General features: G+C 32.5%; 2 protein-coding genes across 3 annotated transcripts; both read left to right on the top strand.

The window, feature by feature from the left end:
• Positions 1–2875: 2875 nt before the first annotated feature.
• LOC139526264 (putative nuclease HARBI1) lies at positions 2876–4105 on the top strand. Its single transcript, XM_071321395.1, has one exon. The coding sequence runs from the start codon at positions 2927–2929 to the stop codon at positions 4103–4105; it is 1179 nt and encodes a 392-aa protein (XP_071177496.1). The 5' UTR covers positions 2876–2926.
• An 18020-nt stretch (positions 4106–22125) lies between these two features.
• Positions 22126–66003, top strand: LOC139527320 (mucin-2-like). Of its 2 annotated transcripts, XM_071322685.1 has the most exons (17): positions 22126–22266; positions 23262–23320; positions 24426–24575; positions 26319–26393; positions 28038–28112; positions 33185–33266; positions 35322–35442; positions 36380–36455; positions 37246–37440; positions 39648–39774; positions 40249–40365; positions 41034–41143; positions 41631–41749; positions 42468–42613; positions 44685–44798; positions 47380–47471; positions 55061–55108. In XM_071322685.1, the coding sequence occupies exons 1-15, from the start codon at positions 22197–22199 to the stop codon at positions 44765–44767; spliced, it is 1605 nt and encodes a 534-aa protein (XP_071178786.1). In that variant the 5' UTR covers positions 22126–22196; the 3' UTR covers positions 44768–44798; positions 47380–47471; positions 55061–55108. The 2 variants fall into 2 exon arrangements, with proteins under 2 accessions (XP_071178786.1, XP_071178785.1); XM_071322684.1 differs by lacking the exons at positions 22126–22266; positions 23262–23320; positions 24426–24575; ... (9 more) ...; positions 41631–41749; positions 42468–42613 and adding exons at positions 56399–56583; positions 58220–58301; positions 59715–60638; ... (2 more) ...; positions 64245–64429; positions 65703–66003 and having other exon boundaries at positions 55061–55184.
• Positions 66004–72089: the final 6086 nt, after the last annotated feature.

Below are 72089 nucleotides of genomic sequence, written 5' to 3'. Positions count from 1 at the left end.
ATTTTTTTTTAACTTGGCTGTCATGTGAAAAGTGTTAACAAGAAGTGGTTGAGTAATGAATCTGAAAACTTATCACACGATATAGCCGACTTCAATAAACCTTTCAGATATCCTTGTAATGTAGTTCATGAAAAAAATACAACGAAAATATTCATGGGACGGAGGATGAACTGGACGGTTGGAAGGACGGACAGACAGAGGTAAAACAGTATACCCCACTTTTTTGATGCGGCGGTATAATGATTGGATCAATATTAAAGACTTTACAACAATAATAATATGATATAATTATCTTTATAGCACCAAAAACCTCGGTCACAATCGGAGCCAAAACAAAATAGAAAAAAAAAACAACTATATATATCTAATAGCAGTCAGTATCAAGACATGTACTACATAATTCAAAAGAACTATTGTTTAACAATACAATCGTCAGTATCCCCCATAATAGTCAAGTTTTCTTGTGTTAACATCGAGATGTGCTAGAAATGTGCTGCAAGAGTTCCTCCCTCAAATCATGATGAAGTGAGCATTCGATTGAAAAAATGACGCGCATCCTTAACTCTATCAGCTGTACATTACGAGTATCTGGCATTTTTCAATTCTTCATGTAATGGGTGAGCACCGATTCTTAACTAACATATGCACTACCTTTTTCTTAAAATCTACGGAAGTGTATTAGCGCCACACATTTTTTAAATTTTTTCTTCCAATGTTTGCGTTACAACGCAAACCTTTGCGAAATAATGCAAACCTTTGTTTTATCTTATTTCTTATTTAAGATTCAAAGGAAACAGTAGTTATTAATAGAGGAGGCTGTATATATTAAAATAAATCACCATTGTAGTCATTGCAAAGTAAAATCCTTGAATAATTAGATCATATCATTGACTTCAATAATGAGCAGAATAATATAATAAAATGTGATATGAATGCCGATAAGAAAACTCTCTATTTAAGTCACTTTTCCTAAAAGTAAACCATCATAGGCCAAAGTACGGTCTTCAACACATACATCCTAGCGCCCTTGTTCTAACAGGGGTGATCTGAGCCGGAGCACCCCTACCAGATCGCCCCAGTTTGAGTTTCATTTATTCTGTAATATTTTGGCGGGAATGTCAAATCCACTATAAAACTTATATTTATATATACAATTATACGGAAAAGACTATCTATCAAAATTAACGTAGAAATAATTATGAAAACGAATTAAATAATTTGAAAGTAAAAATTAAAGATTATTATGCCCAAAAAGCCGAGGCAGCCAGAATTAGGTCTAAGGTTAACTGGTACGAGAAAGGCGAAAAATCAACAGGGTACTTCTTTAAAATCGAAAAAAAGAGGGGTGCTGAAAAATTATGGACTAGAATAAAAGGTTCAGACGGAAGGTATAAGGACGATATAGAATCTATTTTAGAAGACCAAGTGTCTTTTTACAAACAATTATTTACATCCGAGGGTTGGGATAGGGATGCTGCAGAAAATCTATTACAAAATATAGATCATAAACTAAGTGAGGAAAATAAAAAAATGTGTGAAATGGAAATATCTTTAGATGAAATAAGTAAGGCCGTTAAAATTTTGAAACTTGATAAATCTCCTTGGGAAGACGGAATTGTGAATGAATTTTACAAAACGTATTGGCATTTGATAAGTGACGACTTCGGGGCGGTTATTAAGGAAATTTTTTGACAACAATTTGCTCTGTGAATCCCAATACAAAGGTATGATAACGCTTATGTTTAAGTCTGGGGAGAGAGAAGACATAAAAAAATTGGCGTCCTATAACGCTCTTGAACACGGACTATAAAATTATTTCCAAAGTACTCGCGGAAAGGTTAAAAAATGTATTACCGCAAATAATTGATTTCGATCAAAAAGGGTTTGTCAAAGGGCGCAACATTTTTCAAGGCAATAGATTATTACAAGATGTTATAGATTTTTGTGAATTAGAAGACGAGGAGGGTGCGATATTATTTTTAGATCAACAAAAAGCATTTGATAGGGCGGAATGGGAATGGATCGATTTTTGCTTAATAAAATTTGGGTTTGGGGAAAAATTCAGGAGTTTGGTAAAAATGCTTTTCATTAACGCTAAGACGTGCATTCATACGAATGGGTTTACTTCTAGATTCGTAGGCATAACCCGTTCAATTCGTCAAGGATGCCCAATAGCCCCGATGTTATATATCCTGCAAGCAGAACCACTTGCAGCATCAATTAGAAACAATCCTAATATAAAAGGAATAAAACTTCCAACTAGAACGGGGGACTTAATTGAAACAAAGCTAAATATGTTTGCTGACGATACCCAACTCTTTCATAAAAGCGAGGAGTCTATCAAAGAAACATTTAAAACTTTAAAACTGTACGAAAATGCTTCGGGGGATAAAATGAATATGGATAAGACTGTTGGCATGTATTTAGGCAAGTGGCGAAATAAAAAACCAAAATTTAACAAAATTAAATGGTCTAAGCGTCCTGTGACAGCATTATGGGTACTACATGGATACGGGGTGGACTTCGATTAAATCTGGTTAGAAAAAATAAATAAAACTAGAAATGCCATTGCAAGCAATAGCGGATGTCACCCTTCCCCTATTGCCACTAAGCGTCAGCCATTTGAAAACAATTCAACAGTGAATGCAGATCTATGAATTGCAATATATCTTTCTGTAAATTTTCAGTACAATGAAAGCATTGTCAAAAATTTCACATTTCTGCTGTTTCCATGGCAACGGCAGCCATTTTGAAAATTCCAAAGTCAAAAGTCTCATCTTTACATGCCAGTTGACAATAATATTAAGTTTCATTAAGTTTGGAGCATTTTGAAAATATTTGACATTTCTGGTTTTAGTTTAAGGTTTTGGTTTTAAACTGGTTTGGTTTGGTTTTTGGTTAGGTTTCAAAACTGGTTTAGGTTTACATGTTTTCAACAAATGTAAAGTTTATTGAAAAAAAAATGGTGTCCAAACAACTCGTTTCTACTCTTTTGTTTGACCTTATAAATGAGGATGATGATGATCTTTCATCTCAAACCGCAATTTTAAACAGCTACAACATAACACTGTCATGTATCAGACTTATGAAGAATAGAGTCCGAATTCCACGGGTACTCAACTATGCTGATTGTGTTGTTTCATCATACAGTCCAGAAGTGTTTAGAAAACGTTTCCGGATAAATCCAACCACATTCAATAGATTGGTAGAGGAGTTAAGAGGCTATACTAGGGACTTTAGATCCATTACATTAGAAAAACAGGTTCTCATTTTCATCAAGTACATCTCTAGCCAGATGACACTTCAAGCCATTGCAGACATTTTTGGAGTTTGTGAGTTCTCAGTTTTTGAGATTGTAAGAGATCTTTCTGATGTGATATGTCAAAAACTTCTACCAAAATACATAACATGGCCTAGCAGAAACCAGATACCTAGGACTGTACAGAAGTTTAAAGAGAAAAAGGGATTTCCTGGTGTCTTAGGAGCGATTGATGGGACACACATTCCTATTCGAGCACCCAGAGAGTTTCATGAGAACTACATTAATCGCAAATCTTTTCATTCAATAAATCTACAGGGAATATGTGATAGCAATATGCATTTCTTAGACGTATTTTGTGGGTGGCCTGGCTCTGTTCACGACTCTCGAGTATTCAAAAACTCACCAATTCATGGAATTATTGAAAACAATACTGAAGAGATGTTCCCTGGTAATACACATTTACTTGGTGATTCAGCTTATGGCCTAACTACATGGTTGATGACACCGTTTAAGGATTATGGAAACCTCAACAGCAATCAAAAGCGTTACAATTTTGTCCATAGTAGCACTAGAATGATGATTGAACATGCATTTGGAGCCCTTAAAGGAAGATTCCGCCGTCTCAAATATATCGATATGCTAGACCTGAATAAAGCAGTTAAAGTGTCTTTGAGCTGTTGCGTGCTACATGAGTTATGCGTACTACAAAATGATGACATGAACGAGTACATTGAAGAAGGGGTTAGAGAGATGGAAGAAATAAATAACTTTTTTGAGGTACATAATCCTTCAGACACTGCAGAGTCGAAGAGACGTATAATTGTAGACAATCTTTCAATTTGAAAATATATGACCATAGTAATAAATATAAGACAATCTATACAAAGTTGGTCTTGTATGCTGTATGAGTTTTCACTCTTAAATTAAACTCAACCAGTCTCTGAATTATTTATTGATAAGATACTGGCAATCTCTGTTTAAATGAGATGTGAAAACTGCAAAACCAATATCAGTGAATCATTAATGGTGTTTTCTCATCAACATACTTAGTTGCAATCTCTAACAAATTTACCTGTCAAATAATTCAGTGTTCATACATGTAGATAAATTGGAGAATTGAGCCCACTTTTTAAATTTTACAACATTGTACAATGAGTTGTGCTTATCTTAAGCAACAAAATACAGCGTACATACCAAATATCACTGACAAGGTCAGATGAACCATGCCAGGCAGTCATGTACAGCTGGCAATTTTTCCATAAAACAAATAGACCTATTGCTTATAGTTTAAGAAAAACAGACCAAAAACAAAAAAAATGAACACTGAGCGATGAACCGTGAAAATGAGGTCAAGGTCAAATAAAACCTGCGTGACTGACATATACATTATAAAATATTTCATTACACCAATGATAGTCGACCTATACCATATAGTATAAGAAAAACAGACCACAACTCAAAAACTGAACTTTAACCACTGAACTATAAAATGAGGTCAAGGTCAGATGACACCTGCCAATTGGACATGTACACCTTACAGTCCTATCATACACATAATATACTAGACCTATTGCTTATAGTATCTGAGATATGGACTTGACCACCAAAACTTAACCTTGTTCACTGATCCATGAAATAAGGGTGAGGTAAAGTGAAAACTGTCTGACTACATGAGGACCTTGCAAGGTATGCAAATGGTATACACATACCAAATATAGTTAGCTTATTACTTATAAGAGAGAATTTAACATTACAAATAAATCTTCTTTTTTTTTAAGAAGTCACTGAACCAAAAACCTAATCACAAGTTTTAACAATTCTATCAATTTCATATGCTCTTGTTCCCATAGGCTATTTCAATTTACTTTACGGTTTTGAATTCTAGTAAGGTTTACATTTTTTTTGTTATGTATCCAATTGTCATCTCATAAACATTTAATCTTTATCTTAGTATTTTCTAATTCACGACAAACAAGAAATATCAATTCAAAACATTTTTTAATTGCCAATTAATACAAGACGACAACAGTCAGACTAGAAAAAATAGCAATAACAATAACAATAACAAATGAAAAAAAAAAACAGATAGTGTTCAGAATTAACATTAATATTTGACAATATATTATCTATATAAAATGATGTGTAGCATAAAAACATTGAACACAAGAAGGTTATTCAAGGTAAAATCTCAAGGTTACAGCAAGGTCATGATTGTACACTTCAAATATATCATGTACAATGTACTAGTTTATGAGTACACCGATGTGCAGCTGGGAATTCAAAAACACCCTCATTCATATACAAGTCTTAAAAATGTTTTCATGGTAAAATCAGTACCCATTCATATATAAATTTGTATTTGATTTTAACTCGATTTGAAAAGATGAAACAAGATTTATATAAAAAAAACTAGATGTGTCAATTTTGGCAAAAATTAGCCGAGTGGAACAAAACTTAAACTTGATCTGTAATTCATTATGGTTAGCTCACATACCAAAAATCAGCTCAATATCTGAAACCATAAAAGAAAAAGGTCTGAATAACTGATTTTCAAAAATTTATCAAAGTCCAAACCCCTAAATTACAGAAACAATTAGCAAAGCAGGATGAAACTGAAACTTGATCTGTAACTTATCATGGGTAACTCACATATCAAAAATCAACCCAGTATCTGAAAGAATTTAGAAGAAAGTCTATATAACTGTGATTTTTAACAATTTATCAAAGTCCAAAGCCCGTAATTTCCACAAAAATTAAGCAGAGCAGAACAAAACTTAATCTTGATCTGTAACTCATCATGGTTAACTCACAAACCAAAAATCAGCCAAATATTGGAAGGCATTTAGAAAAAAACTCAGAATAATGGTTTGTTGTGGAATGACAGAATTATGGACAAGGGTAAAACTATATGGCAACGACAACATTATTAATTGGTGAATTCAATGATATATATATTTGACATATTAAAAAGATACCCATAACAGTGGGTGAAATAACATAACATCAGACAGTCAGGGGACTTACTTAAACATGTTAAATGAGTGATTTTCTAAATCCCTAGTTCAAGTAACATTATTTCCATTAAGGTTAGAAGTAAGAGTTGTCTTTCTTTAATAATCACCTATTAAAGTAGTACAAATTTATCACTAGAAGAATTGATTTAATTTTATTGTAACTTTAAATACATTGTACATGTATATATAAAACACTAATGATCCAGGGACTAATTATGTTTAAGAAATTATCAGAACCAACATCTGTGTTGATAGGATGACCAGGTCATTTCAGATGATGACCTTGTACTGAATCTTGGATAATATCATAAAAATCATTTGTTTAAGTATCACACCTCAATTTCCTTCCCAAAAATCACTTCTTTAAGTATCATTATTTTAATAACCCCCACTAATTTCAACACCCAGAACCATTTTTATTGTGAACAGTAGAATTTTATTATATAATCCGAAAGATAAAACCTTGAACTTTACAGGAAAAATACCCCCACTGCTGGGAAAAATCTGTTAAGAAAGTATCAGTTCATTAAGTTAAGCCATTATTATAGCATTTTTTTCAACTAAAATAGCATTTACAGCTAAATGATAGCATCAAAGTCATAAACCTTACTACTTAAAAGATGCAAAAAATTTCATTTTTTTTTCAATTTTACTAATGAAAATATTTTATTTGAACCTATGTGTTTAAAACTTTGGTAAAACTACAAAATCACAATTTGTGACAAAACTTCGAAATTGCTACTCAAATTTAAAAATCACTTATTTCAATAATTCCCCTGACTGTTAGAAAAAAACATGGTCAATTCTTGGACAGTGCATTGACAAGTTTCTCCATCAAGTCAATCTTCTTTTTCTCATTTTTCATTCTATCACTATGTTGTTCTTTGATAGCATTTATTAGCTCTGTTTGGTCTTGTTTCATGCTGCCCAAAAATCTCATGATTTCATCGTTTGTAGAGGACTTTCGTTTGCCAACGGGTGATGATGAACTACTGGTATCTAGCTCTTGTTCATCACTTGTAATTGTAGTGTTCAGAAGTGTCACAACATGATCATTCATTTTGTTAAGAGATGTTTTCTGCCTCTTTGGGTCCGGAGCTGAATCAAATGACTTGTGATCGCTTTCTTTTGAAGAAGTACTTGCAGTAATAGAACTAGTACTTGAACCCTATGTGAATACAGGAGTCACATTGGGTCTGTAACCCAAGCAATCTTCCAGTTCTGTAAAGAACGCACATTCTTTCTTTTTGCCATTACCACTTTTTCTGTTGTGGTCCACAGTATCTCTATATGATTTGGTAATGTTTTTCCACTTCTGTTCACACTGTGAACTAGTAAACTCAAAACTTGCTTTGCACATGTCATTGGCAATTTTTTGCCAAACCTCCTATTTCTTTATGGAGGGTTTTTGGAACAGATTTTGGTATTTGACATGAAGCTCAATCAAAGTATGGGTTGCTACTTCGGACCATAAACTTGTCTTTGGTGCTTTTATCTGTACGTCTGATGTTAATTGATCCCCACTCTGGTCAACATCTGAAATTAGTTGTTTTTCAAATATAGAGAAAAGGAAAAATATGTAAGGTTATTTCTGTATCAATAAAATAGAATAATTGAACCTTCTTAGCAAAAATAGAGACCATATTCATCATGTTCATTTACCTACACTTTGACCTCACTGAAAGCCAAATATTATATATTTTCATAAAAATTATAATAATACTTTGATGATGGTTTTACTTGCGGTGGTAAGTCCAATGGTCAGGGAAAGTTTAAATGTAAGCAACACAAATGGAATATGAGGTTGAACAAACAAGAATGAACCTATTAAAAATAAAATCAAGGCTAACATGTTTAACCCCGCCACATTATTTATGTATGTGCCTGTCCCAAGTCAGGAGCCTGTAATTCAGTGGTTGTCGTTTGTTTATGTGTTACATATTTGTTTTTCGTTGTTCATTGTTTTACATAAATAAGGCCGTAAGTTTTCTCGTTTGAATTGTTTTACATTGTCTTATCGGGGCCTATTATTGCTGACTATGCGGTATGGGCTTTGCTCATTGTTGAAGGCCGTACGGTGACCTATAGTTGTTAATGTCTGTGTCATTTTGGTCTTTTGTGGATAGTTGTCTCATTGGCAATCATACCCCATCTTCTTTTTTTTATATTAAGCATAATTTCTATTTAGGCTTATTCTTTATTCAACCAGCACAGATACTGATTTATAGTCATACAAGTTGAAATTTCAAAAGTGTACATGCAGCTGCTTTTGTTTAATTCATGTATTGTTGAAAGAGTTAAGCCATTTTTACTTCGTATTTTATAATGCATCTTTTTAAACAGCTGTATCAGGTTAGGGTGAATGTTGGTGCCTATTAAAACAGTCATACCTGCTGCATATATATATTACAGTTGCATATAAACCGTGTTTAAGTCAGGAGACCCTGTTCAGTGCAAGTGGTGGTTGTTTATTGATATATATGTTTCATAGATGTTAAAAGATAAACTGTTGATTTTCCTTTTTGAATAAAGATCATGAAACACAGGTCTTTTTGAGGCCCTTTATTGCTTGCTGTTCAGTGTAAGCTATGGAAGCCATACTTTGACCTATAATTGATAACTTTAAATGCATTGTGACTTCAGCATACATGGTTCCCTGTTTCTCAGGTTTGTATATTGTTGGGTTTTGGACTTCCACTTTGTTATTTAATTATTTTTTTATATAAGTCAGAATGAAAAAGATCGGTTTGAAAATATTATTTTTCTATTATAATGCTTACCAGGTAATGAATCTGAGCAAACATAGCTCTCAAACTCCTTTGACCAATCGATTAGGGTGTTAAAAAGCCAAGGCTGAATCTCCATCACAGCCCTTTTGCCTCCCTTTGTTAAGTTCTCCATTACATGTTGATAAACTGTATCATTTTTCTTTTTCGTGATCACTGGAATGTTGGCTGCTCCAGCTAATTTTGTGAAGGTTTGAGCATCTGCAACATTACAGGACAGGTAGGACTTAAGTATGTCCTGGCTGACATATTGATGGAAATTGTTGGGTAATAAGGTACAAATTGGTCCAATTGGTGGACCTTCAATGTATCCAGCTAAAAGTAAAAAAATAACCAATTTAATATTACATGTGTTTATACCTGTAGGCAGTGGTCGAAATTGCAGCTGGTCTGGTGGTCCGAGACCAGTAGATTTTGTCAGCTGGTGGTGTGGTGGACCAGTAGAAATTTTTTGTTAAAATCACTGATTGCGTCTCTATCTCGGTTTGTTTATAAAAAAATAAACCTGAGAAATTACATGTGTATTTCATTATTTGTATGGTAGTGAGGGTACTATTTTAAAAGTATTTAATTAAAATCTCAGGTGAGCACACTATAAACAGCAAAAAATGTGGAAATTTTTAGATGGAGTTAAAACACTTGCAAAACAAATAAATTAATTAAGCCACATTCAAAAGGAAGATTTTCAATCTGACAAAAGGAAAGTTTTAACGTAAATATAAATTATCCTTGAAAAAAGATCTTGGTTGGTTAAATTGTAAAGTGGATCGTAATTATGTAATGCATTGTAAAACATGTGAACAATTTGCAGTGAAAGACCTAGATGAGAAATGTATTTTTGTAACGGGATCTTCAAATTTTAAGCAAGATTTTGTTCTTGCTCATGAATAAACAGAACAGCTAAAAAATCTACTGAAATAAAGAAGAAGAAAGCAGATGAGGAAAATAAAACTAAACATCTGTCATATCTTTTAGTGGTTATCAAATGAATGTCATTTTTACAGGACTAGTAACTTTTGAGCCGGACCAGTAGATTTTAAGTTCACTGGTCTGGCTGGCCAGTACACTAAAAAGCTTAAATTCGACCCCTGCCTGTAGGTGATTATAAATATAGATGTTGAAAATCAAACATTAGTCCTCACTATGGTTTAATGTATATACAAGTAAAATAGTTTAGTAGATTTTTTGGACCATCACCACACACATACATCAAATATATACATGTATGCAATTACTTTTCTGAATTGGCTAGAGGTGTAGGGGAAGGGTTGAGATCTCATAAACATGTTTAACCCCATCGCATTTTTGCGCCTGTCCCAAGTCAGAAGCCTCTGGCCTCTGCTAGTCTTGTATTATTTTTAGTTTCTAGTGCACAATTTGGAGTTTAGTATGGTGTTCATTATCACTGAACTAGTATATATATTTGTTTAGAGGCAACATCTCCGGGTGCGGGGATTTCTTGCTGTATCGACGACCTGTTTATGACTCTCTGCTGTTCTCTGCTCTATGGTTGGATCGTTGTCTCTTTGACACATTCCAAATTTCCATTTTCAATTTTATAAAAAAAAAATGGAAGAATGCGTCCAATGGGCGCAGATATTGATGCTAATTGTAAATATATTTGTGTTTTGTTTCTTTTATGTTAATGTTTTAGTATTTTTATTGAAGATAACAGAAATGACAGGTTTAGCAATTTCTATGTATATAAATAGGCATAACTCACTGTAATTCAGTGGTTGACGATTGTCCATGAGTTACATATTTGTTTTTCATTCATTTTTAAACACAATTTAGGCTTTTGGTTTTCTTGTTTGAATTGTCATTTTAGGGCCAAGTCTAATTATTAGATGTAAAAAATAATGTCTAAAGTCAATATAAAATATAATATAAATGTATAGAGAATAATACATGGCAAAATCCGTATCATATGTCATATCATTCAGAGACATCAATTTTACATTAATAACGCCACAGCCAAAGCAACCAGCTATCTACTACACATCTGGGAACAAGGGGTGGCCACATACTTAAGACAGATAAGAGCTACTAAGGAAGTATACAACAACTCCTTCTTCCCACGCTATATAAGAGACTGAAACCTTCTGCAAGACACAGTAGCAGCTGCACCAACACTTGAGGAGTTCAGGGCCAGATTAGCCAGTGTGCCCTGGACCCAGATGCAGCCTAACTAGACATCAGCTTGCCAAATTGTAGTGTATATAGTTATAATTATTTTGTTAATATTTACTTTTAATCAATGGAGAAGCCTCCTGTTTTTACCGAGCGGTCAACTCCTTAACTGAAGAAGAAGAAGAATTTCAGCCCAAGGGCCTTTAAGCCTGAGGGATGATATTGGTCGAGGGTAATATGGCATGTGATACAGATTTTGCCATGTATTATACGCTTTATCATATACAATGTATTTCAACAGAAGAGTATTATATTATATGAACTGTTTTCTGATCCATAGCACTGGGTTACCTTCAGTTCTATTTTTGTCTTGTTTCAAAGGCCTTAAAAGAACTGCTCAACTACTTATCCGAAGCACCTGGGTTACATGTACCTTACAATTCGCGTGCTGTTGTTTTAAAAATATTTTGTTTATTATTCATTGTATTTATTTCTGTGTTTTGTATTTTTTTGATGATTTTAATATTTTCGGACCATAGAAAAATAATCAGTGGACAATAGAGCAACGTTTTGCAATTACGGAAACACATAGGCACGTGATTCTATCACTGGGATGATCCACTATCAACGTATTTACTCCTAAATATACGCTGATACTGATAGAAACAAGTGCCTGTGGATGAACCATATCACTTATTTTAGTTGTCCAAACTGCTAAATAAAAATGTGTGAGCACTCAAATGAGTTGTATTCATTACCTTCTGCACTGCTGTTGCTTTTTTCACAATCATGACCATTAAAAAAATCTGAATCTCCAAACAACTTCTCACAACCACTACACTGCATTAAAACTGTCGCCATCTTAAATCTAAAACCGAAACCGCAAACCACCCACGGACCTGGTTTGGATAGTTTCCGGAACAAGTTTTGGTTTGAGAATAACAAACGGAAAACCAGTTTAGGTTCAAAACCAGTTTCAAACTGGTTCTCATTAACAAATGGAAAGTTTATCAAACTAAAACTAGTTTTGCACTAACAAATTCGCCTTAAGTTTCATTACTTTTTGAGCATTTTGAAATTTTTTGAATTTTTTTACATTTTGGCTGGTGTCTATGGCATGTATGGTAACACAGACCATTCCAAATTTCTAATGGCAGATACCACATTGTTACATGGGGGGAACATACCATCAGAGTTTCAATGGATTTGACCTACCATTTTAAGAAAGTAAATGCCACTTTTTAAGGGTTTTAAAGCGTTTTGACCACTTTTGCCTTGTTTCCATGGTAACACAAGACATTTTCGAAATTCCAACGCCAAATTGCACATCTGCCAATGTTGCTCATCGTTACTGTGAAGTTTCATTAAATTCGGAGCATTTTGATATTTTGCAAATTTTTTGTGTAGTTTCCATGGCAACATAGTAGTTCCAATGAATGCCAAAAATCATCCAAAACCAATATATAGTGGGCACCTACATTGTATCAAAATATAATGATTCTAAGTTAAAGCATCTCCAAAGCATTCACCAAAACCAAAAACTGGAATTTTTTACACTTGTTCCGTTTCCATGGTAACGGCAGCCATTTTTAATGGTCTTCAGACCTACTGCAACTCGGAATTTTGTATTCCTCGTTATAGTCAACTATCATTAAGATTGGTTCCATAGTATCCAAGTAAACTGCCGGACAAAATCATTGGAAGAATAATAATAACTAGAATTGCTATTGCAAGCAATAGCGGATGTCACCCTTCCCCCCATTGCCACTAAGCGGCAGCCATTTCAAAAACTTTTAACAGTGAATGGACATATTTGCATGGCTATACATTTTTCTGTAAATTTTCAGTACATTTAGATCATTATTAAAAACATGACATTTTTGCTGTTTCCATGGCAACGGCAGCCATTTTGAAAGTTTCAAATTCAAAAGTCTCATCTATACATGCCAGTTTACAATAATATTAAGTTTCATTAAGTTTGGAGCATTTTGAAAATATTTGACATTTTTGCAGTTTCCATGGCAACGGTGGCCATTTTTGAAATTCCAACTTCAAAAGTCTCATCCAGAATTGCCAGTCTACAATCGTATTAAGTTTCATCAAATTTGGAGCATTTTGAAATTTTTGAAATTTTTGACATTTGTGATGGTTCCTATGGCAACAGAGACCATTCCCAAAATTTAATGGCATATACCACATTGGTACATGGGAGGGACCATACCATCAAAGTTTCGATCCATTTGACCTACCATATTAAGAAAGTTATTGCCACTTTAAGGTTTTTGGACTGTTTTGCATTGTTTCCATGGTAACGGCAGACATTTTCAAAATTCCAACGCCCAATTCCACTTCTTACAATGTTGCTCATCGTTACTGTGAAGTTTTATAAAATTTGGAGCATTTCCATGTTTTGGAAATTTTTGGTGTAGTATCCATGGCAACATAGCAGTTCCAATGATTGCCAAAATCATCCCAAAGCAGTATATAGTGGGCACCTACATTGTATTAAAATCTAAAGATTTTAAGGTTAAGCATTCTCAAACAATTCACCTAACTCCAAAATTATATTTTTTCACCATTTTGTCGTTTCCATGGTGATGGCAGCCATTTTTTAGTTCCAAAGTTGCACTGCAACTCGAAAGTCAGGGTTCCTTGTTATAGTGCATTATCATTCAGATTGGTTCCTTTGGCTCTGAGAAAACTGCCGGACAAAATTAGGTGGAAGAAAAATAATAATAATAGAGGAAAAGCAATATGTCACCCGACATTGTCGATCGGGTGACATAATAATAGTAAAGAAACAGAGGAAAAGCAATATGTCACCCGACATTGTCGATCGGGTGACATAATAAAGAGCTGTATGGAAGTTTGGAAATCAAGAGATCTCACATTCATGACATTTACGGGAAAAGTTTTAATTATTAAATCCTTTGTACTGTCCGTCATTGGATACGAAATTGAAATGAGAGGTATCCCGGATATATACAAAAAACAAATACATAATATTATATGGTCCTTTATATGGGATGGGAAAACAAACCAAATCGCTAGAACAGTGTGCTGTTTACCAAAAGAAAAAGGGGGGATAGGAATGATAAACTTAAGGGACTTTATTAAATCAAAATAAGTGAAAAGTATGTACAGTATTGTCAACTCAAAAACACAAAAATGGAATGCAATAGGAAAATACTGGTTAACGTCACTAGACGAAAAATATGATACAGACTTTTTTATATGTTCTTGTTCGGACAATACATGTTTTAGGCAAATACAAATGTCCAAATATTATAAAGAACTTTTAATTTCCTGGACTGACTTACAGAAAATCCAAAAATCGGTCACGAAAGAGGACCTTTTAGAAGAAAATATTTTCGGCAATTGTAAATTTAATTCAAGGGACATGCATTATATTATGCAAATTTTGCCTTCAGTGGAATAAAAAAAATAAAGATATACGGGACTTAAACAATAAATCCTTTAAAACTTCTTTTGATATTTTTAACAGTCTTTTAAAGATAAAAGGAATTAGACAATATAGCCGCATTAAATCTTCGTTAACACCTCAACAAATTGACGTTTTAAAAACAGACTCTAGCATACATAGTCATTCTGATGGACCTATAAAAATAATAAATTCTTGTCAATTTATGAACAATGGAGTTGTCGTTGATGCCAAAAAGTATGCCTTCAAGATATTAGATACTTTTATGCGAATAAAACAGCTTCAAATAGTCAGTTGAAGTGGAATTTAAATTTTGGGAATGAACTACCATAGGATTACATTTAGGAAACTTTGAATAAGAATTTGGCTAACAGGAAAATTAAGCAATTTCAATGGAAGTTACTACATATTATAATTTACACTGAAGAAAAGTTACAAAAAATGAATCGCTCAAACGGGAAGTGTCACTTTTGCAATGATAAAGAATCACTATTTCATCTTTTTATTTATTGTAAACTGGTGGAAGACGTTTGACGGGACATTTTTGAGAATATAAGGGAATTTTGTTCAAAATTAAATATCCAAAAATTACAAAAATCGGAAACAAGTATAATTTTTGGGGTCATAAATGCAGATGCATCTTATACCCAAATTTTAGATACGGTGCTTTTAATCACGAAATGGGTTATCTGGAAAACTAGAAATATCGCAAAATATCAAAAGAAAGGCACAAGTAAATCGGTGATTTTGAATATGATAAAACATGAAATGCAATTTTCGATCAAATATCTTAAACCGAATACGAAAATCGAAGCCTTTTCTACTATGTGTGACATTTTTTGTATATAAATATATATTTTGCGTGGTCAGGTCAGTGCAATGACCTCTTTGATACTGATTGAATAATAATATGTACACTGCTCTCAACTCCCTACATGTAATTTCTGTTGTGTATGTATTCATGTATATCATCTAATTGTAACAAGACATGTTGTATCAACAGGTTCATATTATAAACAAATAGAATGAAATTCAAAACAGTGTGGCTGTGGCCATTGATTGACACATTAAATTCATCCATTGACTGGGACAATTTAGGTGAACGTTTGTATGTAACGACCACTGCTCACTATGTACTTTTTAAAGACACTTAAACTATGGGGACACCAAAGGTTCTCAACACCTTAATAAAGTAATTCGAAAAATTAGTCAGAAATAACACGATGTTTTGATTTATGTCAATTATATAAATCAAAACATAAAGGTTATTCCTGATTAATTTTTCGAATTATTTTATAATTAAAGGCGTTAAGAAACCTTTGGTGACCCCACAGTTTTACAGACAAACGTTCACGTAAATTGTCCCAGTCAATGTATGAATTTAATGTGTCAATCAATGGCCACAGCCACACTGTTTTGAATTTCATTCTATTTACTCACCATATCTTTAAAATTAATCCTTATTGGGAATCAAAATCATTAATCCATTTTTTTTATGAATGAACTACACATCCCTTTAACAAATCGCACGTGGTAAATGATTACTCGACCAGAAATTTAATGTAATTGAAATTAACATAACAAAAGACTTGATGTACGATAAAATTGAAACTGCTTAATAAATACAGGTAGCCTTTGTGTGAAATAAATAAAGATAAAAAACATACTTTATTCAAATAATTATATATGGTGAGAGGTATAGATATATAGATCGATAATGATTGCAGGTACATGTACATATGTACAAGGATAGATAATATTTATAAAGGTTGATGTTAATAATTTATAGTGGGAGTTTTTTCTCATTTGCTTTTTCCCTGACAAATGAGACTGTAAAAATTGGGGCCCCCTTAGTTGCTTCCCTGGGCAACTGAGGGTTGATGTAACAGGTGATTGTTAATAAAATATGTTTAACATTAAAAAAAAAAAAAAAAAAAAAAAAAAAAACCAATTCACGTAGAAAAAATCCAAGAAAACTCAAGACCTTTAGCATATCAAGCCAAGACACAACCACTTCATCAGGACGACTGGATACGAACTATCAGTAATTTAACATACTTAAAGGAAGCAAGATATTTTTATAAGTGGGGCGAGTCGGCAGACCTTTATTCAGTGGGGTTTAAACCCTTGTCAGTGATTGTTCAGTTTGATTTTACACTTTTTCAAAAGTGGGGCGAGTCGGTTAACAAGAGTGGGGCGATTTTTTCATAAAGTGGCGATATAGGTTGGGCCGATTGGCCAGTGGGGCGAGTTGACATTATTTGATATCTACTCATCGTGTTCGGGGGTCAAAAAGGGTATACATCATATAGTTATGTATAAAGTATAGCATAATGGTTGTGTGGCGTTCTAAACTCGATTTTATGAATTGTAAATGGTTTTTCGTCTAATCTAAAACAGCTGGGATGTAAAATAGTTATCCCACTCGGTCTTGGTGTGTCAGTGTTAGATCACTTTCTGGCCTCTGGCCATCAGGGTGATCTTACACTAACACACCGCGTCATCGTGGGATAACTATTAAGAAGCATTGGCTTACAACAAACTATAAAGGCCCCCAGGAACCATATCCTTGTAACTACTAGTATATATGTAACAAAGAAAAATGAGTAAATTGAGGTTAAACGGAAGAAAAAAAATCAACCCTGCTAATATAGCTATAACCGAATATAAATATACTTCCAAAGTAAGCTCTCGTTTTAGGACTGTGTAAAGTAGGTTGGCAATAAATATATAGAATGAAGATGTTTTATTTATAAAATTATGTTCTCTCTATTCAAATTGCTACCCAAGCATCTTAAAAATACTTTATTATATTGAATGAAAATTCAATGACTTTCTATCAAAAAATCTTGATCATATTCTGAGATTTAAAAAAAAATGTTTCCTTTTTAAAAATTCATTTTAAAGCAGAAAGATAAATTTGTCCATTTGACTTGGAGTTTCACAATTGTATGACATTATTTTGGATCTTTCAATTTAAATGTTTCTCCTCTAATATGCATTGCGGAACATATTGAGTATATACCTTTTGTTCCTCTCTTGATAAGCTTTCTATTGAGGTATAATATATATCTGTAATTAGGGGCTGAATGGTCATGGCAGTCCATTCCATTATTCAAAATAGCTATTTCGATATGTTCACGCGTATTCGATAGTTAAGTCCTTCGTTACTCCTGTAATATCCGATGCGAAACATATTGACTATAAACCTTTTGTTCCTCTCTTGATAAGCTTTCGATTGAGATATAATATACATCTGTAATTAGGGACTGAAGGATCAAAGCAGTTCATTCCATTATTCAAACTATCCATTTCATTATTCAAAATTGGGTATTTCTAAATTTACACGCGTAATTCGATATTTTAGTCCTTCGTTTCTCCTCTAATATGCGTTACGGAACATATTGACTATATACCTTTTGTTCCTCTCTTGATAAGCTTTCGATTATCCCTAATTACAGATATATATTATACCTCAATCGGAAGCTTATCAAGAGAGGAACAAAAGATATATAGTCAATATGTTCCGCAACGGATATTACAGGAATAACGAAGGACTTAAATATCGAAATACGCGTGAACATTGAGAAATAGTCAATTTTGAAAAATGAAATGGATATTTTGAATAATGGAATGGATGCTATGACCCTAGGGGACGAAATGCCACCAGCAGTGGCATCGATGACGTAATCATTTCAACTTAATTTTTTTTTTAAACATTGAAGTAATGAAAGATTTTTCTGTTCATAAGTTTGTTTACAAGAAATTGAATATTTGAAAATGGGAATTACAAAGAATAATCTTGTGTTGCGTTTCTAAAGTCGGTCAGTACTTATATTACATTCAAAATTTCTTATATAACATTTAAGATATGTCATTTGATATTTTTTTTTATATTACTTTAGATACGCTTAGCATTAACAATATTTACATAATACATAAACATTATCTTAACATAAACTTATACTTATATATAAATGACAGTTTCCTTTCAAATGATAAACTTAAGACTTAACAGTAATTGTAACGAAAGACGTCATTACTCTAATTTTATTCAGGAAATTAACCAGATTTCGTGTCAAAATTTAAAGTCAAAGTATAAGAAAAAACAAGCGCGCTGAGAATTTAACGTTTGCATGTCTGTATGTATGCATTATAGTCTTATATATATAATTAGTAGACAGTTTGCGTTCATCGTTCCCTTCACACGAGAATTTCTTATTTTACAAACATTTCTAATAATTTGCGTGTATGCACTACTCGGTAGGAAGTGCAGCAAGAATTTTTAGGTAATGTTTTCATTAAAAATTTATAACCCACCTTCAACAGTACATTCACAGTTGGGCATGTTATATCAAAGTCATTACATTACCTAATAAATTTTGGTTCGATTTATGCAGATGATGATTTTAAAAGATATAAATTTAAATAGAAAAAAAGTAGGTATTTTTTTTAGGATACTTTTTTTCTCAAAATCATACTGCAAATAGAAAGAGAGCATTCGTTGGATATGCTAATAAAAACATAATTTTATGCTTAATAACTAGAGATCACCATGCAAACTTCAACAATAAGTAAACTCATACTGCATACTAAATTTTTTTAGTTGTAAGCTTTTAAAGGCCCCGAAATGACGGAAAATGAATATGATTTATAGCAACAAACGACCACCACTGGATTACAGGCTCTAAATATAATTTAAGATAGGCACATACAGAATAAGGCGAAACTAAATATGTTTGCTGGCGCCAAGCCCCATCCCAACTCCAACATTTGACAGTGATATAACAGTACATTGGGATAGATGTGTTAAAAATTATCACTAAATTCTGAATTATTTATTGAGAGATCATCTATAAAGCTGAAAGTAAAGTTGAGGAAAACTGCTAACTTCTTTTTTCTTTCTTCTCACAAAGTTCCTATATGATGTCAGCCTCGTAAGAAAAACAGAACAAGTCGGAAAGAAGAAAAGCAGAGGAGCTTAGTCGGTTCCCATGGGAATGCAGATAATTCGTTTAAAAACACGTTCTCTAAACGTAACAAATGTGTTGTCAATCAAGTAATCAAGCTTCTTGATGATGTCTTTTTTAACTTCAACTACGTGTGTTTGGATCAGAGTGAAGTTTTACAAAGTAGGAGTTGTCCCTCCTTAAGACAAGATATTTATATCTACGTTGGCCATTCTTTTGATTAAACAAAGCAATATCATATCTTTCATTTTGTCTTTTAGTTTGGATTCCGATATAACTGTATACAGTGTAAAAAATCAAATGTTTTAATACTATTGATACTCAGATGAAAGAGGCTTAGATTGTATGTAAGTAAGATAAAAGAATAAGTAAATAAATGACAAGTGTTGGTAAATATTGACCGATATATAACACGCCTACTTATTGGGATCACACGTTTATCAAAACGAAAAGAGCAAAGATATAAACACATGTTATTTCACCCTGTTCATCCTCTCCACCCCCCCCCCCCCCCCCAAAAAAAAGAAACTGGTAAATCTTAAACAGATTTGTTTTTTAACATTATCATAATAGATACATAACGCTATTCTGAATGGATGAAACTTTAATGTTTGAAGATAGCATTATACTATTCATCTACTATGAGAAAGCCAGCTAATTAGAAAATCTATCACTTGTGTTATCAATGCCATCAAAATGTAGTGATTTTGAGTTCTAGTCTGGTCCCACGAATTAATGTTGTCCTGTTATATTCCCATGTAAAAGTTATATCTATAAAAGCTGTTCGAAAGCACGAAATTTACAAAGCGTTTATTTCATTTACATATTTATACGTATTAGGATTTATCCATGGAATATTAATTCCGATAGTCTCGATAGTCACACAGTTTTAGCAATAGAAATATAAAAGGTTTTAACATATGTATACAATTGATATGATTGACGTTTTGGTTTATTATGAACTAATGATATTATCATATGTATATGTACTTATCATAATCTGTACTTTAATATCTCCTAATCCAACAGAAATGTTTTTGAAATTTTTGGCAGAGCAGTCATGTTTACACATACAAATTGCATAATAGAAAATGATAACTTTGACTTTCGTAATAATTAAGCACAAGAGATATACATAACAATATTAACGAAGTATTATGTGATTGTTAATATCACACCTTAGATTAGAATACAATGAGACTTGAAAGAATTCACAATAGTATGTGTTTATGTTCCAGCGGTCCGACCATACGCGTACGGTCCGTATAAGTATACGCGTACGGTCCAGTACGAGCTGACCATACATGTTATTTGATAATATGGGTTAAATTGAAACAATCTTTATTTTTAGTTTTACAAATTGTTATTGATAATTTATTACAATTACATAGATACAATGAACAAACGAACACTTGAAATTAAGTATTTGTTTAATTGTATATCTGAATACTATTTTGGTACTCTTGCCCAAGGTGACACAATTCAAGTAACGTAATATTTTTCACATTTTCATGTATGCAATTCATGCATGTTCCTTTTTTTGCATTTGCTTTTTTTGGTAAAGATGCTAAATATTCTAAAACAATTGATAGCAATTGATCTCCTACATAATGTTTACTTCCGATATCTTTAATTTCAGTGTTCATAATACAGTTAATTATAACTGATCGACATGGTTGATACAAGAGATTAGCGTGAAGTAAAAAAAGTTAAAATATAAAGTTTTTGTTTCAGCCATTTTAAGTATTTGATAGTTTTTTCCAAATATATACCAGGATATTCTTTGGGGGTGTGGATAAACATGCCAAATTTTTTAACAGTGACAAAAAAAACTTGCAAAAAACAAGAATCGCTTGTTTCCAAAAAAAAAATCAACATGTAGTTTAAAACTTATCATTACATGGAATGTCCCCCCCACCCAAACTGACTTACAATTTTATGCTGAAAATATAACGAAATTAATTTTTGAAGTGTATAAAAAAAGTGCTATTGATACACTGTCCACAGTTAGGACCCAATTTGTAGACAACAAAAATCAAAGACGAATCCGACCATTTATGTGATTTGTAGGCAGTGGCATCAATACATTATATATGAAAAATCATCAAAGATACTAGATATATTAGTTTGGTATATTTACGTCAGTCAGTCGTGCGTTGACTGAAGTTTCTATTTAATTCTCCCATTTTTGTCATGTTCCATGTTTCGTTCAACTTGATAAAAAGTTACGGCAATCGCATCATATAAAAATACCACAAAGAATATTGAAATATCTGAACCAACTCTGTACAATTCTTTTGATACTCCTCGTTTCAACATTATAAAAATCGCGAAGAGTATGCATGACTATTATCACTTAAATGTCAAATCGAACAAAATAAAGTCATTCATCAGAGATCCTCCTTATTCTATTTTTTTGTAAATAGTTCTTAACCAATAATACCCAATCGTTCAAAATTTAATCATAGGGACCAATTAAAACAGGTTGCATGTTGAGCAACATTCATTGAGACTCAAGTATTTAAAGGTTTAAAGTCCAGTTTAAAGTTACAGATATTTTGTTTGTCGATGACACAACTAAATTGACTAGAAATGTATTTCAGTCACGCTATTCTTCTGGTTCATTTTGTGGTTTTGGCTGGAGCTGCTCATTTAAAGAAAGGTAAGCGATCACCAAGCTATGTATATTAAATAGATTACTATTTCATTTTAATTTTCTTACCTACTGCAAATCGTTTTAGACGGAATCTTCAATATAAGGAGCCTGTAGTTTGAAGCGGTTTTCAATTATTGTTGCCTGCTACAGATTTTAGCTGTTTATTGTTTTTCGTAAATCTGGCCGTTGGTTTTTTTTAATTGCTTTACATGTTACCTATGATTATTTTCTGTCTGACTTAAATCATTTAAACTTAAAAGGTATGCTGCATGCCTAATTTTATGCCCACTTCTGTCATTTATTGCCCCTTCTTTATCTCATCATGAAATACAAATCACGGATTTTACTAAGAATTTTGCAAGCCGTCTTCCATTTAGATGCTGAAATAGTAAAAAAAAACACAAATGGGTCCATAGTATACTGATGCCAGTCTGCCACTATTACTTTCCATGTTCAGTGGACCGTGAAATTGGAGCAACACTTTAATTTGGCATTTAAATTAGAAAGATCATATCATAGGGAATATGTGTACTTAGTTTTAAGTTGATTGGATTTCAACTTCATCAAAAACGACCTTGACCAAAAACTTTAACCTGAACTTCGTACTATCATTTTCTATGTTCAGTGGACCGTGAAATTGGGGTCAAACATTTAAATTGGCATTAAAATTAGAAAGATAATATCATGGGGAACATGTGTACTAAGTTTCAAGTTGATTGGACTTCAGCTTCATCAAAAATTCCTTGACCAAAAACTTTGACCTGAAGCGGGAAGGTTTTGTTTAGGGGTGTTTGTTATATGTTTTATTTTTAATCGTTATTTTTATGTCTTTTTGGGTATCTAGTAAATCTTTTATGGAGAACAGGTAATCGTTTTGATTTGTTTTACTTTTTCGCTTGATAGTGTTTTGTTTTTACAAAAAAACTTTACGAAGTTTGTATGAATTGAATAACCTTCATTTAGGAAATGCGTTCAATTTCTTTCTTTCTTTTTTCATATAGAAGAAGTAGCAGACACCATTAATGAACTGGGTGACAATGAAGGAAGACAAATACGCAAGGTAAGTTTGTAAAACATTTTCAAACTTGATAATAATATATGGTCTAATAATTGCAACGATCAACATCCAAACTATCTTGATCATGTTTAAAATTAACTGATGCATTTGCCAAATTAGATTATAAATTGAATAAGAGTGTAGATTTCATAATATATGTGTTTAAAGATTAGCTGCAATAGACAATAGCTTCACGCAATATCTCCATAGACAAACTAGCTCAGTTGGGGATTCAAGGGGGAGAAAGGGGTATACCTTCCCCCATTGATCGAAAAAGATATCATATTGAGCAATTAGTTTTCAAAAATGTGTACAGCATAGCTACACTCTGTGGTATTTCGTCACTTTATGGCCCTTTCAATAATCCTGGATCCGACTAGGAACTAGCTTCATCATTTGTATTTCATAGGTAAAATTGGTGACTGATACGAGAATGTTTCAGCTTATGGTATATTTCATTACATTTATCAAATATTACACTCCTTAAGAAGCTAGTTTGTCTCGTGAAATAGTGGGGTTATCTATAAAATATATTAGCAAGTTAACGTCATACATAGATTTATCCCATTTTCGTTATCTCTTTAATTTGATGCATTCTTTTAAAACTAGTAAATGTTCAAAGGCTACTGTGACTGAAAAAAACGTATGCTATGATCTTATATATAAGACCTGAATTAAACGAACATCGTTGTTCATAGGTTATTCATGGGAAGTTGTCTCAGAAAAAATAATAAGAAATCTCATTATTTTGATATTACGAAAAAGACGTTAGGCTAGCATTATGATTAAATGTTCCACCATCGAAATCCGTGGAATCTTGTTTTACGTCAATTAATAATTAGTGTATGGTTTTTTTCTGTAACACAACTATTTTTACACATACGCGTCTTAATTTCAATTATTGCATATATATATTTCCGGTATACTTAGTATAAAATTGTCTTATAGATGTTTTTAGGAATAGAAGAAAACCCCGTTCATCGTATAGTACTTTGCTATTTGTTCTGTGTATAAAGCTCTTTTTTCAAATTTTACATGTACTTATGCTTTGATAAGTGTGGCCTTGATAACAAATATAACATTGCATTGTATAAAATGATTATTTCAGATAAATCAACACAGGCAATTACAGGATAAGGACGAAAGCTATATCAGCAATTATAATGCCTTTCGAGTCAAAAGACACCTTACGAAAAACCTACGGACACTGGCTAAAAAAAAGGGTATCGATGAGGGGTACAAACTTGATAATCTAAAGGTATGTTTTTTAATCTATTAATCTGAGAAATAAAATAACTATTAATTATCCTTAAAACATTTAATCTAAATAAGAAGGTTGAATTGAATTCTATCAATCGTTTTGAAATTTAAAGATTATTAGTTCTTCATACATTCGTCATATTTTTTACATATAATATATACATGTTATTTAGAAAGAGTTGCCATATTTCCAGTAGAGTTAATAGAATTGATCGTCTGTTGATGAGTGGCCAATATTAACGGTTTTTTTTTCATCTGTAAAAACAGAACCTCATTCAATAAAATCTAATAACAAAACGATGATTTAAGTAATGAAATTAACATTGGAATATAAGATGTCAATGATATTCTTATGGAATTAACCTATATTTAGTTTTAAGCCTCTACGAAGCGAAATGAAGAACTTTGAATAGAATCTAAAATATCAAAGTAAAGAACGAATATAATTTAATAAACATGTCTATCCTTATAATCACATCAAACAGCGATGTTTGATAACCTGATGAAAAAAAATTTCAAACGTATACATTCGATATGTTGTTAGGTCATTCTTTTCAAACAACTTTACATCGCACCTTATCAAAAGTAGAATAACGAACTTACCGAACTTCAAGAAAAAATTAAATTCGGAAAATTCAAAGTAACTGGACAAATTGCAAAATTAAAAGTTCAAACACATCAAACGAAAACTAAGAATATTCCTGACCTAGTACAGATATATCAATATATAGAAATGTGTGGATTAAACCTGGTTTTATAGATAACTCAACCTTTCACTTGTATGATTGTCGCATACAAGTCCATTAAGTTAACCATAATGTGTGAACAATTCATCAATGAATTTTAGCACGAGTAACTAAACATATCGTAAATCGATTTTGGAGAGACAAATTAAAGTAACAAAAAATAGAAACTGAAGGAATTTATCATCTTACAAGAAGGCTTGTTGTTCAATGTTAAGTATTCTGTGCAATGATTGTAGACTCAAACAAAGTTATACAAATGCATTTTAAAGAAAAAAATACAATGATGGAGTACTATCTTGGGATAGTAATCTGATAAACTAAAATATTCTAAATACACGTTGAATCTTAAAGTGTGGAATTGTCATACATGTTAAGCAAAATGCGAGCATGTGACTGTTGGCTGAAACTTAAAATATAAAACTATGAAAAACGTGGATGACGTCACGGTCACATGACTTAATTACGTCTATGGGCTCATAACAAAATAACGTCAGCCAATCAGAAGACGCGTTACATCCAAAATTAAAATATAAAGCTGTAATCGACAAAAATTGCCAAAACATTCAGGGCATTATTATAAAGAGCTATTTTTAAAAATCAAACAAAGAAATAATTGAAAAAGGGCTTTCGTTTGATTGGGATCTCACATAATTTTTGAGATATAAACTTTCCGGCAAAAGTCTTGGTCGACAAATTTCATGTTTTGTTTTGACTTAGACCGTGACGTACCACGGTCCCACCATTCTCAAACTAGGATATCGGATATAAGAACATGTCGGCACCGCAAAACAATACTTAACGATCAATTCACACTTGTACACATTGATTGTGTTACATTTTAATGTTGTGTAGTTGTTCTCCTCTTATATTTAATGTTTTTCCTCAGTTTTAGTTTGTTACCCCGATTTTGTCTTTTGTGTCCATCGATTTACGAGTTTTTAACAGCGGTATACATGTACTACTGTTGCCTTTATTTATACTTATATTTTTCACAGGATCTTGATCCTAATTCGTATTTGGCGTTTTTATTGGATGGAATGAGTATTGATGACCACGGAAAAGTACACCAGGTACAATTTACCTTATAGATAATATATGTATTCAGTGTTAAAGTAATCTTCATTTTGTCATTTTGAAAATTATGCGTTGACCGTGTTTACCGTATACTGTATTTGATTGTATTCCACAATCTAATTATTTTTTTATCTGAAAATTTTGATTCATGTTTTTTTAAGAAATACAATCAGTAACAGTGTGTGATTACCAACTGATACTAACACTCACCCTTTTTCATCATTTGTTCATCTCATTGTTAAAACAATTGAGCATGATAAAAGATGTACTATTACACATTGTTAAATACACTAAACAAAATTCATATGAAAATAAGGAGCTGTGATATGATAAAGTTCAATAGAGACGATTAAGAAAGCTAAACACACTGCCTTTATCAACAACTATAGCATGTGAAAAGACACGACATCATCAAGTGTAAAGTAATTCAAATTATAAAACTGGCAATACTATGTAAGTTTAAACTTATAGAGATTCTTTATGATTATTAATTTAAAATGTTGAAAACCCTTCCTCGACGAATGACAATATATCACCGCAAATAAGTCCTGGCAACCTTTAACTGTAAGAAAAGTCTCTATATATTGTAAAAGTATGTTCATTTTAGTTTAAAAACAATATTTGAGAAAATAGTTTCCATTTTTAATTTCACATTCGTTCACGGTTCAGGGTACGATGATGCTGGTGATGTCAGAAATAGACAGGAGGTATTCACTTTTCTCTTACTGCATCATGCCTAATCAGCTTATTTTACTGATCATATTTAACAACTTGATTAAATAACCTGGTAGCTGGAAATGTTGAACTTTTGTTACCACCTGAATGCTTTACACGGGGGTTTCGTGTTGTACATTTTTGTATGTAGGATTGTATTGACTCTTGTTATTTGCCTTTCTTCTTTTTCATCATGGTTCTGTCTGGGTTTTATTCGACTAGGGTATTTGAACGCCCTCTTAGTTTTTGATGTATCTCTTTTAAAATAAAGTTGCGATAATGGGGTATCATCAGTAAGTTCTAAGATTTGTTTACATATTTAAAATATTTTAGTGTTTTAAAATGTTTGATGATGATGACTTGATATAAATGTATTGTACCTGCTCTGAGTTATGATGCTCATATACATAGTTTGAAATTATTATTTTTAAAATTGTTAAAAACCTCTTTTTTAATTATTGTTTTTGAACGCCTTCTTGATTTTTGGTGTACCTTTTTTGAAATAAGGTTGTTGGATTCATTTGTGATATTGGGGTGTTATCAGTAAATTCTTAGATTTGTTTATATATTTAAAATTTAAAAATATAAAATGATGATGATGATGACTTAATTTATATGTTTTGTACAGGTTCTGAGTTATGATGCTCATAAACGTGTTTTTTTAACATTTAAACATTTGGTCGTGCACGAACCCGAAAAAGTTATATCTTAAACACCTGAGAACTGAATTGGTGTCAAATGTATAAATCGTCCCAATTCTAGGTTGTTTTTATATTCTTTTTCTTATATTTACTTAAACGTCTTAGAATTTCAATTTTTGGGTTTTTAGCGTTCCCCACTTCGGAAGCAATATATACGAAATATTTACATTGAACATTGCATAGGCAAAATATTCCTTTTTGTTACATAAAAAAAATCTGTTTTAGCCCATTGGACGTCATTTCAAGAATACAACGAGAGCCATCGCAGACAACTTAGATAACCATCCAGTCCCTCCTTCTGTGAGTAGTTTCATATTGAGTTATAACAAATATAAAAGTAATGTCAAGTGATAAGATTATAAAAGAACAATATTTAGTTTATGATGACGGACAACACATTTGGGTAGTCACTAGAAAAGACAATATGAACGACAAGGACAGAATTGCGGCTTCGTATCAGGCTACCTCAAAGAGATGTTCACGAATTTTATAACATCGAGAGACCGTTTCATAATGGGTCAAAAAGAATCGAACCCTCGCCTTCCTTTCCAATAGCATTTTGTAAATGTATATATACTGGTCAACTAAAGAAACGATACACAAGTTTGAACTCAGATTTATCGTAAAATATAATAAATACGAAAAACTGTTTGAATTATTTACAAAGCAAATGCATATGATTAAAAGAATTTGACCAAATTGGAAAGTTAGAAAATACCGAGTTATTGAAGAAAATGACGACAAAATCGGCACTTGATTTCGAAGATGAGAATTAAGTATTCAAATATCTGCAAAGGCATTCAAAATTTTAAGCAGACATTATTTAAGCTTAAAAGTTTTTAGTTATGATATCGGTTTTTGAATTGTGGGTTAAAAAAACGATTTTTTGTGTTTTTGCCTTTATGTCAATGGGTTTGGTGAGAAAATAACACTCTGTAAAAGTTAGACGGGATTCGGCAACTATTTACTTCGGTGTATTGCATCCAGTTTCGTTATATATGGAAAATGCATTGCCGTGTATTGTTTCTTTTGATGACTAGTATACATGTATACACCAAACACAGTTGAATGAATCTAAGGTCAACTTTGACCTAAAATAGACAATAGCGACGAAACGATTTTCATAACCGCCATTAAGCCCGCACTACTTGTCGTATTATTCATAGTTTGCTCATGTGATTAAGCGAAACATATTGCAATTGTTGTCACGATCCTCTAACCGCCAATGAAAAAAATGTATAACAATATGAAATAAAAAATAAATCATTGTCTTTAAGTTCCCCAAAAACGGCGTATCGAGCATCTCAAGAGCATACAAAAAATAATTGCTTTTGGACCTTGTTAAGATAATGCATATTTTTGCGTAAGAATAATTTGTAATTAGAATTAACAATGTAAAATTGTAACCTAGGTTTAAAGTATTGTGTACCAATTTAACATTGTAAAAGAACAGCAGACGAAAGGGGTGCCGAGAATCTGAAACTTAGAGCATAGAGAAGCGAGTCAAATATTAATTTTTTGTATTATTGATCGACATTTTAGCGCATGTCCTAAGTTTGACTTTTAGTTCTGTGCGATATTTTTAAATTTTGGTTCTTCATATCATTCGAGATTTCGTGTGGCGTCCATTTCGCGGAACTGGTATATATTATTGTTGAAGGGTCAGCTTAGTCCGCCCTGGATGTTGGATTTTTCGGTGACCGAGACAATGATCTGTTGAATTATTCATTAGGTAAAAGAAAAATTACAAAAATATCGAACTCTGAAGACAATGCTAAATAAAGGCAACAGTAGTATACCGCTGTTCAAAACTCATAAATCCATGGACAAAAAACATAATCGGGTTAACAAACTAAAACCGAGGGAAACGCATTAAATATAAGAGGAGAACAACGACACAACACCGAAACGCAACACACACAGAAACGGACCAAGCAACAGACAAAACACCACGAGAATAACAAATATAACATCAAAACCAAATATATGAATTTGGGATAGACAAGTACCGTGCCACGTCTTATTTCAATATCAAAAAACACAAACGACTCAACGTTAAAATGCAACACACACAGAAACGAACAATATTATAACAATGGCCATCTTCCTGACTTGGTACAGGACACTTTTAAAGGGGAATAAAAGTGGTGGGTTGAACCTGGTTTTATGGCATGCCAAACCTCGCATTTTAATGGCAAAGTTAAATATAACATTGAAATGACAACATAATATTACAAGACTACAATACAAATAAATAGGAGAACATATTAGACAAAGAAAAACATGATGAATAGATAACAAAAGGCATCAGGTTTAAAATTCAATACGCCAAAAACGCGTCTTGTCCACACAAGACTCACCAGTGACGCCCAGATATAAAAGTTTGAAAGTGAAAAAAGTACAAAGTTATACAGCACTAAAGATCAAAAGTTGAAAAGGTTTTGCCAAATACGGCATTGTTTGTATGCCCGGGATAAGAACATTCTTATTATATAGAACAATTCATGCTATTGCAAACAGTAAATTTTATCAAATGAATATGAAAGAGATATACATTATGAAACTGAAGTATTAACTAAATACAGAAAACTAAACCCGAATACATAACGCCCAGATATAAAAGATCGAACGTGAAAAAAGTACAAAGTTGTACAGCACTGAAGATCAAAAGTTGAAAAGGTTTTGCCAAATACGGCATTGTTTTTATGCCCGGGATAAGAACACCATTATTATATAGAACGATTCATGCTATTGCAAACAGTAAATTTTAACAAATGAATATGAAAGATATATACATAATGAAACTGAAGTATAAACTTATTACAGAAAACTAAACCCGAATACATGATGTTAAGTTCAATACAGCATAGACACACCCGAATCAGTCCAGGCGTCAACGCAATTAAAAAAAATGACGTCACATACGATGGCGAAAAGGCAAACGTTACGCCACATTTGAATTTATGAAATTTAGAAACAGCATGACGTCACACATGAAAAACTATAATTCAAAAGTGAGATAAAATTAGGATTGCTTTAAGATTATATTAGAACTAAATACTGATAATTCATTAAAACAAAATGCATATTGCAATACTTATTTATAGCAATTAACTGTAATATATATATGTCCAGTTTGTTATGAATCCAACTTCAAACGTAATTAATGGTACAAAATTAAATATAATTAATAAAGGCGGTGATTAATTTTTCTATCCGTAACACCTAAATATAATGAAAAAACGTCAACACATTTGACAAAATCCGATGAGAATTACAGATATAACATTAAACATGTAAACTAAATACATGAATTTGAAATAAACAAGTACAGAAACACGTCTTATAGTAATACGAATTCACATTCAGCAAAACAGTCACAATCGGGGATAAGTCACGTTAGGTAATTAAAAGATTAGACGACATAATGACAAACCATAATCTACCATGTGGTAAAAATGTCCTTAGCAATTTGGTTAAAGAGACATCATATGGATCCACCAATTCGTGATGGTGTCCATAAAATTTACGGAGTGTCAATTTTAATCTGTCCTCCTCATAACTTTGTTGGAGCAGTTTCTGCGTAAGGAGCACACTCCTGTATATGAATTCCGTATAGTGTGAACAAGCACGTGAATAACGTATCAATTGTGATATGTAAACACCATACGAAGGGGCAGAGGGTATGTTACTGCTAAGAAATGGGAAATTGATAATTGGGAAGTTGAAATCGTCCCGTTTATCATAGATTTTCGTGTGAAGTCGTCCATCTACGTCAATATTGAGGAAAAGATCAAGGTATGAAGCAGTCCTTCTAGTATCAGTAGTATCCTTAATTTCAAGTTCACTGGGATATATGAGATGTAAGTATTGGCTGAAGTATGGGTTGTTCAATGATAAAACATCATCAATATATCGGAAAGTAAAATTAAAGAATTTCGCAAGGTGCTTTTTCTTTTTGTCTTTTAGAAGGTTCTGAATAAATTCTGCTTCTTACGAATACAAAAACAAATCAGCCAGCAGGGGTGCACAATTAGTACCCATTGGAATACCGACTGTCAGTTGAAATATAAATCCTCCAAACTCAACAAATATATTGTCGATCAAAAAGTCCAGCATTTTAATAATATCATCTTCAGTATATTTTTTGGAAGATTCAGTGTGATTCTTTACAAAATATGAATTGTTGTATCCCAAAACAAGAAATTTGTATCTACGATTCCCATTTTTATAGAAAAAGCTCTGTTTTATGAGATGGTGAAGTCGATCTTTCAACTGAGCATGGGGAATAGTAGTATATAGCGTAGAAAAATCAAAAATTTTTATGTTGCTGCAAAATTGCAAAGATTGTGATCGAAGGTTAAGCAGTAGATCTTTCGAATTTTTGAGAATCCACATCTAGTTAACACCACTGGTACAATATATCTCCTCACAATATTTTTGCAGCCCATCTTTAACTGTAGAAAGAATAGTAGTCAATACTTTAGAAAGATGTTGAGTCGAACATTTTGAAGACCCTGCTATGTATCATTCTTTATATGGAGTTTTGTGTAATTTAGGTATCCAGTATAATGAGGGCAAGTTTTCTACGTTTTCTTTGATGTTGATACCAAAAGAAAGAAGGACAGATTTATGATTTTGCAAAATTTCATCCTTGGTAAATGATGTTAAAGAACATGTAGGATTACCAGTAGTTTTATCAATTCCAAGCTCTGTAGTGAGACATTGCAAATAATGTTTTTTACATATGAAGACAATATTATTGGAGGCTTTATCTGCCGGAACAACGACATATTTGTCATGCAAAGAAGATAAAGCATCCACAACCTCCTAAGCGACAAGCCCCTAATAAAATGGAAAAATTAAGAGCTCAAACGAATTGATAACAACTGACATAAAATCGTACAGACATTTTTTTTATTAAACCCGGTTTTATAGCGAGCTAAACCTCTCACCTCTGTGCCAGACGATCAAAAATCGGATATGTCAACAAAGAAAAACAAAAAGACATATAAACAACACACTTCAGCAAAAACAAATAAGATAACAAACAAATATACCATAACACAACAACATAATGACGGGATATATAAGTACAAATGTACCGTACCACGTCAAATGGATAGTCACAAAATGGACTAAAAAATAAAAGATAAAAATAACAAATACATAAATAGCCCTATGTTTTATAATTAAGATATGCATAAGCTATCAAAGGTACCAGGATTGAATTTTTTCTCGCTGTTACTTCTTCATCTTGTAATGAATGTAAATGAAATTATCACATGTTTTACAGGGAACCGATAACAAATTAGCTTTCATTCTTCATAGTTCTTATTGATTTAATGCTGGTATATATTGTTTCTTTTTAGGATCCATCTAAGAGAAATTTTGACCCATATTATGATTTGTGGCCGTCCGGAATTGTTCCTTATAAGATTAATGCAACGTTTAGTAAGTTGATTTATATTTAAGACACTTGCAAATAAATAATATTCAAGTCTTGAACGGAACACTTTATTATATTTTATCATATACATGCATACATGGTTACCAAAGGAAAGAATTAGATCATAAAAAAGATGACATTTGTATAGTTTTTGGTTTCTTACCAAACTCAGTCAACAATTCTCGTTTTCAAACATTTAAATAACGTGTCCATCGTTAAACCTGGAAATCAATGGTTGCATAATTTAAATACATGGTGTATACATGATAATCAGTTGGATAATTTATTATCTATTCATTGTTTGCATTAGAATCGAATTTAAGGAATCAGTTTAAACAAATTTATTTATACTGGATTGGGAAACAAGTTTTGCAACTTATATTAATCCCTTTCCACTTTGCGGGTGCGAGTGCTGCCTTGTGACGGCATCCGCCTGGTTTTTTTTTAAATCTAAAAAGGTGTCTTTTAAGTGCAAGAGATATGGCTCTTTCTTAACACGGGTCAGTCATTATTCGTCCCATTCGGACGGACTAGCATCGTTTCCTCAAGACCATTCTTGCAAATGGTGTCAAGGGAGAGCCGAAAATCAGTCCCTGAAATGTTCATCTCGGAACAATAACAAGACTTTAACCCGCAAAAGATTAATATTTGAAACTCCTAGGAACACCTTTCAAATACTTTTTATCAAGACAATGCAAGGAGAAGATATTTTGGGACAATAAAAACTATAAGTCGACGAAAAAGACGCAATACCAAGGACCTGTTAACCAAGATTTATACCTTATGGTTCGAGATGCGTGTAGTGGCTGTTAATGTAAATGTATCGATTGTTTCTTAGATGTTACAAGTTCATATTCATGATATGATTTATTATCGATTGTGCCACACCCCTTGTGTAACATTTTCGACGAGAGCATGGCTTGTAATGCATTCATAAGAGATGACGCAAAAGTAACATTTAGATGAAATCAGTACAGTTTAATTTTGAGTAAATTCGAATGCTTCCGGTTCGCTTGGTTTGTATTTCCCAAATAAGTTTTTAAACGTCGGTAAACTCTCCTGATAGTTTGCAAATTTGTCACTATGAAGCATGTATGTGTAAAATTAAGGTTTCAAATAAAATTGAATTTGTGCCGATGTTTTTGATAATTGATTTTCACTGCGCATGTTTGCAACATAGATTAACATTCAACCAACACTTATAGTCTTAAAAACAAGTAATTATTCTATCATTCGACAATCGAACAGACCCTTACAGTTCCATCTCTAGGACATCTTTATCAATTTATATAGTTAAGTTTTTAATTGATCTAATTTATAATATTTCTTTAATAATGAGAGGGTTAGCGCAATAAAACAAGTTTTAATCAACCATTTTCTTCATGTGAAAATGCCTGGACCAAGTCAGGAATATGACAGTTCTTGTCCATTCGTTTTTTTTTTTGTTTTTTGTTATTTGATTTTGCCATGTGATTATGGACTTTCCGAATTGATTTTCGTCTAAGTTCAAAATTTTTGTAATATTACTTTTTTTCAACTATTCGACACTAGAAAAAAGCCTCGCAGTTCTCTAGGACACCTTTATCAATGAATATAGTTATGTATTTAGTTCATCTAATTCACTATTCTTTACAGATAATTTCCTAAAGCACGTAATGTAAGACTTTAAATAGCTTGCTTGCTTTGTTTCTATATTGTACAATCATAAGGATAACATCCAATTAAATTCAAATATTATATATACAGGTTAAACTAAGATGTCAATCTAATTTACAAAGCTTGTATAAACAATTATACAAATAAAGCAAGCAAGCAAACCAAAGTTTTGCTTTACATGCAATAGGAAATTAGCTGTAATAGCTTTATTAGTTTCATTTTTTTGCCGATCTATATTTTTTGGGGGCTTTTTTCACAAGTGAAATACTGCTTACTTAATCAATACAGAAAACATCTTTGAAATATTAGCCTTAAATATAAAGATTAAGCCCAGTTGTGTCATTATTCTTCCTCCTTCTGGCAAAGCCACCTAAAACATTAAATTATGAAGATTTTTTTTCCAGCTGTTTCCGAAAGAATACATATTGTTAAAGCAATAGCAGATTTTAATGAAAAAACATGTGTAAGGTGGATTCCATATGACAGCAGTATTCATACTCACTACGTCATTTTTAATGATGGAGAGTGAGTATATCATGTATATATAGGAACATCATTCAATTTATCAAAAGTCTTAATATCATATCACTAATGTTAACAAGAATCATCAAGAATACCGCACAGTTAATATACAATATAAACCACAAAAACCCGACTGCCCTTATATCACTCCTAGCAACGCAGAAGACAGAAAGTCTGATCTGGTACGGGAACAACCTATGGTCTGGTTGAACTAGGTGTACATGCGTTATAACATTTCATTATGTCGTGTGTTATTTATGACGACGGCTAGCTTTAACATGGTATAAAAAGAGCTACAGAATTTTGTAAAGAGGACCACAATGTGTTCGTCTCTTCAGGAAGCTAAATGCGTTAAATCTGAAAAATTCCCAGCCTTTTCATTATTCATTTCTAACTTGTATAAGATCTAAGAATTCATGAAACTCAGTAAAGCCTCGTATTCTCGATAGTTAAATCCCCGCTGTTAAGGTGGTAAAATCATAATAATTTTCTGATATTGAACCTTTGAAAAAAAATCTAAACAACTCTTATGTAGAAAAAATGGTGGAATAAACCTCGTTTTATAGTTAGCTAAACCTCTCACTTGTAAAATTCTTTGATATTTAATTAATTTGGGATACAATACGAAAACTTTTTTGCTACTGGTAAACATGTGATTTACTGTTAGATCATAAGTATCCACGAATAGGTTTTTTTTTCGTACATCATCTTTGAAAATAGCCCTACATAAGGCATCATATTAAACGTTCCCATTTCAAACCGGACTGCAAGAACACTGTACTTTTTCACCACAGTTTACCATGATTCAATTGTAATACCTCAAGTACATATTTAATGATGTACACTATTAAAGCTCGTTAGGAAATGCTTGTTAAAGCTTTCTGTACAGATTTGTATTCACAGCCATATTTTTAATCATTTGTTTTCTAACTACTTGTAGAGATTGCTCATCGTATATTGGACAAGTTTCGGAAATTCCCCAATCAATAGATTTGGAAAGAAGCGACTGTTTAGATGTATGTATTGGGTATTTTTGTTTTTTGTTTCTTTTATAACTAACATTACGATTATTTTCATTGTTATTCTCATTCCAGATAATATGATTTACATCAACGAATATAATTGTTCTAATATTAGAGAAAGGCATAAGATGCCGAAGGGACATTCAAATATTATAATTCTTCCACTTCAAAGCGCTACATATAATTTACAATTTCAATTCAAATGAAATTCTTTTTAATAATTGAAATGATACTAAAAAATAAAAATAAAAGACATAGAATGAATAAGTTTTTGAAAAAAGGGTCCTTATGGTCTTTAAAGAATTAAGATATTATTGAATTCCACGCAGAAAAAAAAACAGAACTTCAATTTTTAGTTTTTTCTGTTTTTATTTTTTAGGGGGATTCCCTGCAATTATTTTGATCGAAATATAACCATAACTGAAAAAAGGATTTTAAAAATCTACGTAGGCCAATGTATATTCTCAGCTTATTGCATTCATTTACAGAAAAAAAAGTTGGCAGCTAGATCAAACGTCGGTCAAAAGATAACACTGAAAGCAACAGGTGCTTTCGTATATTGAATATGCAAATTACTCGAGTTTAAGCAGACCAGTTAGGACTAGTCAGAAGAGTTATAGTCTGTTTTACCTGGCCTGTCAATGGTAAAACGGTAACTTTCGTTATTAAAAAAAATAACTGATTGCATTTAAGTGTACAAATACAAATCGACAAGCCTTGACACTATGAATAATATAATGTTTCATTTCCTATGATATTTCGTGTTATATTGTTACTTTTACAGCATGGAACAATTATACATGAAATGCTACATGCCGTTGGTGCTAAGCATGAAATGTCTCGATTGGACCGAGACAATTATATGACTGTTGTTTTCGATAATATCGAAGAAGGAACGGATAATTTTAACTTCCAGTTAGCTAATACAAGTGATATTTATCCATTTGACCCAGCTTCCGATTTAATGTATGATATATATGTAAGTCTTATTTAGAATCATCATTTCTTTTATTGTCGGGTGTCTGTTTAATTGAATCGGAAACAAACATCTCCATTTATACATTTTACCTAGTAAAAACTATATCTCCATTACGCCATTTCAGTTTTACAATTGTAAAACTCGAAGCCATCGTAGGGATGACGCGCTGCTAATTGAGCTCTTGAAAAAACAAAAAAATATCCACACAGCACCATTACGATCCTTATATGCCAGTTGGGTTTTAATCGGCAGAATAGTAGCTAATGAGCATGTCTGATCGGTTGTCAGGTGGAATTTTTTAAAATTCAAAAACATTTAAAAACATTCTAATTAAATACTTTGTGGAAGGGCAGACTAAAATTGTTAAGTACTAATAGTATATATAAAATTTGCTATTCGAAAATACCTTTTCTGTGTTTTTGATTCATTAGAAAGGTATTTCACTCGACCCATATATTTCATTTTTTAGTACTGTGACTGGTTGATGTTATAAAGTCAACCTGTAGCCTTGATATATATAAAAATGATAAATCTGAAGCGAGATGACGTATCAAATACGTTTTCAAGACAAAATATTCAAGACAAACACGCCCTAACATATAGAGATGCACTCGATTTTCTCTTTTCGATGCAATAGTTACCCATTTTTAGGACATTTTTCGTGAGGCACATAACGGAAGGACAGAAACAAAAAATTAAGGAACAAATCAATTGATATATTTTCCGTCCGTGGTATTTTTATTTCCAACTTAATAGACACTTATGTCGTCGACTTGATAACTAGTTGTTCTGCTTAATTATGCATTAGATAAATTGAAAACTTATGCAAATGCCGTTTGTATGAAAAAATAAGTCGTAATTTGTCCGAAAATTGTCTTTTTTTTATTCACTTATCAGAATTGATGTAAAGTCGACATTTATCCGTAGTGACCTAATACGATAGCTATAGTGTCAATAAATTCCATATGGAGTGAGAGCGTAAAACACTATGTAACGAATTTATCTTACCGACTATCTAAACATGTGATATTTAGACTTATGGCCTATATAAGTGATCAAGTCTTCAATACTGTAAGAATTATGATCCAACGTTCAAAGGTCTATTAAAACAAATATAAAAAAAATGCCAACAATAACAACTTGGTAGCTTTCAATGTGTTGAATGGAATAACTTCACTCGTTCATTATCCATTTAATCGTCTGTTGTTATCACCGCCGTGTTGTTTGTATAAAGGGACACTACTCCATTACGAACCTTATATGGAATATACACAGTATCCACGCAGTTGCTCTTAACCAATCATGTTCTAAGAAATATATAGGACCTTATATAGAAAGATATATAACCGAGTCATCAAGATGTCTCATTCAGTATTGTTCTAACGTTCCCACACCATTCTTTTCTAAAGCAAAATATTTCATACAAGTAGTTTTATAAAACAAAAGACATCTTGGAAAATTTTCAATCACAATTTTGATATTTTGGCAGTAATATTAAAACTTTGATTTATACCTCGCGGTCTTGTCAGTATTTGCATTTCATATATCATTTTAAATTTGAGATTGCGAATACTAACGAAAATAGAGATTTGCTTCATTTTTTAAGCGTTTCTTCAAACTGACACATATGGACAACTTCAAACTAGAACCTTTTAAAAACGTGATGACATCAATTTTCCAATAAACTTTCCACTTCTCATCAGTAAACTGCCCCAAAGCTTTATCGCTCGCATATTGTCATGGTTGTTTATTGAGACAAAGAACTTAAGTCTTTAGAAAATAAAATAATAGTTTAATATGTAATTTAACATGACATTTTGACTAGTTATGGCGGATTGCAGATACTGAATACATAGCAGGGGAAAAATACAGTGTCGACGTAACAAGCCTCGCCCCTTTTAGAGTTTATGAGATTACATGGTTTTAGTTTAAGCGTCAATTTGTCAACTTCATGAGTTTCCAAGATGTGAACATAGGTAGACTACTGTTCCCTAAAAATATTACATACACGTTGCTCTTTTTAAATGATCCAATATATTTATTTTTCTTTCTTATTCCTAAAACAAAAGTGCTACGTTGATAATATTTATCATTTATTTCTATTGCCTTTATATTTATATTTCGTATTAGATCCTTCAATATGTTGTATATGCTTTTATTTCTTTAAATGTAGCGTATTTTGTAGTTTTGTATCATCATCTTTTTAGTCATTCTCAATAAATGATGATAAAACATTAGTATTCCATGACTGGAGACAAGAGTTTCTTGCAGGAAAAGGTACAGGTTTCAGTTTCTATGATATTGCTGATGTTACTGCGGCTTATGGATGTACTGGTAAGAATATCGTCATTAATACTGTTTAAATGTTGAAAGATAAAACCTATGTCATTGTTAATTAAGTGTTCTGTATGAGTCGTTTTACAATAAAATCTCTCTCTCAAACTAAAACCACATCAATTATGAGAGGTTAACAACAAAACAACAGAACAACTCAAAAAACGATAAACAACATACATACGATATATATACATATTAATATATATCTCCAATGGAAAAAAATATTTCCGAACATATTCCTTATTTGTTTTGTGTTTATAGTGATACAATTGTATTTAAATGTTAGAGATTTCTTTTGGACATAATTTCTTAAAAGATAGTATTCTTTCATGTTAATATTTCAAACGATATTTTTGTGATTAATCTCAATTTCGGATTTTTTAAAACAGTTATTTTATATTTTAGAAAAAAAGGACCATGAAGTTCTCTTGGACTATTCCAATAATATATTTATATGTACTACTATTTTAGATTCGTGTGTCTCACCACCTACCTGTCAGCACGGAGGATTTGTTGATAAAAATTGTTCATGTGCTTGTCCTGGAGATTTAACTGGCACTGTTTGTCAACAACTTAAACAAAGTAGTTGTAAGTATATTCTGAGTATATAGTGTATTCAACCGTAGTGTGATGCATTGAAACTTTTTCTTTTACATTTGAATATGTGTACTAGTAGACTTCAAATAATTCCTGATTCAGAAGTACTTTTCTGCATGTATCATTATCTGGAACACTCAAAAACAAATAATTGAGTTCAAGAAATTTACAGATAAGGAGAAACGTTAGAAGCTATCTTAATAAGGGAAATAAAAAGAATAGCACAGTTAATTTAAGTCCGTATTACCTGATGGATTTGGAATTATTATTTTCTTTGCAAATCGTAATTTATCAAAGTGGGGGTTTAGTAAAAATAGATATTGTATATCATATCAGTAACCAGACACCGACTAGTGATTTTGATGATACATCGAAAACTAACAGTCTATCAGCAGTGGTATCAAGCCAGTTAATAACTTTATTCAAAGGTTTTGATAACATTGAGATATCTTATTTCAGGTAGGGATGAACATTTCAAAAATCTTAAGACTTTTTCCATAGGGAAAATATGAAACTTGAGAAAGTAAAGGTTCATTGAATTGACGCATACATTAAAGATAAAAAATGAATGATTTGGAAATTATTGTTGTATGTGATAGAAACGGCGGTAATTTTGAGTTAATCAAATGACATGACGAATATATTTATAATAATTTCAGTCAACTGCGGAGGTACTGTTAATATATCAGGCGGTGAAACATATTTTCTGACGTCACCAAATTACCCATCGAATTATGACCTCGATGTGCAGTGTGTATGGTTAATACAGGTATGTATAGTGAAGAACTTAAACACAAAATGATACATTTAATAGGCAGTGTGTAATATTGTGTTTATATTTGAATGTAGTATTGAATATAATTTATGTTAATAGAGATATTTGTAAAGATTTCACAGCGATATTTGTATTTCTTGATTATTGTTTTTGATAAAAAAAAAATTGATCCACTGTAAAAGTTGGTTTCAAAGATTCGTATTTTTTAAAGATTTTTTATTAACTGTTGTGTGTAAAATATGAATGACAGGTTTTCGACTGTTCGGTGTTTGGCCAAGGCTCCGTGTTGAAGGTCGTTCTTTGACACATATTTTTTCTATACTTTTTATACATTGTGACATGGATGGATATAGTTGTCTTATTGGCACTCATATCACTGCTTTTAATTATACTTATGTAGACTGAATACATGTCAAGTTTAGCAAATTATAATCCAAATAATTTCTTTAATGTTATATTTAAAGTCTTAAGAATTTTATAGGGAGATCCTGGCAACCATATAAGAGCAACTGTTACCGATATGGATATAAGCAATAACGGCAATGCGTGTTATCACTGGATAGAAATGGTTTATGACCTCCTTGCCAACAAAGGTCCAATGTACGTTGTGTAATCTATTTGTATGAAACAAAGTCATATAAGAAAAATTGTTTATGTAATTAAAATAACAGTGAAATTATACAGATAGTCAAACTTACACATTTTCAAAGAAAATCTTACAAAGAAGCATAACACAGTGGCAGTCAAATACTTATTGTTTTGAATGCTATACGTGTGCAAATTATGTAGTAAATATAAAAAAGGAGATGTGGTATGATTTCCAATGAGACAACTATCCACAAAAGACCAAACTGACACAGACATAAACAGCTATAGGTCACCGTACGGCCTTCAACAATGAGCAAAGCCCATACCGCATAGTCAGCTATAAAAGGCCCCCATAAGACAATGTAAAACAATTCAAACGAGAAAACTAACGGCCTTATTTATGTAAAAAAAACCCTACGTTTTGATCTTAAAACATTCATGATCATTACAAGAGGGACGGAAGATACCAAAGGGATAGTCAAACTCATAAATCTAAAACAAACTGACAACGCCATGGCTCAAAATGAAAAAGACAAACAAAAAAACAATAGTACACATGACACAACATAGAAAACTAAAGAATAAACAACACGAACCCCTCCAAAAACTAGGGGTGATCTATTGTTTAAACTACTGCTGTTAATTGCTTAACATTTTATGACAAATTGTTTAACAAATGATGCTACAATTTTCTAAAGTTATTATGCTGATGCATAGTGGTTAATTTTAGGCGATGCGGTACTTCGAACCATGAAGTCTGGGATACATCTGTCGACGGAGAAATGAATACAATGATCATCAAATTTGACAGCCTTAATGGAGGTGATAAGGCTGCTTCCCGTGGTTTCAATATAACATTAGAATCAATTGGAACAGGTAGGTTAAAAGTATATAAACCTACCTACCTAGTCCTTATTATGCCCGGGGGCACATAGGGTAAGGACTAGTTCTTTCCACTCATCTCTGTTCTGTGCTTTCTTTTCTATTACACCCCAGCTGATTCCATGTTCTTTCATTTCAGCTTCAACTGTTCTTTTCCAAGTTGTTTTGGGGCGTCCTTTCTTCCTTTTCCCCTCAGGTGCCCAATATATATAAGTGTCGTGTAATGTTTCTGTAACTGTCGTCAAGTTGTTTTCTTTTTAAAAAAAAGGCAATTCGTTTCTGTATATCATGTTGTTTAAAATTTTTAAAAAATTGGATATGTGTATCATAGTATATAAGATTAACTAAAAGCTACAGCCAGTATTTATTACATATTGTTTTAACTAGTATTCTGTAAGGGAAGCCCTGAACAGGTAAGTGAAAACCTGCCAGCGAGTTATTATTCCCAAAATGATAAACAATCCCTCATTTGAATAATAATTTGATAACGTTATAAAAACCAGCTTTTTATAAAATGGGTCTTTTTAATTAAAATGGCACTCCAAAATGATAAATCAGGTGAGTGGTTGTTACTCTTTTTAGGAATAACTCCTCATTTGGCGAGTTGCATCCAACCTGCAGAATTGACTGCAAATAAATTAGGCTTTAATTTTCTGAGAATATCTATGGTGTTCTATCCGGTATGTCAAACCGTATAGTATTAGGATATTATGTAGAGTGTAGAAGTAAATACTTGTAAAGTAAAAGCTCATTTTAATTACATCGACAATCTTAGTTGTTGGAAAGTGTGATGATTATAATGTTTAGTTGGATTTTTATCAACTCCAAAATGAGAATGACATAAAAAGATAAAAAATAAAGAAAACGGGGTATATTTAGATTCGATCAGCGCTTAATCATTTACGATTTATTTCTAAACATTTGTTTTATAAAGCAAGAATCTTGAAATCTGATAAGTTAAAGCCATGTTTAAAATAACACCCCAATCAAGCGAATCTATACTAATATATATCTTGCTAAAACAAATTTGCTGAATATATTTACAACCGGGGTAAAAATAAATCTATAACGCGAAGGAATATAAAATGATACATTTACATTAATGTCTATGAAATAATATTTGAAACGTTCTCATTTTATATAAGAAATAAACAATATTACAATGCAAATTGTTAGTGTAATCATTAAAGGCATGAATCAAAGGTTCACTAAACTTTTAATGCATTTGTGATTTGATAAACATTACACTAAAAATTTTGCATCGGTAATGATGTCTATTATCTTCATGGTAGGTGTATCTCTTTCTTAACACATCTAATCCAATTAATATGTAAATTTATGAAGCCGGTTTAACTCACCATTTTCTCGAAAAAGATCAGATGTATGCGAATCTGGTTATCGCAATACACTTAATATATCCGAATCCGTAAACTCTTGCAAAAAGTATAATCACAAAAATACTTAACTCCAAGAAAAATTCTAAATGGAAAATCTCTAATTAAATGGCAAACCCAAACGACAAAACACATCAAAAGGAATGGACAAAATCTGTCATCTTCCTGACCTTATACAGGCATTCTTAAATGTAGAAAATGGTGGATTGAATCTGGTCTTAAAGCAGTAAACCTCTCACTTATACGACAGTACCATCAATTGCTATGATATATATAACGATGCGTGTGTCAGCTACCCTTTGGAAAGTCTCAGGTTAGCTTTCATAGTAGGTTATTGCATGTACAATATAAGTATGCTGATTTTAGATATTTCATTTCAATTTGGTTGACACATGTTAAATTGGATTATAAATGAAATGGCAAACACTACTGCATTCCGTGCGAATAGTCCAGTGTATGTTAAAAATGATTTGTATGTGTGGTTTTTTATTTTACAGTCGGTGTTTTGGTCAACAATAAGATATACAACGATAAATATTTGTGGTATAATTACTAATGGCATGCTAATCTAACAATGTTTCAATTTTTTAATGTGAATATCTTGCAGTCAGGTTTTTTTAACACTCATTACAATAATCAAAGATATCTATAAATGTTATTATTATTTATAGGATGTGAGTTATATCCGTGTATTCATGGCTCGTGTTACAGTCCAATGAATTCAAACAGCTATACCTGTACATGCACCCAGTGATTTATTGGAACGAACTGCGACGTACCCTCAGGTTTGAAATAAACATACCATTGTATTTTATACAAAGTCATTATAAACATGATATCGTATTACTGCAATTATATACATATATAATTTTAAGTCGTCATTTGAGATCACATGGGCATGCCCAAGCTGATCTAAAAATAAACTTACCATCACCATCATAGATCACAACGAGGATTGGTCAAAGGCCGAAAGACTTGCTCGGGAAAGTTTTTGGATAAGAAAGCTCAGGACAGTTTCCCCAGAGGGCATTAATGAAAAAACATAGAAAGGTTACTCATTTTCCCTACCATCACTTATTTTACTGCCATCACTTGTGTTCAGTAACTCCGGCTTCCGTACTGGACTCTTACACTTTTCAGGATTTTTTTAAATTATACTAGTTTTAATTACAGTTGGCAGGGATGTATAAATACGCAGCCACGTTCAATTACTTACCCTTAGTAAAAATGTATTACTCTATTTTCTTATCATCAAATTACTATATATTTGGGATGTTTGAATACGCAGTCTCTGTTGCAATTGCCCTACCGTTGTCATATTTTAGATATTATACCAGCTTATGTCGGTCAGGACTGTTTATTGGGAGTGTATTTCCACGCAGTTTTTTCAACATTTCAACTGTCACCATCTATGGAAATTTAGAGTTGTGCCAGTACACATCGCAAATAACTATTTTTATTTTGGCATATCTTTGTAGTCTTTGCGCCGTGTTTGGAAATTTTAAAATTGTACCAGCGTCGCTTTTATTGTATAAATTTCAAGATTTTGATAGTATCTTAATTTGAATATATTGACATGATTCATTTAACATCGTGCTATTACCTAGGAAGGATATCTGTTATCCGAAATATCTAACATAATGTTCGTTTTATTGTGGGTTTTTTTGTGATGTTGTACCCTTTTAGACTTGTTATATATTATATTTTGTAGTGTACTGAATCATAGTTATATGATCCATCGCCCCGTAAGATTTATCGTTGACTATTTATTCAGTCATTTTATATATATATATATAAACGACTCATAATACTAGCGATATTTCCCATATTATATATCATGACATTTTTGTTCTCTTGAAAGCGTAAATATCTTATAAGAATCACCTTTTTCTACGAAGTAAAACACAAACAGTAATATTATTTCATGAGATGTCATTTTTTTCTTAAATGTTGCAGTTACATTGTAATAAGATTATATACTTTTGATTAACTTATTGATATGTTATTGTATTGTAAATATATGGACGATAAAATCAGTTAAAAAGTCAAATCACAAAATACTGAACTCCGAAAAAATTTCAAAACGGAAAGTTCCTAATCAAATGGCAAAATTAATTGATAGAACACATCAAACGAATGAACAAAACTGTCATATGCTTGACTTGGTTCAGGTATTCTCAAGTGAAAAAAATGGTGGATTAAACCCGGTTTGAAAGCGCTAAACATCTCATTTGTACGACAGTCGAATCAAATTTCATCATATTGACTAAGATACGAGAAGAAAATATCTCACATAGGAGTACAACAACACAAACCCCACCAAAAACTTGGATGGCTTTCAGATGCTCCGGAAAGGGTAAGTGGATCATGTCCACGTTGTGTTGCTCATGCTATTACAAAGCCGGTAAATAGTTTAAATTGTTACGTCACATTCGTGAAAAGGAGATTATCAGTAAGAAAATGTGTATAATATATCTTCAATACATTTGTCAACAACAAAGGAGGCGAAAAATAGAAATATTATTAATTTTGTATGTCCGAAACGCTTAATGGATTTCCCTTTAACCCTATCAGCTATATGACAAAAATGCAGAAGATACTTAAATATTGAAGACTCTTAAGACAAGTAACTGGCATTAAATAGGCAAAATAAAACGAAAGATGACGAAAACCAGACAAGCCAAGACACAACATAGAAAACTCAGCAACACGAAATCACCCAAAACTGGGTGAAATTTTAAATGTCTTTTGTGGAGGACTAAGCACATCCTGATTCACACGTGGCATCAGTTATGTTGCTCATGATACGTCAATTGATGTATCTGTCAGTGTTGTAAAAATCGAGAATTAAAGGAAGGAATTTGAAAATATATTTAGCTCACCATCAGTAAAGACCTCATCTTGACAAACCACATCAACAAGAAAATCTTCAAAACACTTTGCTTTTGCCATATAAACATGGGTAATGTATTCCAACAACAAAAGCTAACTTCATCTTAGTAAGATCAACTCTTGAATATGCTTCCTCGGTATGGGACTCTCACAAATCATACACGACATAGATAAGGTACAAAGACGAGCAGTTCGCTTTGATTATAGTGGCTATAAGAACCAAGCCAGAAATGACAAAAATACGCGAAACAGAAGACTGAATTATTGCTGCAACTATCTGTATTAAACAGTTCATATATCACTGATTACTTGCACAACATTTCTGTACAATTTATAATGTGTACAACATTACAACCTGAACACAAAATATATATAGCTACAGCAGCATGATTTTAAAACAATTTACAATTATGCGATATTCTAAAACATATTTTATCTTTCGGTCTAGATATATATGTTTATTTTGTTTTATAGTTGATTCAATATTCGAGTGTACTGCAGAGATTGGTCGTTACTGTATGTTTTCTCAATCCACTGATGATGATTTTAACTGGGGGAAAAAAACAGTGAGTAAACATATCAGTATTGTTTATAAATTTTGTTCATTTATTCGAATTAAAGCCTGTGACGTTTTAAATACAATCGAACATTATATTAATAATTTTTTGAATAAAGATAGGCAATACGTTTATCGTTCGATAGCTAAACATTGTAAACATAGTAGCTCTTACAAGAGAATTTTCCAACAACCAACTACTGACACCCTAGGTAGAAATAGACATACACATAAAGAACAGATAACAGCACATTGTTTATAGATTAATGCTTTTCAGCTTTGTACTTGTTTGGCTTTATAACTATTTTGATATGAGCGTCCCTGATGAGTAATGCTCTTCAACTTTGCACTTGTTTGGCTGTATAACTATTTTGATATGAGCGTTCCTGATGAGTAATGCTCTTCAACTTTGTACTTGTTTGGCTTTATAACTATTCTGATATGAGCGTCCCTGATGAGTAATGCTCTTCACCTTTGTACTTGTTTGGCTTTATAACTATTTTTATATGAGCGTCCCTGATGAGTAATGCTCTTCAACTTTGTACTTGTTTAGATTTATAACTATTCTGATCTGAGCGTCCCTGATGAGTAATGCTCTTCAACTTTGTACTTGTTTGGCTTTATAACTATTTTGATATGAGCGTCCCTCATGAGAAGTGCTCTTCAACTTTGTACTTGTTTGGCTTTATAACTATTTTGATATGAGCGTCCCTAATGAGTTATGCTCTTCAACTTTGTACTTGTTTGGCTTTATAACTATTTTGATATGAGCGTCCCTGATGAGTAATGCTCTTCAACTTTGTACTTGTTTGGCTTTATAACTATTTGATATGAGCGTTCCTGCTGAGTAATGCTCTTCCGCTTTGTACTTGTTTGGCTTTATAACTATTTTGATCTAAGCGTCCCTGATGAGTAATGCTCTTCAACTTTGTACTTGTTTGGCTTTATAACTATTTTGATATGAGCGTCCCTAATGAGTAATGCTCTTCAACTTTGTACTTGTTTGGCTTTATAAATATTCTGATCTGAGCGTCCCTGATGAGTAATGCTCTTCAACTTTGTACTTGTTTGGCTTTATAACTATTCTGATATGAGCGTCCCTGATGAGTAACGCTCTTCAATTTTGTACTTGTTTTGATTGATCACTATTCTGATCTGAGCGTCCCTGACGAGTAATGCTCTTCAACTTTGTACTTGTTTGGCTTTATAACTATTTTGATATGAGCGTCCCTGATGAGTAATGCTCTTCAAATTTGTACTTGTTTGGCTTTATAAATATTTTGATATGAGCGTCCCTGATGAGTTATGCTCTTCAACTTTGTACTTGTTTGGCTTTATAACTATTTTGATATGAGCGTTCCTGATGAGTAATGCCCTTCGACTTTGTACTTGTTTGGCTTTATAACTATTTTGATCTAAGCGTCCCTGATGAGTATTGCTCTTCAACTTTGTACTTGTTTGGCTTTATAACTATTTTGATATGAACGTCCGTAATGAGTAATGCTCTTCAACTTTGTACTTGTTTGGCTGTATAAATATTCTGATCTGAGCATCCCTGATGAGTAATGCTCTTCAACTTTGTACTTGTTTGGCTTTATAACTATTTTGATATGAGCGTTCCTGATGAGTAATGCTCTTCAAAATTGTACTTGTTTGGCTTTATAACTATTTTGATCTAAGCGTCCCTGATGAGTATTGCTCTTCAACTTTGTACTTGTTTGGCTTTATAACTATTTTGATATGAGCGTCCGTAATGAGTAATGCTCTTCAACTTTGTACTTGTTTGGCTGTATAAATATTCTGATCTGAGCATCCCTGATGAGTAATGCTCTTCAACTTTGTACTTGTTTAGCTTTATAACTATTTTGATATGAGCGTTCCTGATGAGTAATGCTCTTCAACTTTGTACTTGTTTGGCTTTATAACTATTCTGATCTGAGCGTCCCTGATGAGTAATGCTCTTCAACTTTGTACTTGTTTGGCTGTATAACTATTTTGATATGAGCGTTCCTGATGAGTAATGCTCTTCAACTTTGTACTTGTCTGGCTTTATAACTATTCTTATATAAGCGTCCCTGATGAGTAATGCTCTTCAACTTTGTACTTGTTTGGCTTTATAAATATTTTGATATGAGCGTCCCTGATGAGTAATGCTCGTCAACTTTGTACTTGTTTGGCTTTATAACTATTTTGATATGAGCGTCCCTGATGAGTAATGCTCTTCAACTTTGTACTTGTTTGGCTTAATAACTATTCTGATATGAGCGTCCCTGATGAGTAATGCTCTTCAACTTTGTACTTGTTTGGCTTTATAACTATTTTGATATGAGCGTCCCTGATGAGTAATGCTCTTCAACTTTGTACTTGTTTAGATTTATAACTATTCGGATCTGAGCGTCCCTGATGAGTAATGCTCTTCAACTTTGTACTTGTTTGGCTTTATAACTATTTTGATATGAGCATCCCTCATAAGAAATGCTCTTCAATTTTGTACTTGTTTGGCTTTATAACTATTTTGATATGAGCGTCCCTGATGAGTTATGCTCTTCAACTTTGTACTTGTTTGGCTTTATAACTATTTTGATATGAGCGTCCCTGATGAGTAATGCTCTTCAACTTTGTACTTGTTTGGCTTTATAACTATTTGATATGAGCGTTCCTGATGAGTACTGCTCTTCCGCTTTGTACTTGTTTGGCTTTATAACTATTTTGATCTAAGCGTCCCTGATGAGTAATGCTCTTCAACTTTGTACTTGTTTGGCTTTATAACTATTTTGATATGAGCGTCCCTGATGAGTAGTGCTCTTCAAATTTGTACTTGTTTGGCTTTATAAATATTCTGATCTGAGCGTCCCTGATGAGTAATGCTCTTCAACTTTGTACTTGTTTGGCTTTATAACTATTCTTATATGAGCGTCCCTGATGAGTAATGCTCTTCAACTTTGTACTTGTTTTGATTTATAACTATTCTGATCTGAGCGTCCCTGACGAGTAATGCTCTTCAACTTTGTACTTGTTTGGCTTTAGAACTATTTTGATATGAGCGTCCCTGATGAGTAATGCTCTTCAACTTTGTACTTGTTTGGCTTTATAACTATTTTGATATGAGCGTCCCTGATGAGTTATGCTCTTCAACTTTGTACTTGTTTGGCTTTATAACTATTTTGATATGAGCGTCCCTGATGAGTAATGCTCTTCAACTTTGTACTTGTTTGGCTTTATAACTATTTGATATGAGCGTCCCTGATGAGTAATGCTCTTCCGCTTTGTACTTGTTTGGCTTCATAACTATTTTGATCTAATCGTCCCTGATGAGTAATGCTCTTCAACTTTGTACTTGTTTGGCTTTATAACTATTTTGATATGAGCGTCCCTGATGAGTAATGCTCTTCAACTTTGTACTTGTTTGGCTTTATAACTATTTTGATATGAGCGTTCCTGATGAGTAATGCTCTTCAAAATTGTACTTGTTTGGCTTTATAACTATTTTGATCTAAGCGTCCCTGATGAGTATTGCTCTTCAACTTTGTACTTGTTTGGCTTTATAACTTTTTTGATATGAGCGTCCGTAATGAGTAATGCTCTTCAACTTTGTACTTGTTTGGCTGTATAACTATTTTGATATGAGCATCCCTCATAAGAAATGCTCTTCAATTTTGTACTTGTTTGGCTTTATAACTATTTTGATATGAGCGTCCCTGATGAGTTATGCTCTTCAACTTTGTACTTGTTTGGCTTTATAACTATTTTGATATGAGCGTCCCTGATGAGTAATGCTCTTCAACTTTGTACTTGTTTGGCTTTATAACTATTTGATATGAGCGTTCCTGATGAGTAATGCTCTTCAACTTTGTACTTGTTTTGATTTATAACTATTCTGATCTGAGCGTCCCTGACGAGTAATGCTCTTCAACTTTGTACTTGTTTGGCTTTATAACTATTTTGATATGAGCGTTCCTGATGAGTAATGATCTTCAACTTTGTACTTGTTTGGCTTTATAACTATTTTGATATGAGCGTCCCTGATGAGTTATGCTCTTCAACTTTGTACTTGTTTGGCTTTATAACTATTTTGATATGAGCGTTCCTGATGAGTAATGCACTTCAACTTTGTACTTGTTTGGCTTTATAACTATTTGATATGAGCGTTCCTGATGAGTAATGCTCTTCGACTTTGTACTTGTTTGGCTTTATAACTATTTTGATCTAAGCGTCCCTGATGAGTAATGCTCTTCAACTTTGTACTTGTTTGGCTTTATAACTATTTTGATATGAGCGTCCGTAATGAGTAATGCTCTTCAACTTTGTACTTGTTTGGCTGTATAAATATTCTGATCTGAGCACTCCTGATGAGTAATGCTCTTCCACTTTTTACTTGTTTGGCTTTATAACTATTTTGATATGAGCGTCCCTGATGAGTAATGCTCTTCAAAATTGTACTTGTTTGGCTTTATAACTATTTTGATATGAGCGTTCCTGATGAGTAATGCTCTTCAACTTTGTACTTGTTTGGCTTTATAACTATTCTGATCTGAGCGTCCCTGATGAGTAATGCTCTTCAACTTTGTACTTGTTTGGCTGTATAACTATTTTGATATGAGCGTTCCTGATGAGTAATGCTCTTCAACTTTGTACTTGTCTGGCTTTATAACTATTCTTATATAAGCGTCCCTGATGAGTAATGCTCTTTAACTTTGTACTTGTTTGGCTTGATAACTATTTTGATATGAGCGTTCCTGATGAGTAATGCTCTTCAACTTTGTACTTGTTTGGCTTTATAACTATTTTGATATGATTGTCCCTGATGAGTAATGCTTTTAACTTTGAAACTTGTTTGGCTTGATAACTATTTTGATATGAGCGTCCCTGATGAGTAATGCTTTTAACTCTGTACTTGTTTGGCTTTATAACTATTTTGATATGAGCGTTCCTGATGAGTAATGCTCTTCAACTTTGTACTTGTTTGGCTTTATAACTATTTTGATATAAGCGTCCCTATTGAGTAATGTTCTTCAGCTTTGTACTTGTGTTGCTTTATAACTATTTTAATATGAGCGTTCCTAATGAGTAATGCTCTTCAACTTTGTACTTGTTTGGCTTTATAACTATTTTGATATGAGCGTCCCTGATGAGTCTCATGTAGACGAAACGCGCGTCTTGTGTATAACATTATAATACTGGTACCTAACTAATTAGAGACCCAGACTGTATACAGTAAAAAAACTGTTGAGCGATTAAAACCAGACCCATCTTCCTTATTGAGACCAGTAATACATTGAAAATCAATATATAAGACTTGCACATATCAGTTAAAAAAGGATGACCACTAACTTGATCAGGTTGTGTACCATATTTTTGCATCCATATAATTAAAACCTGAACATGAACACTATTTAGATGTTTACTAGGACGTATGTGGTTGGATTATTTAAATTATCTTTGAATTACTTTCATTTTTTTATTAAAATGCAGCAAACCAGTTTTAAAGCGGTATTAGCTGCCCTAAACACGTTCAACAAATTTGATTCACCTTCAACTTTAAACTTTTAACATTCTTCATAAGTTTACAAGAGTTTCAGAGTAAACGATGAACCAGGCAAGGAAGATATCAACAATTACTGCGAATTTTTGGATGGTAGCTATCTTACAATCGACATGAACTCCGAAAAAGCGTCGAACATGTTTCTCCGATATGAGATATAGATCCCGATGAAAATAGACGTGCATGGAATCAATGTTCTGCCTATGCTATTATTCCTATATTTTGGCAAATTTTATATCATTGAAGAGAATGTATAGCATCGTGTAACCTGTATAATGACGAGTTTTTGCACATCTTTATCTTATTGCTGCCTATGTTTTCTTTTTTATGAAACATTACACACACTTAAACCATTGTGGTGACGTCAGCCTATTCATTTACCGTGGATTCTTTTTCTAGAATCAACGCTTCCTTAATCTGTCGCTGAAATGGACTCACCATTTTATATTCTTTTGTTTCCTTTGTGTGCCTAATTACATTAAGATTGAATTGGCCAACTTACTGATTTCTGTTCAGTAATGGAATTATTTTAAAACCTTACTTTTAATTTTGGTAATTTCTATATGCCTGCACTGGGAGTCGAACCCGTCCATGAATTCTCTTAAGTGTCACTAACATATCGACAACCTCTCGGCTACCAATTGGTTACGATTCAATTGTCTACTTTATATATATAAATGAATATTTGATATACATCGGTACAACGGACACACATGTAGTGTACCTTTATATATACAATAATAGGCAATTGTATAGTATGAGTTGGTAGCCGCGAGGTTTCATGGTTATGCTCAATGAGTTAGAATGAGTTAGAACTTGTCGGCTTTGGTTCGAATCCTGGTGTTTTTTTGTTGTTGTCCCTATTCTCTAGTTTTCCTGTTTTGTTTCTTGTTTTTTAAGTTATTGTGGATATTTTGTTTAATAAAAGCGAGTTTGGTCGTTTATTATCGTATCATTGTTAGCTATTCAACATGTTTCAAACGAAAATGTTTACATTACAAGTCTCCATTTTTGTTTTATAAATCAATAGAGTATGATTTTATCAGTTTATTCGCAAATTCTTATGCTACAATCGTGATGCGTCTAGAATAAGACATCTTGTTAGAATTACGGATACATGCTTTATATAATGAGTTTATTTATATGATATATATATGTTTTTTGTCAAGTTGTTGTCCCCGGGTTTGACACATTCCCCATTGTCATTCTCAATTTTATTAGAAATAAGATCAAATATGTCTCATTTTGTCAAAACATATTATGTTCAGATGCCTGATAAATGAAAATCTTTGTGGGTAGACGTGTTGTGTAAAACATGTATGTGTATTGTTTTAACCATTTAAAATTGTAATATATAATTTATTGTAATGCATCGTTTGTCACGATCACATGGTTATTTAAACTCACTTACAATACCTTCTAATTGAGAATAGGCTTTAATTTTGAAAAGACATTATCACAATTGTTTAAGTTATAGATACAATGGATAAGCGTTGATTCATGAAAAACAAACCATTCGCCCTGCGGGTTCATGGTTTCTTTTTCAAGAATCAAAGCTTATCCATTGTATCTATATCACTAAATATTATGATTCCTTGAACAATTGATTTCCAACTGAGGTCATATCAAAGGTCGATTCAGACGTAGCTAGTACTAGTCAGTTGATGCCTAATAAATGTCTTGCTAGTACTTTTATATATTGATACTTTGATGGAGAGTTGTCTCGTTGGCACTCATACCACATCTTCCTATAGGTATTTAGCAAATATCTATGGTGTGTTATACAGTCAAAATCGTAGCTATTGTCCATTTTGTGGTCGGATGCATGGTTCATTGACAATTTTCTATTCGATCACTCTGTAAATATTATATTTGTTTTTGAAAATAATCTTTGTTGCTATGTATGTACAATTAAAGAACCCCGTACGCAAGTTTTACTAATGGGTATCTGCCTTTATAAAACAGACATTTCGAGTAATTTAGTTTAGTTCGAGTTCACTACGCTGAAAATAATTTTATTTCTTTCCCTAGTCTAAAAACATTCCACTTATCTTCAGGGTCCAGTTAGTACTGGTTATCCTGGTGGCGCAAAAGAAGGATTTGTATATTTATATATAGTGGAGCAATGGACCCAGCTAGATGCTCAGGATGCAGTTATGTCAACTAATATATCTTTTCCAAGTGAGAGCTCTAAATACTTTTATTTTTTTTTATTTTGCTCGATTGTTAGTCGACAGGTAACATTCTAGTAAAAACATAAGTCTAGGTAAACGAAGAAAATTTAAATAGATGATATTGACTAATTGAAACATAATATAATAAATTTCATTAATTTCATGAAAGCCAATGTATTACGTATGTTATTTTAACTGATCGAGCGGTGCTTATGTTTTAATTTGCATAGGGACAGTCTATTTGATGATGTGTGCAATAAGGTTGATAGCCGTTTTAATTATTATTGATTTATAATCGCCTATCAGCGTCACCAAATGGATTAACAAAAGAACTGAGTGTATATTCTGTAATAAAAAGTTTTATAACAAATCATGTATTATCAAAAATCAGAGCAGATATTTTCTGGTGATCTTTTTATAGACGGTGTTAAATAAAGATTAAGTCGGTTTTTTTTCTTTTCGATAGACAGATAGAGCACCTTTAAATTGTGGTGAAATTATCCTCATTTCACATATTTAAACTTGCGTAGAGAGTAAGATTGAATAGACTTCGGAGATTCGGGTAATTCTCGTTGCAATTCAAAAACTGACAAGGAATTTAAATATTGTATTTTGTAATGGTGGTTATGTAATCAAAAGAGAATAAATATTGTTACTTGTATCCTAAATGCTCTTCAACTTTCTACTTATTTGGCGTTGATAATCTTTATATATTTCTTTGAATATAGTTTCAATGATGAGGCTTTTAAAGACGAATCGCGCGTTTGACGTATAAAATTTCAATCTTGTTATCTATGTCTATTTATTAAAATAAGTATTGATGACTTTTTATACGATTGCCATTGTTTGCCTAATAAGATGTAATTTAACAAATACATGTGTGTTTATATATTAATAATTATAATTATCTTAGGAATTAAGGGACGACATCAAAAGATCAATGTAAGATAAAAAACTTAATTCAAATAGTTTGGGGGTGGGGGGATTGAACTGCTGCAAGATTTGGTTATCCGACATTGATTTTTACATATATCCATATGGGTCAATCAATTTTTCCCAAATTAAGTTAATAGGGGGGTAGGGGGGTCAGTGAAAAAAACTATTTGAATTAAGTTTTTTATCCTTCATTGAACTTTTGATGTCGTCCCTAATCAGATTGGGTAGAATTTACTTTTTATTGATTTGCATCTCAATGAACTTTTTGACTTTTTTGCTTGATAGGGGTCGCGCGATGTTTGTCGTTCTGGTATCATATGTACAGTTATCCAGGATATAGGATGGGGACACTACAGATTACAATGACTGACAGTACTGGTATTGTAACGTCATTGTTTAGCCGATCGCGTAGTCAGAGCAAAGAATGGTTACAAGAAAAAATAGACATACCAGCTGTTGACAATTTGAAGGTACGTAAAATGTTACTTCCCTTTAAATTATAAAGATGTGTTACTCATAAGGCTTTTAAATAGTATAAAAAAGATATGTGGTATATAACTGCCTATGAGATAACTATTCAGCAAACATCAACGGACAAGGAAAGTAGAACATTACCAAATGTCGCTGTACGGCCTCTTATAATGAACAAATTAAAGTTACACTGGATGATATGATATAGACAACCCTGGGATGATAATTTAAAACGATTAAAAGAGAGAAAATGAGGTCGAGATTAAACAAAGGCCATAGACCTTGGATATTCGCATCAAGACGTACGTTTGCAATGGTAAACAGCATAACAAATTTTGAAACTCTATAGATATTTTCTAAAACCAACACAAATCTGAACTGGATGGTTATCAGAGATTCGTGTAGGAATGATTAAACCTTACAAGGCTGTTACACTAAATAATGAATATTTAATGAACACGTTATGTATTTTCGTCATATTAATCGAAATATTTTGTGTTTTTTATTTTGTCTTTTTTAATGCCCCATGTTGTCTGGTCTGTGCGTCCGTTCGTTCCTGTTCCACTTCAGGTGATAGTTTTTGGTCGAGGTAGTTTTTGATGAAGTTGAAGTCTAATCAACCTGAAACGTAGTACACATGGTCACTATGATATGATTGCCACTGCTGGTGGAGATTTATTTCCCCGAGGGTATCAACAGCCCAGTAGTCAGCACTGTTTGTGCTGACATGAATTATCATTGATATGGTTACATTTATAAATTAACTGTTGACAAAATATTGAATTTTTGAAATACTAAGGCTTTTCTACCTCAGGCATAGATTACTTTAGCTGAATTTGGCAAAACGTTTGGCGTATATACAAAATTTAGTCCTAGTATCTATGATAAGTTTATTTCCTCATTTGAATTCCAAATTAGAGTTTTCCCCCAATTTCACGGTCTACTAAACATACAAAATGATAGTGCGGATATGGCATTCGTGTACTAAAAACACATCCTTGGTTTTTTTTATTTGGTTTTTTTCTGGGGGGAGGGGGGGGGGGGGTAATTTCAATTATGAAAGAGTGTGTGCTTAATTTCGTTAAGTTTAGTTTAACAATTTTTATGCATTTGCAGAGCATTTGCATCGATCTGGTGGACGTATAGTTTTTACTGCATACGTGGCAGCAATAATACATGTTCTTGCATCATCAGAATCCGATTAGCATAACAAGATTTATACTTATAAGTTAAAGGAACACGGTCATTAATTAACCCCTGCAACCTTAGTTATCTCCATTAAAAGACTAGTGTATCCACTTTCGAAAGAGTTAATTATTTAAAAAGAATCAATAAGACTTTAGACAGAAAAAATTATCCGTATGAACATATCCTATGTCCTCCAAATTTCTATTGAATCCAAAAAGCTGTGTGTTTCCCAATTTTATAAATGAGTTCTGATCGTATCAATCTCATTTAGCGATCACAATATGCAAATGCTGTTTGAAATTTTAATGTTGCATATTGCTTGCTGAGTGAGCGATTCAAGCTCCTTGAATTCTTTTATTTCTGAATGCATTTAGAGGTTTTGCTATTCTTTCTTGTGCTTGAAGATTCGATAGTAAAAGCATTTGACAGAATTATTATTCCTTACAGATTACAATTAAAGGAACCACTGGGCCTATTTGGATGAAAGAAATGGCTCTAGATGGTATATTCTTGGTTCCTGGTACCTGTGGTTAGTACGACTGCGTTATAAGAAAAGTATCCAACTATATATCCTTTTTAAAGTTCATCTGGAGTATATAAATCAAGAGTAAAGTGGCATATATCAAACATATCTAGAGGGAATGCACAATAACCGAATCTATATTGTATCTCATATGTTATATCTGAGGTTTATTGTATTTAGAGGTAAATAAATAGTTGAGGATTGGAAATGACAAAACAAAGGCTGCCAAAATCGGTTATATGCATGGAACGTCATAATCATGTTAATTTACTCGTATGTGTTTGAATTAGATTAATGGTTTGAGAAAATATATGCTTCCATATTTGCTACGAAAAGCTGCAATATACAAATTGGATAATTATTGACTGTACCTTTAATTAGTTAGTAAGTTCCTTTCTAGGTGATCTAGTTCTATTGACTTTGTGGTCCTTTTACATTATATAAAAGGTCTTTGAAATTTTTAAAAACATTCTTTAAAATGTTTCAATCTACTAATTTGGAGCTTCTATCTGTTACCCACACTTTTGTGGGATGTCTCAACTGTATTGGCAACATTTTTATTACTTCCCTTGGACATTCAAATATCAAATATCAGTCTATCCCTTCTGTACAATTGAAGGCATTGTCTCAATGTAATGTGTCAACTCATCCAATCATCGGTGTCTGTCGAAAAAGTGGCATTGTATTGCATGCGATATACCTTCAGAATGCTAGGTCATGTTTAAAAGTGTGTTTTTTTTTTAAAGAAAAATCAATTTTACCTACATTTTTTATTCTTTTAGCTCGTCTGATCGAATGGCCAGCGTGAGCTTTCGTCATCACCTTTCCTTAATTGTCGTTGGTTTTTAAAAAGATCATCTCCTCTACAACTACAAGACCAAATTTAACCAAACTTTGCCACAACCATCATCGGGTATTTAGATTTGAAAACAAATGTGTCTGATGACCACACTTGCAAACAAGCATGGCAAACATGGCTAAAAATAGGGATAAAATGCCGCTTTCGTCGTTTAAAACGTGAAAACCGCTACAGAAAGAGAAAACCTGTTCAAAATGAAGAGATCTACAATACTGTCAGACGACTACTTGTAGAAATAAACAAGAATGATTCCGATTTTGTTTTGATTTTTTTTTTCTATCTCAAATATTATAACAGAAAGGCAATAAATTTGAACATAAAAAAGAGCATGACAAGATCCACAAATAATTCAAAGAGCAATTTTCATTTTGAAAGCTATAAAAAATAGATATATATTTTAAATAGAAGAAAAGACCAGCAGGACAAAATCTTTCAATAAATAGATACAACGAAACTTTCAAAAGGAATTCCTTTTGCTTATTTGGGCTTTTCTTTTAATTTTTCAATCCGATTTTATTATGATAAAAAATAATCTCACTTTATTGTTATGAATTTTACAGCAAGTCCAACTACAACAACCACAACAACTATTTCGACCACAACAACTTCTCCGACCACAACAACTACTCCGACCGCAACAACTACTTCGACAACAACAACAACTGAGAAAACCACAACAGCTACTCCGACCACAACAACTACTCTGACTTCAACAGCCACTCCGACCACACCAACAACTCTGACTACAACAACCAATCCGACCACAACAACTATTCCAACGTCAACGACTACTCCGACCATAACAACTACTCAATCCACAACAACTACACAGACCACAACGTCTTCTCCTACTACTACAACCAATCCGACCACAACGTCACCGACCACAACATCTATTCCAACGTCAACGACTACTCCGACCACAACAGCCACTTCATCCACAACAGCCACTCCATCCACAACAACTACGCAGACCACAACTACTCCGACAACAACAGCTACTCCGCCTACAACAACTACTTCGACCACAACAACTACTCCCACCACACCAACTACTCCGACCACAACAACTGCACCGACCACAACAACTACTCCAACCACAACTAAGATGACCACAATAACTACTCCGACCACAACAACTACTCCGACCACAACAACCACCCCGACCACAACAACTACTTCGAGCACAACAACTACTCCGACTACAACAATTACTCCGACCACAACAAGTACTCCAACCACAACAACCACTCCGACCACAACAACTACTCCGACCACAACAACTACTCGGATCACAACTACTCCGACTACAACAACTACTCCGACTACAACAACTTATCCTACCACAACAACCACTCCGACCACAACAACTACTCGGATCACAACTACTCCTCCAACTACAACAACTACTCGGATCACAACTACTCCTCCAACTACAACAACTACTCGAACCACAACGACAACTGTTTCTACATGTGACAAAGGTATAAAGAAGTGGAATCTAGGGGAAATTTAGATGTAGTGTAATATTATTTTTTTTAACATCTTATGTTATTTGTATCTTCTCCGTCTGAATCGTTTCATGAGACATTCGATATTATTGTTCACATATAGTGTATACATCATATTTTTTATCCTTTTCGGAGTATTCGATATTCTTAATTAAAAGACGTGAATCGTTGTAAGAAGATTATGGTCAGTTTGAATTTTTTCATAAATGTAACAACGAGAAGTTCTCGTCAACTTTCATAGTAATTTAATCTGAACTCAATTTTTTACTTATTGAAATGAAAGAAATAATGAAGGCGCGGGTCAAGATATAATTTGTTGCATGAAAACAAAATATAGAAGTCATGTCTGCCTTTTTTTCTGTTCAGTTATTGAATGTGGATTTGAACAAGGACAAACATGTGCATTCGAAAATACTAATGGCGACGACTTCGACTGGACTTTAGATAAATCAGTAAGTTTTATTTAGGAGCAAATGAATATTCACATACCTTTATATCACATAGTTCTTCTGTTTTGTTTATTTAACGCATCAATGTAAATATAACTGAATTTGATTAGACTGTCATTAGCGCTATAGAACCAGGTTTAATCCACCATTTTCTACATTTGAAAATGCCTGTACCAAGTCAGGAATATGACAGTTCTTGTCTATTCGTTTTTGATGCGTTTTGTTATTTGATTTTGCCATTTGATTATGGATTTTTTGAACTGATTTTCCTCTAAGTTCAGTATTTTTGTGATTTTACTTTTGATTAGATTTGTGGTCGTCGTTGTGTCATTTATATGAAACAACTGCTAACTTTTAATAGACTTGGCCATTCTTCGAAAATATAAATGCACGGATTTTTTTATTGTAATACAATAACATTATCGGCTTATGATATTCTTGTCCATCATGATATAAAAAGTAATAATAATCCTACATAAAAAAAGTTTCAATTTATTTAGTTTGCTGATAAAAAAAACTTTAATCCCGCTTTCGGTTTTTTTTTTTTTTTTTCATTTTTCTTTTAAAAGAAATAACGTCCTTTCTCAGAATACGGTTAATACGAATAGTCGAGAATATATGGTGTTTATCATTTCGATGAGGTAACAATCCAACGAAACAATAAACAAATAGAATTATACATATGAACTACAATTTCTAAATGTGTCAATTTGAGTTGATATTAGAGTAATAATAGTTAATCCTGACCCATGATGATAATCTTGATTCTAATGTTAAAGAAAGAAATCGTTCAAATATTTTTCACCAAGTTCAAATTCATATTTAAAAAATTAGTAATCATTTTTTTCTTTTCTTATTCACATGCTCTCGGTCTCAATCTCATTGCCAGCTTTAGCTTAATATTCCATTATAAGACAACTTATTGTCTTGTACAGCTAATGGCATACATTGAAAACACAACTAAATTCTCAATATGAGACGTAATTTCGAAAAGTGCTAACAAGTTGGTATCGAAATCAGATAATACAGAAAGTATTGGCATTTAGCAATCACTGAAATACTTTTTTGTGGCGAACAAAGTATTGTGTTATAGCAATTACTGCAATATTTTATTGTCGATCAAAATATTGTGTTATAGTAATCAATGAAATGTTTTCTTGTAGAAGAAAGTATTGTGTTATAGCAATCACTGAATTTTTTTCTTGCCGAACAAAGTATTTTGTTATAGTAAGTGCTGAAATATTTTCTAATGACGAACAAAGTATTGTGTTATAGTAGTTACTGAAATATTTTCTAATGACGAACAAAGTATTTTGTTATAGAAATCACTGAATCTTTTTCTTGTCGAACAAAGTATTTTGTTATAGTAATTGCTGATTTTTTTTCTTGTCGAACAAAGTATTGTGTTATAGCAATCACTGAAATATTTTCTAATGACGAACAAAGTATTGTGTTATAGCAATCTCTGAAATATTTTCTAATGACGAACAAAGTATTGTGTTATAGCATTTACTGAAATGTTGTCTTGTGATGAACAACGTACGTACTAAAGGAATGACTGTAATATGTTTCTGTCTATGACGAAATAACATCAAAAGTGTGGTGCACACTAAATAACGAGCGTAGCGGGTTATTTATATGTGTGCACCACATTTTGTTTGTTATTTTGAATAGACAAAAAAAATATTACAGTCATTCCTTATAATTAAATTCAAAATTTCATTTTAACCGGCGTAAATCATGAAAAAACGTTGACGACGTCACGGTCACATGACAAAATTATGTCTATGAGCTGATACACATAACAACATCAGCCAATCAGAGGACGCGTTACATCCAAAATTACATTATTGTGGCACAAAGTATTGTGTTATAGCAATCAATGAAATGATTTCTTATGTCGAACAAAGTATCAGTCGCTGAAATGTATTCTTGTGTTGAACAAATAATCGTGTGAACGACACATTAAAGAGGCGTGTGAACGACACACCAAAGAGACGTGTGAACGACACACCAAAGAGGAGTGTGAACGACACACCAAATAGGGAACTGTAAAACATGACAACAATCAAACACAATTTTATTTTTCATATTATAAATGTCATTGCAATACAGGGATCAACATCTACCCCAAACACTGGTCCTTCGGCTGCACACAATGGTACCCAATATGCCTATATTGAGGTAAATGGTCAAGGACAGGACTTTGTGGCATTTTTGAGCTCAACGAATACTAACCTGTTCTGTAAGTATTAAATACATTTATTTATATATGTTATGATTTTACCTTAAATTGTTTAACAGGTCTTTCATTAGTATTTTTTTATTATTTCAGTAACCTGCACTATTGTAGTCTTGTAACTATCTTTCGTGTTGTTTTAAGTGCCGCGTGAAGACAGTAGAGTGCATCCTCGTGCTTTAGGTTTATGCTTTTATACTATGCAAGATAATGGTCTGTGTCGGGGATAGAGGGTTTTTACTGTGTTGAAGACCCATTGATTGTCTACGTTCGTTATTTGCTCTGTGGTCGGGTTGTTGTCACGTTGACTTATTCCCGACGGTCGTCGATCTAAAATCAACAGATTCTCTATCTCTTTATTTCCGATGCAGTTGGATTTTTTTGATTTTCCCCCTTTGACCCTAATGTTGCTTGTCAATTGTAGCAGCATGGTTGTCATCTGATATCTGTTCTTTGAGTTTAGACTTGTCATGTTGGGTCCCTTTATAGCTTGCTGTTCGGTGTGAACCAAGGCTCTGTGTTAAAGACCGTTCTTTGACCTATAATGGTTTACTTTTACAAATTTTAGCATTCACAATAGTTTCCCCCTTAGCAAACCTACCTATACGCATGTAATTCAGACGACAAAAAAAATTATATTAGTGCAAAAATCTTTATAAGTAAGTAAAAGCTATATCGTAAATGAAATTAGTGTCCATGGCGTATCCTTATAAAAATAATTTTGTCATATGAGTTGCTCACAAAGGTTCTATAATTTCCCTGTTCATTTGTATATACTTCATATTTCAATTGTTTTGATAATCAAGTACATATATATAAATATTACAGTTTGGTTCCAACAACCATAATTTACATATCTCACTTGTCGAATAATTATTGTGATTATTTCAGCGTCTTCGTATTGCCTCAGATTTTGTTATCACATGTATGGTCAACATATCGGGTATCTATCAGTGTACTCACAATCTCGCAGCGCGGGCTGGTGGTCCCATCCTTGGACTAGGTCTGGAAATCAAGGAAATCAATGGATGCAAGCTAGTGTGGATATAACTGGTAATACAGTGAAAGGCATTGTTGTAAGTATATAATCAGAACATCAGTTCTACCTTCACATTTTCCCACCAGAGTAAACTTTAAATACACATTCATTTGTCTGTTTGTAAAGTTTCACTGAGATTGCGTGAACTTATTATAATATGCACTGAGCTCAAACATAAAACTCGTCGATGGCATTATTTTAAAATCAGTTTGGGTTTGAAATTTATATCTAGGGCTTCTGACATAGAAATCCCTCCTGACCGAAGATTCGGGTTCTAAGTAGGGAATACATTTGCTGAACAGACGGACAAGCAGCTGCAAGTTTTTTCATGTGATAACTTTCTAACCGTTCACACATTGCTCTTAAATGCGCTGTTATATGTTGTTTCAAATACTACGATTGATGTCAAGTTCTATGTCGATGATTTCCACTTTTGTTTGTCAGAATTAGTATTATATGGTTTTTGATTGATAAGAACATGGCAATTTTCATGAAATGAATTCAGAGTTATCACACCAATGCTTTGTGGATTTGTTATGTTTTAGATGGCAAGAAAGTGCAGTTCATTAACGGGGTTGACGATTTTTACTTCAGTTGTTAAGGAGAGTTATGGCCCTTAAAAGTTTAATAGTGACACTAATGAATATAAACTGTTTATATACGTTCGTTGATGACACGTTTGCCCTTTATAATAGGGTTAATGTATGAAAGACGACATTTTGTGTACCACGATTTATCCTTGACGCATGCAACAAAATTAATTGTATGCATAGCGAGACATTAAGAGATAAAATAACAAAAATACAAAACTCCAAGGAAATATTAAAACGGAAACTCTCTTTTCAAAAGCTCAAACAGTAACTCACCAAACGAACTTAAAAGAGTACCTATTATATTCTTTACTTGGTACAATATGGTTACTCTCTTGATGTAGCCATGTATTGGAACAAAAATTACTAAACGATTTTATCGTATGATACATACAATGGGACTCTTCAATTTTAAATTTGTGTCAATTAAAACAAAGTCAAATTGTGAATTTGTCATAATTCTTTCATTTTCCAAATACAGTACGCAAATACATTTCAATCTTATCAGAATGCAAGATATCAATTGCATTTAACTACTAACTGAAAAATTCAAAACACGTGAATGACTTATTTGTGCGAAACAAAAAAAAAAGATAACATAAATTGTATTTCAACTTATTCAAAAGAACATAAAGTGTGATTGGCAATTTTTTTAAATACTTGTAAACCTGAACAAAATTCTCGCAACAGTATTTTCTATATTTTCTATATTTTTTTCAGATTGATATCGAGGCTTCGAAAGGAAAAGCTGGTAATAACGGTGATATTGCAATTGATGATATAACATTGTGTACCGGTTCTTGTAATTAGCGTGTAACACTTCTCCATATTGTGTGAACAGACGTTATCACTTTTTTTTTATCTGTTCTAGAAATGTACCTGATAGTCCAGTTTATATTGCCCGAAATTCTTCATTTAATTAACTTTATTGACATTTTTCTTCGTGCATCTATATTTTTGAGACGAATATCATATTAAGTGTATAACAAACTAATAAAAAAACAATTTGTATTCAACAAAATGTTTTCTTTGTGTAAAATAATCTTATTGTACCATACCACAATGTGCTCATCGACGTTAAAGATCCTTGAAGACGTTAACTTTCAAAATTTGGTATCTTATGTGGGTAATTTAGACGCGTAATTGTTATTTCCAGAAGTCCATTACTAGACAAGTGTGTAATCCGCTATACAGTAAAGCTATCACGTTTTCTCCCAACCTTTAACTGTGATTGAAACGAGATTTGAACGAGATTGCTATTAATAGCAACAACAATCAATGGTAAAATGTTATGTGATGCATTCCGGGTAGAGATAATATATGCAAAACGCCCTATTACTAATTAGCACACAGTTGAAAATTATCTTTGACCATCAATGTGTTAATAAAGCTTGTTTAGATGTCATTATGATGGTTTAAATATCAAATGATCAAAGTTATTTGCATTATTTATCAATTTAAAAACTCCAATTTTAACTGAAGATAAATTTTCAAACGGAATAAAACTGTTTTTAACAAACTTCTTCAGTAATCGTATGGTATCAGAGGAAATTGCCATTAATAAGCTGGCAAGTAAAATTTAGGTCGGGACAATTTTGTTTATACATGCAGTATAAGTAACGCTGATTAGGAATAAGTTTAATAGGAACAACTTTCTATAATATTTATTTCAAGTATATATGCTACGGTTTTCAAACTTAAAGAATTATTTTTCAAATTACACGGGAATTCTACAGATAACAATTGTATGCCTTTTCTTTAATCTCTAATTTCTTTGATCCTGCGTAACTGAGATCTTAGTCAGTTCAAAGACGGGACTGTAAATGCAGAACCTCGCGTTTTCAGTATAACTGTTTTACGCTCTTTCAGAAGTTGTATTATTAATAACTTTCTTAATGCCGTAAATAACCGACACATAATTCGTCAACACAACATTCTATTTAAAAAAGGAAACAATTATGACTATATTTTGACAAAAACAACTATATCATTTAATTAAAAAGACGATACAGTTTTAGTTCGACATGGTAGATTTTATATGATTTAATAGTTTGCATTTTCCTTTGAGCGACGAAACAACAGCACTAAATGGTCTAACGCTATTTTCAACAAACTGATAAATAACCAAACACCTAAGGAGACTGATTTAGGATGTTTGCTCCTCCATTTTTTTACTTTTTGCCAGATTTTCGGAATCCTCTGGTTTTACCCATGTATTGTCATTAAAAAAATTTGCCCACTAACCCCTTCTTTTCTTTTTATCATTTTATCACATAAAGTTTAAAAAGCCATATTTCAAACTTTTATAAAATTCTTGTTATTTTTTCATGGTGTTAGAAACAAATAAGGTGCCAATGTGAAATATATGAACAATCTAGAGAGAATAATTTCCCGCCAAATTTTCAATGGCTTATATCTCTAAAACGAGCACCCGGACCCTCCATTTTTTTCTACTTTTTAAGTTTCATTATCTATATACTATCAATTCATAATAGTCTTTTAAAAAGCTTGTTATTTTTTAACAGAGTAGCGAACATCCTTAACAGCTATAACATTGAAGATCACAATTTTACGCATGAATCCATAGTTATAACACGATATTTTGGGGAACCACCAATAGCGCTTACCACTGACAATTTTCGGGCCGAATCCTTATATCGTTGATATGTCAAGTCAATGCACTATTATTGTCTTTATACTGCAATCTAAAACAACCTTTTCAATGGTTGTTTAATGCGTTAAGGTTATTTATTGGATTTAAATATTGGGGAAAATCCCCTTTAAAAAGGCCTCATATCATGCTCGCGGAGAAATATACAACACAATGAAATGTACATATTTACCTGTTGAAACTCACACTCGATGGTGAACGAAATCGTTTGAGTCTGGACTTAAATAGCAACCATAAGCATGAAACATAATAATTTATAGGTTGAAAACAAAAAATATTAACAAATGAAATATGTTTTCCCAATAATTGCAAAAGAAACAAGGTTTAGTCGATCCACGCGTCGTTGTATGCATTGGAAACAAGAACAGGTTGAAGAGGTCGTATGAATAATTAAATATTATTTCGGCATTTTCTATTTAAATATTCATGAGGAAAAGTGATATCGAGTCAGTGACTGTATATGACATAGAAATATACAGTCAACGCATTTCGACTGCTCAAATAGAACGAGTGCAGTATAAAGATATATATCATATCTCAATCGAAAGCTTATCAAAGGAGGAACAAAAGATATATACGCAATATGTTCCGCAATGCATATTAGAGGAGTAACTAAGGCCTTAAATATCAAATTACGCGTGCAAATTAAGAAATAGCCAATTTTGAATGAATAATGAAATGGATATTTTGAATAATGGAATGAACTGCTTTGATCCTTCAATCCCTAATAACAGATATATATTATACCTCAATCGAAAGCTTATCAAGAGTGGAACAAAAGGTATGTAGTCAGTTTGTTCCGCAACACATATTACAGGCGTAACGAAGGACTTAAGTAAGGCTCTTTATAAGAACCAGGCAGAGTGCCATGCACATACAATGTACATGTGATAGATGGGGGTTTCAGATTTTATCTATAATTGGCCTAGTAGAAGCAATAAATGAATCCTGCTCAAAAAATTATTTTGAGTGGTCAATATGAGTGCTTGCCATGGTAACTGACACACAATTTTTTGGTTGTTAAGCGTAGTTAAATCTTTCAAAAATCAGCTAAATCACCACATTTCAGAGCCTGATTATGAATAGAATCATGCACGTTTTATTTATTTTCATATGTAAAATTGATAGAACTTGGTTTAAGCTTCATTTTAGTGAAGATTGCATGTCAACCAAAGTAAATTTAATGAAAAATCTGGCGAAAAAATGCATATTTTCAACTTTTCTGAAATTGGGATTTTTTGAAAAGTGCAAATGTGTACAGAATAGTTAACACTGTAGTTATGAAGTTTGGATACTACTTTACCAAATTTAATAGAAAAATGCGTGGGATTTTTGTAAGTTTTATCACTATAGCAACCGATTTTTTCATTGGAAACGGAGTTTTCATTTGCAGTTTAAGAGCTTAAATGTCCTGAATTGTTTTATAACCGATAAGAAAATACATTAAAGCCAACTCAAACTTTAAATTACTATCGTCAAGTGTTGTTGACTTCAATTGTTACCACGGAAACACATATTATCCATAGCAACATCCACTAAAAAACTGCATAAATAGAAATTTATGTAAAAACATATATAAATAGAGGGTGTTTATTTTCAAATTGGAATATGACTTCATTCTTTGCTTGACTTACAGTCTTGTCTGGTTTTTTCTTTTCTTCAGATTGTTCAATAAATGTAATATGTAATGAAACATTGGGGTTGGGGGCTTGGAAAAGGGGGGGGGGTATGTTGATTTTTTTAAATGTTGCATACAAGTAGATACTTGAAAAGATAATTGCGTTTCGTCGTCCGAAAACACATTGGTTTTCGCACTTTAACGTTAGTTGAAGTTAATAGAAATCTATGAAATTTGAACACAAGGTTAATTACCACAAAAGGAAGGTTGGGATTGATTTTGAGAGTTTTGGTCCCAACAGTTTAGGAATTAGGGGCCAAAAAAGTGCCCATTTAGGCATTTTTCTTGGTTTTCACAAAATAACTTTAGTATAAGTAAATTAAATAGAAATCTATGAAATTCAAACACAATGTTTATGAACACAAAAGAAAGGTTGGGATTGATTTTAGGAGTTTTGGTCCCAACAGTTTAGGAATTAGGGGCCAAAAAGGAACCCAATTAAGGATTTGTCTTGGTTTTCGCACCATAACTTAAGTATAAGTAAATAGAAATCTATGAAATTTGAACACAAGGTTCATCACCATAGAAGGAAGATTGGAATTGATTTTAGGAGTTTTGGTCCCAATAGTTTAGTAATTAGGGACCCAAAGGGTCCAACATTATACTTTGTTTGATTTCATCAAAAATTGAATAATTGGGGTTCTTTGACATGCCGAATCTAACTGTGAATGTAGAAATATTTGGTCCCGTTTTCCAATTGGTCTACATTAAGATCCAAAGGGTTCAAAATTAAACTTTGTTTGATTTTAACAAAAAAAAAGAATTCTTTGGGTTCTTTGATATACTGAATCTAACCATGTATTCAGATTTTGGATATTGGACCATAAATAGGTAAATGTCCAATTTTTAAGTTCTTAGACCAGTCACTACATTCATTCTGTGTCAGAAAACTATGTTGTGTCAACTATTTAATCGCAATCCAAATTCAGAGCTGTATCAAGCTTGAATGTTGTGTCCATACTTGCCCCAACTGTTCAGGGTTCGAACTCTGCGGTCTATAAAACTGTGCCATGTGGAGCATCTGGTTTAAAGTTAACAGGTGATGAACTTCATATGATTGCAATAGCCGGGCCAACCAGCTGGCTTATGGAAAGGCAAGATACATGTACATGTAGATATTGCCCTATCAATTGTAAGAAAATTCTGAATTTCTTATGGCACACATCTGTCTGAGACATTATTCCACCAGCATAAATCACATAATTGACCCGTAACATAATATTAACAAACCAATAATAGAATCATTTGGTCAAAGCATTTCTAAACTAAAACTGAAGTGTGGTGGACGGGCGGATAAACAGACAGGCAAATTGAACACATTTTAAGTTGGTGGTGATTTTAAAAAAATAATAGTCAATGGATGATCTCTAATATCGGAAGTCCAGTATAATGGAATCCTCGTAATATATACATATAATATATACATGTAGCTATTAACATATCATTAACTGCTTTGTTGTACTACTATCCCGCAATAGGAATTCAGGATCTCCGAGATAGACAAATAGAATACATCTGCTAAGTTGGAATTGTGCTAATCCCGGTAAAATAATTATGCTATTACCGGCCAAACTATCAAATCAAAATTATCAAGCAATATAATTGTATCAATAATGAATCATTCCTTACTATGCATCGTTCTACTTATATCTCACAAGTTCAAGATTCCGAACATAATATCTCGTTGTGTGTGTGTGTGTGTGTGTTGGGGAGGGGGATTCAGCTGAAGCACACTTCTTATCCTTCTGAAATCCCCCTCCTCTCCTTTAAGATAGTAAACCTGTAAATAGAGGTATCACTTTTTTAGGATAAATCTTCAAAAAAATTGTTTTGCTATTCTCAACGTTTTTTTTAACTTTTACATGAATAACGCCCTTATTTTCTGTATCTGTCTCTGTAACCTTTACAAACGACTGCATTAATCCCGAGATTTGGAATGGAACCACTAAGCTGAGAATGTCTGCATAAATACAAGATTAATAACAGTAATAACTTGAATACAAATTTCACACATTCAATTAACTGCAACACTAGAAACGGCGCAGTACATACCAATCTTATTTTTCTTTGTAATTATCAATGTTTTCTTGTCCCAACAAGTTGTAAACATTCATGAATACAAGACTTAAGTGTCCCGGGTGAAATAAAAGAATAAATTTCCAATGCCCCACTCTTTGTGCACACATTTGATCGATTCAAGGTACAAGGGCAAAAACAAAAATAAACACTTTTATGGTCGTGCCGCAATTTTTTTTTAGGGGGGGGGGGTGTAGTAGGTTTAACCCATGTTCGTCAGTACATTAGTCGTCACACAGTTGGTTTCCATTTTATAATTTTAGTTTGCCTCAATCAAATCTTATGAAAATGTATACACACAGAGATCAAGTTTGAATTTTATTGGTGTCACTGTTAACTGTATAATTTGCCTTTTATGGCCTGGGAAACTAAAGAAATTTCTAAAAGTGACCATTTGATCTTAGGAGAACCTTTCTGAAGCCCTCTTTTTGTCATACATACAATATTATATTTTTCGACTTTCATGTAGATTTTTTTTTTATCTTTTCTGTTAATTTAAAAAAAAAAGATGTGGTATAAATTGTTAATGAGACGATTACACGCCATTATTCGGACAGCCCATTAGTCCGACAGCCCATTAGTCTGATAATCCATTGCTCCGACAGCCCAATACTCCGACAACCCATAAGTCCAACACTTTTCAAGTCAAGCATAAGGGTAACAGGATAAAAAAATGTATATC

This window comes from Mytilus edulis, chromosome 6 (genome assembly GCF_963676685.1).
Source record: "Mytilus edulis chromosome 6, xbMytEdul2.2, whole genome shotgun sequence".
In the NCBI taxonomy this organism is placed as follows: Eukaryota; Metazoa; Mollusca; class Bivalvia; order Mytilida; family Mytilidae; genus Mytilus; species Mytilus edulis.
Note: the sequence above shows the minus strand (reverse complement) of the source record. Positions and strands in the feature narration are given on the sequence as shown.

Bases quoted from the DNA above. Each gene is read 5' to 3' on its own strand.
- LOC139526264 (XM_071321395.1), top strand. From the start codon at position 2,927: ATGTTTTCAACAAATGTAAAGTTTATTGAAAAAAAAATGGTGTCCAAA.
- LOC139527320 (XM_071322684.1), top strand. From the start codon at position 47,424: ATGTTTTCTCAATCCACTGATGATGATTTTAACTGGGGGAAAAAAACA. The intron at 47,472-55,060 runs GTGAGTAAACAT...ACTTATCTTCAG, and splicing joins TTAACTGGGGGAAAAAAACA to GGTCCAGTTAGTACTGGTTA. The intron at 64,430-65,702 runs GTAAGTATATAA...TATTTTTTTCAG, and splicing joins ATACAGTGAAAGGCATTGTT to ATTGATATCGAGGCTTCGAA.